The 67210-nt window shown below is 58.4% G+C and overlaps 3 protein-coding genes and 1 long non-coding RNA gene across 9 annotated transcripts; 3 read left to right on the forward strand and 1 right to left on the reverse strand.

Moving 5' to 3' along the window:
• Positions 1–4449: 4449 nt before the first annotated feature.
• On the forward strand, positions 4450–15212 carry LOC122125342. Its single transcript, XR_006150752.1, has 3 exons — positions 4450–4615; positions 5863–6122; positions 13934–15212. It is a non-coding gene; the product is annotated as an uncharacterized LOC122125342 (long non-coding RNA).
• A 1562-nt stretch (positions 15213–16774) lies between these two features.
• Positions 16775–22443, forward strand: LOC122125375 (lymphocyte antigen 6E-like). 3 transcript variants are annotated; one of them, XM_042700015.1, is made up of 5 exons: positions 16775–16885; positions 17198–17312; positions 21030–21143; positions 21443–21562; positions 21665–22443. In XM_042700015.1, exons 3-5 carry the CDS (start codon positions 21065–21067, stop codon positions 21886–21888), a joined length of 423 nt encoding a protein of 140 aa, XP_042555949.1. In that variant the 5' UTR covers positions 16775–16885; positions 17198–17312; positions 21030–21064; the 3' UTR covers positions 21889–22443. The 3 variants fall into 3 exon arrangements, with proteins under 3 accessions (XP_042555949.1, XP_042555947.1, XP_042555948.1); XM_042700013.1 differs by lacking the exons at positions 16775–16885; positions 17198–17312 and adding an exon at positions 19455–19556; XM_042700014.1 differs by lacking the exons at positions 16775–16885; positions 17198–17312 and adding an exon at positions 19459–19556 and having other exon boundaries at positions 21035–21143.
• A 9085-nt stretch (positions 22444–31528) lies between these two features.
• LOC122125349 (lymphocyte antigen 6A-2/6E-1-like) lies at positions 31529–33391 on the reverse strand. Of its 2 annotated transcripts, XM_042699967.1 has the most exons (4): positions 33312–33391; positions 33077–33151; positions 32632–32748; positions 31529–32244 (listed from the first exon to the last, which is right to left on the reverse strand). In XM_042699967.1, the coding sequence occupies exons 2-4, from the start codon at positions 33126–33128 to the stop codon at positions 32021–32023; spliced, it is 393 nt and encodes a 130-aa protein (XP_042555901.1). In that variant the 5' UTR covers positions 33129–33151; positions 33312–33391; the 3' UTR covers positions 31529–32020. The 2 variants fall into 2 exon arrangements, with proteins under 2 accessions (XP_042555901.1, XP_042555902.1); XM_042699968.1 differs by lacking the exon at positions 33312–33391 and having other exon boundaries at positions 33077–33216.
• Positions 33392–40081: 6690 nt separating this feature from the next.
• Positions 40082–41900, forward strand: Ly6l (lymphocyte antigen 6 family member L). 3 transcript variants are annotated; one of them, XM_042699966.1, is made up of 4 exons: positions 40082–40196; positions 40443–40593; positions 41007–41432; positions 41811–41900. In XM_042699966.1, the coding sequence occupies exons 1-3, from the start codon at positions 40185–40187 to the stop codon at positions 41219–41221; spliced, it is 378 nt and encodes a 125-aa protein (XP_042555900.1). In that variant the 5' UTR covers positions 40082–40184; the 3' UTR covers positions 41222–41432; positions 41811–41900. The 3 variants fall into 3 exon arrangements, with proteins under 3 accessions (XP_042555900.1, XP_042555898.1, XP_042555899.1); XM_042699964.1 differs by lacking the exon at positions 40082–40196 and having other exon boundaries at positions 40329–40593; XM_042699965.1 differs by lacking the exons at positions 40082–40196; positions 41811–41900 and having other exon boundaries at positions 40329–40593; positions 41007–41564.
• Positions 41901–67210: the final 25310 nt, after the last annotated feature.

Here is a 67210-nt window from a genome sequence, read left to right on the forward strand (position 1 = left end):
AAACACTCAGCTTTTAGTGAAAATCCCTCCCCTCCACCTGTGTGCAAAAATAGTAAGCTATGGCGTTGACATCCTTAAAGCAATGACGACAAAAGATGTCCATCCTAAAGCGTGGTGGGAACGGCTTCCATTCTTAGCCAGGGATAGAACGGTGCGCACCACAACTCTAAACTCTGACCGAAAGCGAAGCCCATCAAACAAGAAGTGTTCAGCAGATCGCGTGTTTTCCATTGCGAGCGACCTCGGCTCACTTAAGTCACCTCACATCACCCTCCCTGGAGCGCGGCTGCTGCCTTCCACGCACGGCGCGTCTGCCTCCGACAGGCCTGGCGCGGGGAAGGCAGCACAAGGAGCCTGCGCAGACGACCACTCTGAGCCAGCTTCCCTTCCCCAACAGAACTTGGCAATAACCAGCAGTGATGCTGTGCGTGGGGGTGAATTGGCTGAGGGGTCACAGTTCCACCCGTGTGGACATAGCACTTACCAAAGGAGACGCTGTGAGCCAGACAGAAACACGGAAGCAGACCCGCAGCGGGCCCGCGGGCTCGTCCCCAGACCCGCAGCGGGCCCGCGGGCTCGTCCCCAGACCCGCAGCGGGCCCGCGGGCTCGTCCCCAGACCCGCAGCGAGCCCGCGGGCTCGTCCCCAGACCCGCCTGCTCCACCAGACGCTGGATTTCAACATCGCAGCTGTGTCTTGCTTTATGACAAAAACTGATTGTTATTACCTCTCCTCTCCGGAATCATGAACCCCCAGCTCCACTCTGTACGGTGAGCCCAGAGTGGCGCTGCCTGCCTTCCTCTCCCTGCCTCCTGCCCAGAGACCCCAGGCCTTGGGGGCTGGCCACACAGTACCCGGCACAGGTGCCAAGAGCCTTCCTGAGCACGTGGCCCCGGGTGTGGGCAAGGGCACAGCTCGCAGGCTTGGCGAGGAGAGCATGCGCACTGGGGTCGCCCTCAGCGCCAGTCCGGAGGTGTTCCCTGCAGCATTTGGTCACAACGGCATTGTGAGTGTCTCTGCAGAGACAGGCTGGATTCCTACCATGCTGTGCAGCTATGCGCTGTCGGCCACGCTCCAGAGCCACTCTGCACGGTCAGCCACGCTCCAGAGCCACTCTGCACGGTCAGCCACTCTCCAGAGCCACTGTGCACGGTCAGCCACTCTCCAGAGCCACTGTGCACGGTCAGCCACTCTCCAGAGCCACTGTGCACGGTCAGCCACTCTCCAGAGCCACTCTGCACGGTCAGCCACTCTCCAGAGCCACTCTGCACGGTCAGCCACTCTCCAGAGCCACTGTGCACGGTCAGCCACTCTCCAGAGCCACTCTGCACGGTCAGCCACGCAGACCCCGCGTAGGGAAACCCACAACACGTTCATTGTCTTTCAGATTGCAGATCATGCCGGGCTCGGGGCTCATGCCTGTCATCCTAGCTACTCAGGAGGCTGAGATCTGAGGATTGCGGTTCAAAGCCAGCGCAGGAAGGAAAGTCTGTGAGACTCTTATGTCCAATGAACCACCAGAAAACCAGAAGTGGTGCTGTGGCTCAAGTGGCAGAGTGCTAGCCTTGAGCTGAGGAGCTAAGGAAAAGTGCCTAGGCCCAAAGTTCAAGCCCATGACCAACCAAAAAAAAAAAAGATTGCAAATCCCTTTTGCACAAGCCTTGTTGTTATCTCTTGACGGGAGAGTCCAGTCCAATGGCCCAAAGAAACCATGGTGAACTTCAATATTTTCTTCCCCAAATTTCCCCTGGCGTTCTCTTCAGAAGGCCGCCGAGAGCGTGCTCTGGAGGAGCACAAACGGTGCTTGCAGCATTCCCTCTCAGACCTCACAGTGGGGCCGGCAGAAGCCCGTGCGTGAGCCAGTGGCCCGCGGGCCTGGCGGCCGGGCAGGGGAATGAGCTCTCCCCAGCCCGCCACCCCGGGCACAGACATGGGCGCACGGGTCTGCGCGTGTCTGCGCCCGGCATTTTTCCAGTCTCTTCACCTACCTCACGCCCTCCGTTTCTAACCCAGTATTTCTTGCCCCGGAGTTTCCTTGCTGCCAACAAGGCCGTGGCGCGCTGTCCTGCGGTGGCTCCTCGCTGGGGGCGGCTTGCCCGAGACCCAGAGCCGTCCCGCGTTCCCGCTTCAGTTTGTTCTGTTTGGGTTGGCACAAACTCATAAACCTGATGCCAGGCTCTTCCGTGTGTTCACCAGTCTTGTTGGCCATATCTTGGTCAAATCCTCTCAGAAGAATGGATGGTACCATCACAGCCACGTCTAAACCAGGATTCCCCCCGGTGGAGGGGGGGTCAGGGGGAGGTGGCCACACCAGGCCCCAAGAAACTCCGGGGTGGGGAAGGGCCGGGGTCTCCACACTCAGCTCCCAAGCCCCGCCCAGGAGACGTGCCCTTCTTTTACTACTGACCTCGAAGAATCTCCCTTCTCTCCGTAGCTGGTGTTGATCACAGCTCAAAACAACCGTACAGTTGTCCAAAACAATTCCCTCCCGTTGCCCACCTCAAAGGATGTGAAATGCATACTCACTAGTGCTCAAGGTAAAACTCACATCTGCCTCCATTTCTCTGCCCTCAGCTGAGAGTGGCTTGAAGAGATTCTCTTCCCTCCGGCCCTTCCCGGCAGGAAACACATCGCTCAGATGGGAAAGAATGTTCTATTATTGTTGTTATTATTACCTGAGAGACAGAAATGTATTAGGAACCAACCTCTGCAGCTCTTCCCGGGAGCCAGGAAGGAAGTGGTCCTCAGCTGGTGTTCAGAGGGCAGGAAGGTGAGGGGCAGCACAGGCCCTGGCGAAGCTCTGCTGGGGACGGCCAGGCCCCGCCCTGGGATCCAAGCTGGACATGCAGCCAAGCCCCCGGTGTCTCTGGTGCCGGGCGGGAGACACTGGGTCAGGGATGCACGGCATTCTCTCAAGCTTCCCTGAACTTTATGACTCAGTGGCTTATCGCTGTGTGGGACACAGCGCCCAGGATGCTGGGGTGCGGGCAGTGGCGCAGGGCCTCACTAGACTTCATGAGCAGCCTCCCTTCCGGGAGACTCGGTGACCGGTGGTGGCCGGGTGCAGGCCTCTGCTGGGGTCAGCCGTTCGTAACTGGACATCACACATTGTGCCTGTCTTACATTCTAGCCTCTTTTAAAGCAATAAAAGCAAACACTTTTAAATAAACAAATGAGACTCCAGTAGCTAGTCCATCTGGTGAAGGGGTCTGTTTCTGCCATGTCTGATTCTGGCTCCTTTGTTAGGTGGCTCTAGCTGTGGGGCTTTGTTCCTGGTCTCCAGGCTGCTCCACAGGTCTGGAGGGTTCCTACCGGTACCCAGCTCTTTTGTTACTATGGCTCTGTAGTATAATGTGAAATCCAATATTGTGATAACCCCCGGCGCTGTTTATTTTACTCGGGATCTAGGTGACTACTGGGGTCTCTTATGCTTCCTTCTAAGCTTCGTGATTGTTTCTTTCTGCGACGCGTGGCCTTGCAGACCTTGACAGGTACGACATGGACTCCGCAGATGGCGCTGGCAGGGTGGCACGCGCCTGGCCTTGATTCTGCTGGTCCATGAGCACGGGAACTTGTTCTGTCTTCTGTGTGCTCTTCAGTGTCTTTGAAATTTCACGCTTGTTATCGCAGAGGTCTTTCGCTCCCTCCGTTAACTAGTTATGTGAGTGTCCTCAAGGGCTACCGTGACTTCCTTCCCATTGCTCATGACTGGTATATAGAAAAGCTGTTTGTTGAGCAGTGGTTTTATATCCTGAGGTGTTTCCAAAGGTGTTTATCCAATCTAGAGGCAGAGCACAGGACGGCTGAGGAGACCGGGCTGCCAGCACCTCCCGGGGGCTCTACCCCGGGACACCATGAAGACGCCTCAGCCCCGTCACCCGAGAGAGGAAGGGAACGGGAGACACTGCTGGGCCAGGGCCAGGCTCGGGGATAAGCAGCCTCGGGGAAGGGAAGGGCCAGCTCACGTCCTGGGCTGCCTGCGGTCCACAGCCCTACCCACTGGGCCAGAGTCCACAGGAGTGAGCTCGCCGTGGCCAAGCTGGCTGTCCGTGGGGGCCATGGCCACCAGAGGGCGCACAGAGGCCAGGGCTGGGCCTGGCGAGTGTGCACGGGAATGGAGCAGGGTGGAGGGTGGGGGCAGGGAGAGGAGGCCTGGGCCCCAGAGAAGGGAGGCCCATAGTAGCCCTGAACCCCGGTGCATGCTGGCAAAAGAAACCAGAAATGGAAAACATTCAAGCCCCCACCCTTAGAGGGAAAATGTGAGACAGCGGAGCGATAGCGGGAGATCACAAGGTCTCTGAAAGGAAACAGTGACAGTGGTTAACACTTCCCACCACAGGGGTGACGCCCCCAGCCACACCTGCCGAGAGGAGCCGCGGGCCGCCCCAGCAGCGCCCACGCCCCTCACCCCAAAGGCCCCTCAACCTACAGAGCAAAAACTAAACCCGGCTGCTCTTCACGGTTCACGGCTTGCCTGCCTGTCTGCCCTTGCAGTGCTCAGGAATGAGCCGCATTGGGGGCTCGTGCCTGTAACCCTAGCTGCTCTGCAACCTGAGACAGGATCACCGTTCACAGCCAGTGTGGAGCCGGTTCGAAGCCAGCTTGAGCAGGAATTGGTGAGACTCTCATTTCTAATGAACTAACAAAAAGCCCGATGTAGAGCTGTGGCTCACATGGTAGAGTGCCAGCCTTTGGCCAAAAAAGCTAAGGGACAGAGCTCAGGCCCTGAGTTCAAGCTCCAGGATCAGCACACACAGATACACATAAAGGAGAGTTATAAGAAGGAGGAAGAGGAAGGAGAAGAGGGAAGGAGGAGGAGGAAGAAGGAGGAAGAGGAGGAGATAGCAGCTCCGGCCTTCAGGCAACAAGGAGGCAGAAGAAGACGGGGCAGAGGAGGAAGTCCGGAGACCCCAGGGGGTTCCCAGGGAGAGGGCGGGCGCAGAGGCCATTATTGGCATGGCCCCGTCCCCACCACAGCGGGTGGATTCCGAGGCCCCATTCTGATGTCCGGAGGCCTTTACAGAGATGGTGAGGCTGTTTGGAGGAGGGGTGAACCCCCCCCCCCCCGCCCAGGCAGGGGACCCTTCACAAGGTCCAGTCCTCACCCCCCCTTCCAGCAGCAGCCCCTCCCCTGGGACAGGCGGGGCCTGCCCGTGGGAAGGCGTGGGAACGCCGCCTGCTGCCCTGAGCCCGCGTCCGCAGCTCTGGCAGCGGCTCGGTGTGGGGGGGGTGGGGAGGCGCTTCTGCCCGTGGACAGCCCAGAGCGGGCGGCGGGACAGACCGGGGCTGGTGTTCACGTGCTTCCTCCCCGCGGGGCCTGGCGGCTGCAAAACCGTCCCGTGGCCCTGGCTGAAGTGGCACGGGAGCCAGGCAGAGCCCCTTCCCCATGCCGCAAGCCCCGGCGCCTAGTCAGTGGAAACTTCCGGAATTCATTCACAAGTTTTAAACTGCACGTGGCTGGCTTTCGGCCACCATGACAAACTACCTGAGGCCATCCACGTAAAGGACGAACGCTTCCTCTGGTCCGGCTTCCATCCGGGCTCACCTGGGTGGGCTCCCCGGGGCCCGGGGCAGACATCACAGCAGGGATGTTTGGCAAGGGGGGCAGGGGGAGGAATCGCCTCTTGACCAAGAAAACGGAGAGGGGCTGGGGTCCCAAAACCCCCTGCAAGGGCAGCCCAGCGCCCTCCTTCCTCCTGGGAGGCCCCCTCCTACCGGCCCCGCCCGCCCACCGTGCCCAGCATTTAGTCTGTGGGCACGCGGCCCACTCAGCTAATTATAGCTCATGGTGCCCAGCGCCCGGCGATGAAACCCCGGGCACCCACACTGTCCTGCTCAGGATGAGAATCCTGTCCTTCTCCAGGTGACGGAAATGACCGGCCCATTAGTCACCTCCCGCGCTGCCAGACATCTCCTTCCCAGACGGCCGAGCGGTGACGCGCCACCACTGCCCAACCTGCAGTGCGAGCTCTCCAAGTTGTCACAGGAAAGAGCTAGAGGACAGGTCAAGGCCAAGACCAAGACCGTACACGGGAAAGCCTGGGACGCCAGGCAGGCCTCACCTGGCACGCCTGCTGGCAGGTGCGAGACGCGTTTCACATCGCAGGCGTCTACTGTGAAAAGGTAGGTCGGGGTTGGTTTGTGCTAAGTGTCTGCCTTTGATCTAAAGCCTGGTATGTTTTGTCATGCTACACTGCTTCTGGTTGTCCATTTTGTTTGTTTTCTGCTTTTGCTTTGGTTTGGTTTGGTTGTTTGTTTTGGGGCTGTTTATTATTTTTTTTTTACCTGATTCTGAGGCTTGACCTCAGGGCCTGGGTGCTGTCCCTGAGCCAGTGGTTGGGTAGCACTCTACTACTTGAGCCACAGCTCCACTTCCAGCTCTTCGGTGGCTCATCTGTGATAAGGAACTGTCCTGTTCAGGCTGGCTTCAAGCTGTGATCCTCAGATCTCAGCCTCCTGAGTATCTAGGATTGCAGACATGAGCCACCAGCACCCTGTCTATTCTACTGTTTAATCAGCTGGGCTCAGAGACTTTGAGAGTGACCTACTCATCCAACTCTGGTCACTGATGTCTGGACATCCCTTCAAAGAAAGGATGGCTCACCAGGCACTGGCGGCTCACGCTGCCACCCTAGCTACTCAAGAGGCCAAAATCAGAGGGTCACAGTTTGAAGTCAGCTTGGGCAGGCAAGTCGGTGAGACTCTTATCTCCAATGAACCAGTAAAAAGCTGGAAGTGGAGCTGCGGCTCACATGGTAGAGCAACAGACTTGGGAGAAAAAAACTCAGGGGCAGTGCCCAGACTATGAGTTCAAGCCCCAGGACTGGCACCAAAAAGGGGGGGGGGCATTGCATCAGTTAGAGAAGATAAATGATCAGGTGACGGAAGCAACTACTGAACCAGACTCAAGAGCAGCACCGTGCTTTTCTTGTGGCAGTGCAGGGCCTGAGCCTCACTCCCCAGCCCCCATGGTGCTTCTTAATCAGACTAACATGTTCTGGGTCTAGGATCATCTGTGCTCAATGGAATAATTGATTACCTTTCCATTCTAATTTTTCTCCTGACTGACTTAATTCTGTGGCTGTGACCCACATGGAAAGCTAATTCTAAGAAAAAGACATATTGTAACTCTATTCGTTAGGCCCGGCCCAGCCCCTGTGACAGGGCCCGGTGCAGCCGGGGGCAGTGGTAGGTCCCTGGGCTCTGCGGTCACGGTCACGTCCTCAGCCTCGGTGGCGCCAACTCACGGCTGCAGCCACACCTCCCCCACCCCACCATGGCCCTCCTTCTACATGCCACCATCTGGCAAGGCATGCACTCTACCGCTGAGCTACCTTCCCAGCCCAAACATGCCACCATCTTGCAAGGCCGGAAGTTTGGCTCTCCCAAATAAACTCCTTCCTGCCTGAAGCGCATGGCGGTCTCTCTTCAGCAACCCATTCACCATTCATTGCTAATAACTTGATGTGTCTCATTGTTTGGGGTAAGAAGTCTAGATTTTGTGAGCATAACCAAATCTTATTGCTTAGTTCAAAATCAAAGGGAAGAAAAGACTCCAGTAATAAAGGGTCATTTTGCAGTTGCTCTCATTGGTTTCCTGTTGGCAGAGGAACAGATCTGGCTTCGTGCTTTTCCAAAGCTTGCATACTGTGCTGTGAGGTAGCGAGGTATCGGAACACTCACTGAGGCAGAAAGTAGGCTCCTAACGCCCTGTCTCTGTCCTTTCCCATTATTGGGGTTTTCCATTTGCGTTCATAGTTAGTGAGCGCTAACGAGCTAAGACGGGCAAGCCGCTGTACCAAAGCAAAAGCCTCAACTGTAAATCGCGCATCAAAAGAGAAATCCGAGGATGCTGGCTGCAGGGCTCATGGCTGCAGAGCCCATTGGTGGTGTTTGTGGCATTGTGTCTTCAGGAAGAGTCCACCAGGCCATTCCTCCAACACAGGGATGGTGTAGTGACCAGAGTCAGATGGTGACTGGAACTGGCCTGGTGGCCTGGTGTGATCGCTGGAGCTGGTGTGATCGCTGAGGTTGGTGTGATCACTGAGGTGGGTGTGATCACTGAGGTTGGTGTGGTCACTGAAGCTGATGTGATCACTGACTGAGGTTGGTGTGATCACTGGATCTAGTGTGATCACTTGAGCTGGTGCGATCAATGGAGCTGGTGTGGTGACCGGAGCTGGTGAGGGTCACCGAGGCCGCTGGTCATGTGGGAAGGTCACAGGCACTCCCGGGTCCCGGGGCAGTAGGAAGCCCACGACCACAGGGTGCAGGCCTGTGTCTGTCTCGCCGTCCCCCGTGTCCACAGCCCACAGGAGCAGAGCCCAGCCGAGGACCCAGTGAACATTCCTCCTGCTTCCCCGTGGGAAGAGGCTTCATTGTTCTGGTTATAGGGAGTTGGGATGTCAAATGGGTCCCCCAAAAAGGAGTTCTAGGGGTGGTTTTAAATAGGTCTCCACCTGTCTAAATCCCCTGAGTGCTACCAGATTATAAGAGAATCAGCTTTAGGACAAGTGTGCTGTTTGACTTTTCCTCAGAATGAAAGCTCACTTTGGGCCTGTTGAAATTGTCTGGGAAGGGAGGACGTGAGGAGGGGGGCGTAGAGAGTGAGGGAGGCAGAGGATTGATCAGATCAGTGTATGGAAGTGTCACAGTAAAATTCTCCTCTGCATAGCAAGTGTAAGCTAAGAAAGAAGAAGAGAGGGAGGGAGGGACGGAGGGAGGGACGGAGGGAGGGAGGGAGGGAGGGAGGGAGGGAGGGAGGGAGAAAGAAAGAAAGGGAAAGAAGGAGGGAAGTAAGGGAGGGAAGGAGGAAGAAAGGCCTGTTTGGCTTGAAGATATTTCTTAGTAACAGAGTGTTCTGTGACATGCACAAAGTCCTAGGTTCCCGTCCTAGCACAACGAAAAAATTACACATACATGTATAGATGTAAATGTGTGCATACCCACATACAGCAAAATCCAAATCGTTCAATTTCTAAAAGTTCTACCTAAAAGTATTCAAGACTATTAGAAGCCTGCCTAAATAGACGGAGTCAGGAGCCGGAGGCCATGACTCACGCCTGCAATGCCGGCTACTACTGAGGATCTCAGTCACAGGTCAGCCTGGGCAAAATGTCAGCAGACCCCACCTCGAGCAGCAAGGGAGGAAGAGCTCACTTGGCCACTCCAGCCAGGCTGAGGCTGTGGGAGGCGGAAGAGGAAGCCATGAGCTCTGCACTCTGGAAGGACGACTCTTTCCACACTTGAGTGTATGAGCAAATGTGTGGAGCGGATGAAGGCGTTTGGGCAGACGCGAGGATGTGGAGATGAAACTTGGGATTGGACATCTTTGCTGCAGCAGTCGGTGAGACCGGTTCAGTACGGGGCAGCTCACGGCAGTGCAGCTCAGCTCCACACACACACACACGTTACACACGCAGCAGCCAGGGTGCCGCTCCGAGGAGCCGTGTATCAGAGCAACAGAGCTATGGTGAGTCTTTTCACAACTCACCGTGGTTCCAGGTGACTGACAGAAACATGGAGGAGCAGATCTACGTAACACCTTGGTGAATACCAGCTCACACCTCCCATGAGACCAGCCCTCCTAGCCCTGTCAGTCAGCGGAGCATTGATTAGATGCTTGACCACACGTGTCAAGTTGCTCTTTTCTTGACGCAGGTCCAGGGCGTGAACCGGGTCTCTGCGCCCACTTGGCTCTTTGGCTCAAGGCTGGCACTCTTCCACTCCCAGCTCTTTGCTAGCTACCCAGAGATCAGAGCCTCTGTAGCTAGGATTACAGGCATGAGCCACCGACGGCTGCCAGCTAAGTGTTCCCTGATCTCTGTGCGCCTCCGGGATGATGTTATCAATAGCCAGTAGCCTCTGGCCATTTCTCACCTGGGCATAACTACGGCCTATAGAGCCCTGAGAAACTCAGAGTTAGTTCTAAGCCAAGGAACAAGGAAACACCTCCAATGTTAGAACTTGTCGAGGGTGGCAAAGGCTTAAGACAGCCACACAGGATGCTTGTGAAAACAAACGTGAAGAAAAGACTTGCAACTTCCTAGCAAGAGCGGATTATTGTTCCAAGAGAACTCTGTCGCTGAGAGGCCGGGTGACCTTCCCTGGGCGCCAGCCCACCCCAGACCTCTGCTGCAGAAAAGCCGCTGCGGGACTCCCACGCGCTCCCCACCCTCTGCAAGACCACTCAACCTCCTGACGCATTTCACCACCCCTGCAAACCTCCCGTCCGTGTTCCACTCCTCCATCCTGACACCAGACGGCATTCTAGAGGAGGAGACGGGGAAAGGAAAATTAGTCAATATTAAACGGGCCAAACTCAAACATTAGAACAAGGAAGTAAAAGCAGAAATAAATGGAATAAGACAAAATACCAGTGAGTAGCTTGCTCCCGTCCTTCACCTTTTAGACACCAAGTTACAGTGAGTCGGGGTGGAGGGAGCCGAGATGCCCCGAGCCTGCCTCCTCCTGCCCTGCCCTGAGCCTGCCTCCTCCTGCCTCCTCCTCCTCCTGCCTCCTCCTCCTCCTGCCTCCTCCTCCTCCTGCCTCCTCCTCCTCCTGCCTCCTCCTACCTCCTCCTCCTCCTCCTGCCTCCTCCTCCTCCTGCCTCCTCCTCCTCCTGCCTCCTCCTGCCTCCTCCTCCTCCTCCTGCCTCCTCCTCCTCCTGCCTCCTCCTACCTCCTCCTACCTCCTCCTGCCTCCTCCTCCTGCCTCCTCCTGCCTCCTCCTGCCTCCTCCTCCTCCTCCTCCTGCCTCCTCCTCCTCCTGCCTCCTCCTGCCTCCTCCTCCTCCTCCTGCCTGCCGCCTGCCTGCCTCCTCCTGCCTCCTGCCTCCTCCTGCCTGCCTCCTCCTGCCTCCTCCTCCTCCTGCCGGCCTCCTCCTGCTGCCGGGCACTGGCCTGGAGTGGAGTTGTCAGGGATGGGGGAGGGGACTGAGGAGGGCGGGCCTGTCAACTCCCCTAAGCCCCTGTGTTTGGGGGATGACGGATCCCACCTCCATGTCTTGGACAATAGACGCCATCTTGGTCCCCAGAATCATTGCCTGGTGGTTTGGGATTGCTCCAGGGCACGGCAACCATTTGGGGAAGCCAGCAGAAAATGCCCCCTCCCACCCCACGGCCCATGTCTCTCTCATGTATCCTATTATCCCAAAAGGCGTCCTTGCTAAAACCTCACCTGATGAGACTCTTCACGTGAGACCCCTGAGGACTGTCACACATAGATGCCAAGTCCTTCCCTGAGGATGGACACTCGCCTCCTTCCCTGAAGATGGACACTCGCCTCCTTCCCTCTCTGAGGATGGACACTCGCCTCCTTCCCTCTCTGAGGATGGACACTCGCCTCCTTCCTTCTCTGAGGATGGACACTCGCCTCCTTTCCTGAGGATGGACACTCGCCTCCTTCCCTGAAGATGGACACTCGCCTCCTTCCCTCTGTGAGGATGGACACTCGCCTCCTTCCCTCTCTGAGGATGGACACTCGCCTCCTTCCCTCTGTGAGGATGGACACTCACCTCCTTCCCTCTGTGAGGATGGACACTCGCCTCCTTCCCTGAAGATGGACACTCGCCTCCTTCCCTCCTCTGAGGATGGACGCTCGCCTCCTTCCCTCTCTGAGGATGGACACTCGCCTCCTTCCCTCTGTGAGGATGGACACTCGCCTCCTTCCCTCTGTGAGGATGGACACTCGCCTCCTTCCCTCTGTGAGGATGGACACTCGCCTCCTTTCCTCTCTGAAGACCAAAGATCACAGGCCAAAGATCACAGCTCATTTGTCCAGTTCATGCCCTGCTGATGCCCGAGGGCAGCGCCAGCCTTGCGGGCTCCTCCCCGTGCCCACCCAAACTGCTCAGCACGACTGGCAGCCCAGGCCCTGACCCAAACACAGGACCCCCAGCGTGCCCCCCCCCCCCGGCTGCCACTCCACCCCAGGACAGCCCCGTGCTTCAGAGGGTGTGGCCATCCGACAGCGCCCACGTAGGGATGGAGCCCAAATCAGCATCTTGGCCTCACAGCCCAAATCCCACACTAAAACGACACTCTTGCAGAACCTCTTCCCTTGTCCCACCCTCTGGTCCCTTCTAGCTCTCGTGACCTTCCTGTGCCCCTGGAAGGACCGAAGGAACCTGATTAGGAGTCAACAACCAGTCAGAAGGTGGTAGGGCCCAGCCACTAGGGTGTCACTGTCCAAACATGTAATTAAATTAAGGACAACCAGTCACAGCACCCAGGGCATGAACACCTACCTGGGAAGAGCTGGGGACAGGGCCAGCAGCCGTGCCACCAGCGGGCTTCCACCAGGGCTGCGTGGGCTCTGCCACTGATTGCAACACGAAAAGTCCCTTCTGTGTCACTAGGGCAAAGGGCAAAGGTCCCCAGGTTGCACCAGGCCCACTGTCTGGTCCCGCCCCACTCAGGCCTGGACACTGCGAGGCCCGAGCCCTGCGTCAGGCCACCCACAGCCACTCACAGCTCACGCTGGGCAGTCAGGGCTCAAGAAGGCCCAAGCCACAAAGGACACGGCCTGAGCAGCTCCAGACAGGACCTGGACCCCAGACCCTAGTACCAGGAGCCTCCCACGACCTCAGGAGAGGAGAAAGACTTAGGGGCAGAGAGACAGGAGGTCAGAGGCTAGGGGAGAAGGGACGGTACCTCTGCCTTCACAGTAGGCCTGAGGTAGGTTTAGACAAGATGCAGAACCACAGCAAAACTGAGCTATTAAGATGAGAATACTACTCAGGAGGTTGAGATCCGAGGATCATAGTTCAAAGCCAGATAGGGCAGGAAAGTCTGTGAGAGACTTAGCTCCAATAAACTACTCACAAAAAGCTGGAAGTGGAGCTGTGATTCAAATGATAAGAGTGCTAGCCTTTAGCACCAAGAGGCTTAGGGACAGCACCCAGGCCTTAAGTTCAAGCCCCAGGACTGGCAAGAAGAGAAAAGAATACACTTTTATGTCATTGCCCACAAAAGAAATGTACTCATTACCTGTCTTATGAGGTTGTACAATACCTTAATAACAATAAAATTATATTTTAAAAATTGCAATGGCCTGAGAGCAGTGTCTAAGGTGAGAACAATTCTTCTCGCCTTAGCTCAGGTTTGTATGCAAGGGTAAGGAGGCTGAAGAGGCCAGGACCCCGCGGGGGGGCCCTGTGAGGACTCCCCTGGCTGTCTTGATTACAGTGTTCAGAGACTGGTGGCAGTCGGGGAATATTATCCAATCAACTTTATCTCAGAGTGCAGTGTCAGGGCCTGGGTCTTTGTTTTGTCAAGTTAAAGATCTATTACTGCCAGGCCCTGGTGGCTCCCACCTGTAACCCTAGCTCCTCCAGAAGCTGATATCTGAGGATCATGGTTTGAAACCAGCATGGGCATGAGACTCTTATCTTCAATTAACCACTTGAAAACTGGAAGTGTAGCTGTGGCTCAAAGGGGAGAGCACTAGCCTTGAGTAAAACAGCTCAGGGACAGCACCCAGATCCTGAGTTCAAGTCCCACAACCAAAAAAAAAAAAAAAAAGATTCACGGTTCCCACCCCCACCCCTGTCATCTTAGGCTTGAGTAAGAGCCTTCGTTCCTAGCTGCTCTGGAGACTGAGATCCAAGGATCCACCTTGGAAGCCAGCATAGGCAGACAAATCAGAGAGACTCTTACTTCCAATTCACCAGCAAAAAGCCGGAAGTGGAAGTGTGGCTCAAGTGGTAGAGTGCCAGCCTTGAGCAAAAAAATCTCAGCCAGATCACACAGACACACACACCTTAGTTGATCTTTGGGTCGACTCAGGGGCATCTGGCCATGTCGCATTTACCTTGCAACCCACGGGTGCAAGGATAAGTGGTAATGCTTTTCTGTGGTTGGCCACCAGCTACTCAGCCTTCTTCCTCTCTCAAGGACAGGAGGCCTTAGAGAACCCCTCATTCTCCATTTCCAGGGCATGCCTGTCCCTTGGCTGGCTGAGGGGCTGCTGGACCAGCCGTGGCCTCACCGCTACCATAGTCCTCGGGAGGAAGGAACCTGCGCCGGAGCCCTAGAAGAGAGCGCGGAGCAGCAGGCGAGAGGCTGGAGGCTGCTGGGTCAAAGTTCTGCCGGCCTCAGCTTCCCTCTGCTCCCCCAGGACAGCTCCGCTGCAGAGGGCATCATGGCTCAGTGGAAGGGGAAGGCCAACCCACTCAGGACCGCTGACTTTTCCAGCCTGAAGGTGGAGCTCTGAAGGCCGCAGAGGAGAGTCCCACGGGTCATCCAACCCCTCTCCCAGGGTAGGAAGGAGAAGAGATAAGGTGGGAAGTGGTGAGGGCGGTCTCTAGCTTCCCAGTTCCAGCGCGGTTACAGAGCCTTGAGGGGTAGGCTGCAGACGCATTCAAGGGGCTCGCGGAGAGGAGGCCTCGCATGGTGAGAGTTTAGCACAGGTTTATAAAGAGCAAAGGAGGAAGCCATGAGCGAACAGTACAGATGTGGGAGCAGAGACACTCAGACCTGGAGGGTTGGACATGGCTCTACCCTTTCCGAGCAGAGTGTTAGGAAAATGGAGGAGAAAGGAAGGAAATGGGCTGGACTGGATCCTCCTCAGGTGAGGCCTGTTTACCGAGATAGCCCAGCAAGGAGGCAGGCTTCCCGCTTCCCACCACGGGCTTGGAGACTATGCAAAGACTGGGCTAGGAGTTGGGTGTTTATCCCGGTCTGAGCAAGGAGACAGGGGTCACAGGAGTTTAGAATAAAGAGGGGAGGTGGCTGCAGGTGCAGGCAGAGAATAGGCTAAGTATTCCCTTATCCAGGGCCTCAAGCTTTTTTAATGTTCAAACAGCTCTACGTCTGTCTGGCCTGGACGGTTGGACCTTGGCAGGCTACAGTTCTGTCTTCCAAGCTCTTAACCGTTTCCTGGCCTCCCAGCCAGGGTCTTTCAGGCCAGGCCCACCCCAGGCTCAGGTGATCGGATTGCCCGCCTGTGTCGGGCAGCCTGTGCCTGTCTTTGGTGGCTTTCCTGACGTCTGTGTGCACCTGGGAACACAGCGTGGGGGTCAACCTGTCATAGTCCATCTTTGGATGCCCAGAACAGGCCGAGGGCGGGGAGGCAGGCCCTTCGAGGAGGAATGCCACCCCAATTATTCCGCAGTGTGTCAGCCCAAATCTGCCCAAGATATGTCTCATTACTATCCCAAAGCAAGGAGATGTGACCTAGGTTTATCCAAAACACAGCATCAATAGATGTGAGTTCCAGGATGTGCCCTTGGCAGATCCTTTGTAGGGGGGGCGGTTGGGAGGGAGGGGAGAAGGGGGGCGGTTGGGAGGGAGGGGAGGGAAGAGGCGGAGCAGCGAGCTCTGTGTCTTCTAATCCAGAACCTTAACATCTGAAAGGGGAGGGAGGGGAGGGAAGCCCAGGCTCGATCTTTCAGCTTTCACATCCTGGTTGTGTTTTTACATTTCTTATTGGTCTCGATTTCCTGTCAGCTCTTCCTCCCCCGCCCCCTGAATGCAGGAGGGCCAGCATTGTTCCTGACCCCACCCAGTCCCGTGGGAGGGTGGGGGAGATGCCGAGGCCGAGGCCCGCAGCGCCAACCAACCTGAAAATCGGTTGCCCAGCTGAGGGCAGCACAATGTGTGTGAGTCACAAAACTCCCGCAAGGACCCAGGAATGCTAGACCTGGAAACCCAAACAGATGGAGGCCTGGCCACAGTCCAGAAGTTCTGGGGAGAAGACCTTCTGGTGCTCCAGCCCTGTGACCTCTACAGGACAAAGGTCACACCCACAGACAGCTGCCCAGACCGGCGAAGGCCATCCTCCCGATGGCCGAGGGCCAGCGCCCCGAGCCATGAGGCAGGAGACCCCTCCCGTGCCGGGGGAAGCGACTCTGGACGGTCCCTCTGTCCAGCGTGTCTGTGTCCTCCAGGCCCTGGAGTAGCAGCACATCCATGTGGATCCACCTGGAGAAGCTTTGAGACGGCATCCGGCCCCCACCCCTGCGGAGCACGTGTGGGGAACCCCTGGGACAGGCTGGCCGTGGGCCAGGAGCTACCCCTCAGCATCCACACAACTGCAGATGCAGATAACGCCACAGGCCCATCCCAGCAAGCCAGCAAAGATGAGCGCAGACTGCCTGACCCAGCAGGGCCATTGGCCTCAGCCTGGCTGTAAACATGCCACCATGGCCCCAGTGGAAAAGCGCCGCCTCCCTTGACCTGGTGGCTTTTTCATTCACCGATGCTGCCTTGCTCAGACCCCAGAAAACCCTCTCAACTCACAGACCTCGGGAAGGCTGTGTCCCTTGCTGCTACCTTAGTGCAGTCCTCTCCTGTGGAAGATCGAGTCCAGCCTGTCTCCATCCTTTCTCCTCCATTTTCCTAACAGGCCTGGGCCCAAGTCACACCATTGACCGCTAGCTTTCCTGTGTCACCTGCTCTGCCAGGATGGCTGGGTGCGGATGCCCGTGGTCATGGGCAAAACCCTGGCATGGCGTGGCTCCGTTGGGATCTTCTAGGTGGAGGATTCCAAAGAAGTCTCAAAACTGTCGTTTCCAGCTCCAGGCCAAAAACTCCATGAATTCCACATATCAAGGCATCTATCTATCAACATGCCAAATTCTAGCCGGGGCTGGTGGCTCATACCTGTAATCCTTGCTACTCAGGAGGCTGAGATCTGAGGATTGCAGTTAAACAACAGCCAGGGCAGGAAAGTCTGTGAGACTCTTTCCAGTTGACCACAATTAAACCAGAAGTGGAGCTGTGGCTTAAGTGGCAGAGCGCTAGCCTTGAGCAGAAAAGGGTCAGGGATAGCACCCAGGCCCTGAGTTCAACCTCCAACCAAAACAAAACTAAAAACTTGAGAATGGAGAAAGGCAGAGAAAGGAGGTCTGATGATTGCATCACAGGAAGCCATGAAAGAGGCAAGGTAAGCACTTCGGCCACTTCAGGTACAGACCTGCACATTGGGTTAGAGGAAGACTCAGGGCACGGGTGAGACGCATGCATAATTACTAGGCCACCCTGATCCGAGTGTGGCCGGCTGACCATCACGGGGGAGTTCCTGAGACGCTATCCATGTTATCATTTCTTGGGGAGCAGTCTGTCAGGAGAAGCCTGCCATGGCTGCCCGGGGTACAGTCTATCTTGAGTAGGCCCTGCTGTGCCTCTCCTGGGGAAGTTTCTTCTGACCCTCATTGGAAAGATCTTATCACCTGTCCTGTCCTTCCTGGATTCCCAGGCAGCGGCTGAGGGGATGACCCAGAGCACAGATGGACGCACAAGTGGAAACCCCAATGTCAGTCCTCCCCCAGCTCCCAGCTGATGGGTGAGGAGCCCGGGCTTCCCCAAACAAGGTCAGTAAGTTCTTCCTACAGTCTGGCGCAGGCAGTGATCTTGGGCTGGACGTGCATAATCCCAAAGACCTCCCTGAAGGGGCTCAGGATCCAGCCATGGTCCCCTCCGCGGGCACCGCAGGGCACTGCCACGGGCCAGCCGTGGTTTTAGGTTACTAACAGGAAGACAGCAGGCCAGAAACTGGAGGGGAATGCCCCAACGGAATGTGTGTGCCCCTTTGGGGAAACTCACCCGTCTTCCCCAGTAGGGGCCAGCAGAGCGCTGGCGCGGTCCCAGTGCGGGACGAGGAGTGGGAATGGTCTCCAGGCTGGAGGACAGAGTGAAGCCATGAAGCCGGGACCCCATGCAGCAGGGGCCCGGCCACTGCCCGTTCCCCGGGTCAGCTACAGAACACCATTCCACAAATATCACCACGCTGCGGCCCAGACACCTTACAACACACACAGAGCCCCCACGTTCATAGGCCCCAAGGGATGAACCCCTGGAACCCTGCCAAGTTGATCTATCCCATGATTCTGCAAGAGGGAGTCTCCGGAGACCAGGCAAGGAGATGGCTCACCCCAAGCTCTGAAGACACATCACATACCATCCCCCCAACCCCACACCACCCCCAACTACACACACCCACACACCACACCACGCACAACCACACACCACACACATCTCACAACCACACACACCTTGCATGTGCAGAGTGCGCCCCAATGACCCCCAGCCTTGGAGAAACTTCAGAGTATCTCAGCCTCAGCCCCAGCCCTACCCTAGACCCCCTCGCTCTCCATCCTGCCTCCCTGCCCTCCCTCCTCCCCTACCCCTACCCCCCTCTTTGCTGTCACCCAGAAAGACTCCACAGAAATGTGCTAGAGAGGCGTGACTGTCAGAAAAAGGTGGCAGAAACTCAGCAGCCCACTGTTCCCCGGGAGGGCCCTGGCAGAAGGAGGGGAGGGGTGAGGTAGGTCCCTCCAAAGTGGAAGGGCCAGTCCACCAAGGCAGGGCTGGGGGGGAGGGGCAGGGCCCCAGCACCAGGTGCTCTGTGAATGCCTGCTGGATGAATGGCGCCGGATGGCTCACACCTGTAACCCTAGCTACAGAAGGCTGAGGCCTGAGGATCCCAGCCAACCTGGGTGGACAAGTCCAGAGACTTATTTTTACTCAACCTGTGGCTCTGGTGTCAGAGTGCTAGCCTTGAGCAGAAAAGGTTAAAGAACATACACAGTCACTGGGGTCCAGACCCAGCACTTACAGACAGACAGACAGACAGACAGACACACACACACACACACACACACACACACACACACACACGGTGGGAGGAAGGAAGGGGAGGGGAGAGCTCTGCAGGCATTTGGAGGCAGATAGGGCGAGAAGGACGCTCCTGAGAGGTCAGGAGAAGGGCTTCATTTTCTCAGGTCCTGAGCACCTGTGTGGCCGGAGGTGCAGGGCCGGTTGCCTGGCCCCCTGTGGCTGCCAGCAGGCACAAGCTCCCTGGGCTGTCCTTGTCCTCTCTAGGGGTCCTGGCCCATGTGGGGGGGGTGTACAGGAGGCATCCCTGCGACCCAGGGAGGAGGAGGATGGACTAGCTCGGCCAGACCAGTCCCACAGAACCAGGATACCACCTCCATGCCCCGGCCCTGTGCGCCTCGCACCCAGCCGTGAGGCCCAGAAACAGCTCAGCCCCGAGGCAGGCCCTGGGGCAGGCGCAGAGGAGGGCCTGGGGGCTCCCTGGGCGCCCTGCCCGGTGCCGGCACACGGGAGGACACGGGGGCACGGTCCAGCGCCACCCGGTCAGCACCACCAGGCGTGCCCAGCGAGAGGACGGGAAGGGCCGCGGGAGCGCGGGGCAGCGCGGAGTCCCAGATCCTGGTGCAAGTCCAGGGACCCCAACAGACCGGCAGGGCGGTCCACCCCGGCCCGGGCCCCGCCCCCGAGCGGGCCCCGCCCCCGAGCAGGCCCCGCCCCGCCCGGCTCCGTCCCCATCCTGGCCACGCCCAGACTCCGCCCGAGCTCCGCCCCCGCCCGCCCCGCTCAGCCTCAGCCCGGGCCCCGCCCAGACCCAGCCCGACCCCGCCCAGATCCAGCCCGGCCCCGCCCAGATCCAGCCCAGGCCCCGCCCAGATCCAGCCCAGGCCCCGCCCCGCCCGCGCCGCGCTCAGACTGGTCCCGCGCCTGCCCGGAGTCTCGGGGCCGCGGTCTCGGCGCCGGCTTTGGGAGCTCGTCCAGGCCCCGCGCCTGCGTCCGCCGCGGTGAGTCTGCCGGGCCTGCCGGGCCCCGCCGCGGCGAGCGTCCCCCCGGGGGCTTCGGGCCCGGGGCGGGCGCGTGGCGGCGGCGCCGGGGGGGTCGCGGGCCTGGGGCCGGGAGCCGTTCGCACGGGGCAGCCGCGCCGGAGCCCGCGCCTCCCGGGCCCAGCCCCGACCCCCACCGGGGCGTGGGGACCACGGCTTCCAGGACGGGCGGGAGCGGGGCCCGGCGGCCGGCGCTGCGCGGAGGAGGCAGCCCGGGCCCGCGCGGCCTCGGGGCCTGGCTTTCCGGGGGGCCGGGAGGAGGGCTCCCGTCCCCGCCCGTTCCCGGTGCCCCCCCCCCCGCCCCGTCCCCCGCCCCGTCCCCCGCTCCGTCCCCCGCCCGTTCCCGGTGCTCCCCCCCCCCGCTCCGTCCCCCGCTCCGTCCCCCCCCCCGCTCCGTCCCCCGCCCGTTCCCGGTGCCCCCCCCGCTCCGTCCCCCGCTCCGTCCCCCGCCCGTTCCCGGTGCCCCCCCCCCGCCCTCCCCGCCGGCGGCGCCCTCTGGCTCCGGTGCTCATCTCTGGACACAGACCCCCCCCACCCTGCCCCCCACGAAGGAGGTGTCCGGGCGCCCCGGCCCCGAGGCCGGCGGGCCGCGTGTCGCGCCGGCCGGGACTCCCCGCGGCCAAGCCCGCCTTCCTCCCCGGCCTGGAGGCAGGCACAGGTAGGTCCGGCCGGGCTGGGCGCCGGTCGTGACCATCTGGAGTTTCTGCGTTCCCACCCCAAGATGCTACAGAGGTCCGAGGCTGGACAGGAGAGGCCTGGGGTCCGTCCTCGGCCGGGCCTGCTGCTCTGCCCCTCGCGCTCCACCGACCTCCCCCAAATCCCAGCCCCTCCCCCACCTGGGGCCTTCCTGGCAGAAGGCCCCCGACTCCCACAGTGTGCGTCCAGCCGGAAAAACCGGGTACCAAAACCCAGGGTTTCCTACTCAGTGCCACAGACTCTGGTCCAAGGGCCACGTGTTTCCCGGCCCCCGCGTGGGGGAGCCTCACGTGTCTGTGGCTGCAGGTGGCCTGCCCTCAGCATGGCGCGGGATGGGAGATCTTCACACAGGTCTCCCTGGTGAAGCGAAGGCCACCTGGGTCCTCCAGCCTGTGTCCCTGCCCGGCTGAGGGAGGCTGCTGCCTAGCCCAGCAGGAGCCTCATGGAAGTGGGGGTGGGGTCCTCCACTTTTGAGGTGTGGCCTAGGCTCTGGAGAGAACCACCCTCCAACGGAGGGAGATTCAAGGTGTAGCTGCATTGCTGATAGCGTGCCAGCCGGGGCTGGGCCCTGAGCCTTCAGTTCTACGCGTGTTCACCATGTCCCTTAGCTGGCCAGGTGTCCTGCAGGAATGGAGCAGGAACCCCTCCTGCTGGCTCTGCACCTGGATGCCAGCAGCTGCCCCTGGGCAGGGCCTGAGAGGCCGCCTGGCCCCTGAGGAGCTGCGTCTCTTATGGCAGGACAGGCTTCTTTGGCTTCGGGAGACCAAACAGCGATGTCCGGGATGTCCGCTGCCTCCAGCATGAGGGTCTTCCTTCCGGTGCTGCTGGCTGTCATCCTGGGAGTGGAGCAAGGTGCGACGCACAGCCCTGCCCTCCCCCCACCCTGCCCTGTCCCAGGGCACCTGTGGGCCCCCACCCCCTGCCTTCCTGTCCACACAGTGGCCGTGGTGTGATTGGAGTCCTCTCCAGCGCTTCCTGGCCAGCATCTGGCGTCACTCCTCACTGTTTTTGTCTCCAGACCAGGGCCTGGCATACAGTAGTTGATCACTAAATGCCTGCAGAGCCAGGGCTGAAGGAGGGAAGCACTGGAAGGTTTCCCAGGCCCAGGCGTGGGACCCGTGCCACCTGCCGTGTGTCCCTTTTCTCTGCAGGCCACTCCCTGGTCTGCTTTTCCTGCACCAATAAGCAGAGCAATTTCTACTGCCTGAAGCCGACCATCTGCTCCGATTCAGACAACTACTGCGTGACCCTGTCCGCCTCCGCTGGTATCGGTGAGTGCTCGGACGGCAGCCAGACCCAGCTGGACCAGCCCCACCTGCCGCTGCCTCCGCCCATCTGCCCTCTTTCCCCTCACAGCCTCATTTTCTGTGCAGGGAACGTTGTGGACTTTGGCTACACCCTGAACAAGGGCTGCTCGCCCATCTGCCCCGGCCCTAGCATCAACGTCGGCGTGGCCTCCGTGGGCACCCACTGCTGCCAGAGTTTCCTGTGCAATATCAGCGCGGCCGGTGGCGGGCCCCGGGTCAGCGGCCCACTGCTGGGCCTTGGGCTTCTCCTCAGCCTGCTGTCGGTCCTGCTGCTGCAGCTGAGCCCCTGAGCCCGCAGACCCCTCGCCCATATGCCCTGAGCTCAGGAAGAATACCCGGCCCCTTCCCGATCGCAGGAGGCAAGTTTCCAGCTCCTCCTCGTGCCTGATAATCTCCCCTGAGACCTGTCTCCAAGGCCAGACCAGCACCTGCCCAGCCCCGGGCGGAGGGGGGCAGCTGCCCTCCCTCTTAAGTCAATCATGTGACCTTCCTTGGGGGATCAGGGAAGAGATGAGGGGTCCCTGTGAAGTCTGAGGTTCCCAGGGTCAGTCTAGGAACCCTCAGATGCACGGAAAGGGCCCCTTATGCCCCATTCCTGTTGGTCCCAGGAGGCTGTGCCGAGTGTGCGGCTGTGAGCACACGGCAGCGGGGAGTGAGTGTGGGGCAGTGTCGAGGAAGGGCACGGGAAGGTCCAGGGGCCCCAGGCCTTGCCAAAGCCCCTCGCCCAGCATTGCGTACCCACCCGGCACTCCTGTGCTCCAGCTCAGCCCCGCTGCCCCTCTGCCCACCCTGCACCACCGTCCGCAGCTTTGGTGCCAAAGTGTGGAATAAAATTTAGAAACATTCTCACTCCCACACGGCCTTGGTCCCTGCGCCGCTCGCCGAGGTCCTACCCTGAGACGGCCAGGCGAGGCTGGACTTTGCGAGGCCCCCCCCCCCCCCGCCTGCCTGCTGGCCCTGGCCTGTGCCGTGCATGGCGAGGGTGGGGGCAGCAGGGAGGAGCGTGGGCGAAGCGTCTTCCAGCTCAGTTCCCCACGGGTTCCCTAGTTCACACTTCCCAAGACTAAAAGACACCGGGAGGCCTGGGGTGTGGTCCCTGTCCTCAGAACAGCTCCCTGGGAGCTGTAGGGTTTTTTGGGGTCCTGGGAACCTTGCCCAGCAGCGTGGTAGCCATGATAGCTCAGGGTGAAGCTTGCAGACTCAGTGTCTTCCTTACTACCCCCCTAGTCTGGGGGCTAGGCATGGACCCCCCACTTGGTGTGCCCTGAAGGCAGAGGAAGGAGCCAGACATAGGAGGAAGAAAGGATCACTCGGAAAAACAGGGTGTACCCTACAAGCCCCAGAGAAGGTTCCAGAAACTCAGCAGAGCAGCCCTGGAGGCTCCCAGCAGCTGAAGCATGCTTTACTCCTGGAGTACTAGAAAGCAAGAGAAGGAAAGCAGAACGGGGCTCCTGCAGGGAGCGCTGCCCGGGGCTTGGGGCTTGCAGCCTGACCTGCGGAAGGCTCAGGAGCAAACCCCAGGTGACTACCAGAGGGGCCCCCACCCATGGGCCCTGCAGGCCCTGGAGCTGCTGCATGAGCTGCTGGGACTTTGGTGACTGAGGCATGGCCACAGGGTAGGGTCTGGGACCCCTTGAGGCCCAGCCTTTGCTCTGCTGCGCACCGCCCTTGTGATCGGGACAGTCCCGTTGAAGGAAGCTGGTCAGGCCTCCAGGTTAGCACGGGCTAACCTGGGAGACTGGCAAAAAGGAAAGGAAAATGCACTTGGTTGTAACAAAAGATGGGAAGAGATCCCAAGAAGGTGGGCACTGCCCCTTGGCTTTGTTTTCTGGTCTGGGGCTGCGCAGCTGATCTTCGAGCACCCCAGGTTAAGTTAGTACAGGAAGGAAGCGTGGGCAGAGCCACTTTAAGTCACCCTATTTTTGTTAGGTTTTTAAAAAGAGGTAGCCGAGTAGGAACAGCACCACGCACGTGGTATTCAGGTGAGGGGTAGGTTTACTCATTCTGGCTGGCATCAGGTCACGTTGGCCCTCCACACGGCTGGGAAGGAGAGAGCTGGGAAAGAGCTCTCAGCGTGTCTGGGCCTGGGCAAGGCCTTATCTAGGGTATGGATGGAGAAAGGTGTGGCCACATCAAATTCAGATGTGACCTCAGGGGATGCAGATGTGACCTCTTCCAGGTGTGCCAGTTGCCTAGGTAACGCAGGTACTGGGTGGAGACTGCTTGCCATCCAGGAGTGGACCTTACAATTTTTTTTTAATTTTTATTTTTTATTGTGAACATATTGTACAGAGGGGTTACAATTACATGGGCAAGATAATGAGTACATTTCTTATCAAGCATTGCAGCCTCCTTCTTTGTTTACCCTTCACCTCCCTTCCCAGCCTCCCCCCCGCCCCCCCACCTTACAATTTTTATACCTCTGAAAGGGAGGAAGGGTGTGCTAGTACGCAGCTTTTTTTTTGGGGGGGGGGTCTGGTTGTGGGGCCTGAACTCTGGGCCTGGGCGCTGTCCCCCAGCTCTTCAGCTCAAGGCTAGCGCTCTACCACTTGAGCCACAGTGCCACTTACGGCTTTTTTCTTTTTGCTTATGTGGTGCTGAGGAATCGAACCCAGGGCCTCATGCATGCAAGGCAAGCGCTCTACCACTGAGCCACCTTCCCAGCCCCTCCAGCTTTATTTTGAATTACTGGTTCTGCTTGAATTACTGAGTTTGGCCCTTTTAAGGATTTTATGTTTTTGTTTTTAATTTCCCTGTCACCGGAATCTGTCCTGCTCATTCTGGGTCTGAGATTCTGGCAGCTCAGCCTCGGCCACAGGCCGTCCAGCCAAGAGCCCCGGGGTGCTTGGAGGCAGGGGCAGCTGAGAGAGGGAGAAGATCCCGGAAGAGGAGGAGGAGCTTGGGGGCTGAGTTTCAATTTCCTGGAGCTGGGGAAGGGAGGGCCCCGGGGAGGATGCTGGGGGAGGGGAGGGCCCCGGGAGCTAAGTTTCCATTTCTCTGAAACCTTGGTTGGGAGGGTAAGAGAGGTGGGTGAGGCAGGCAGGGAAAGGGAGGAGAAGGGAGGGAAGTCCTAGAGGGAGGGGGTGGGGAAGGGGAGGGAGGGGAAGGCTCAAACCTTCTCCATTCAGGGCTCTGCTCAGACTTGGTGCCGCCTGCCCACACTGGATCTGAAGCCCTAACGACCCAAAGTCCAGGCACTGCCCCCTCCCCAAATGCCTCTCTGGAGAGGGTCTTGGCCTGCTCTGACCTTAGGGCCCCTGTGGCCTCTGAGCAGCTGGGGGCACCATGGGGGCCTGCGGTCTTGGGCTGGACCGCTCCCTGTCCCTCCAACTTGAAGGTCACAGGCCGCAGCGCCCCTCACCCACACCCTGCCCTCACCCCTGCAAGCGTCATGGCTGCAGGTGAGGGTCTGTGAAGTTTCTCTCTAAAGGTAGGGAGTCCTTGACTTCGTTGCAGAGTCAGAATTTCTGAACAAGTCATGAAAACTTGGTGGAGCCTTATTACGAGAGCCTGCTGGCCAGGGCACTGGCAGACACTGCACCCAGGGTGGGGCCGGCAGAGACGCCAGCTCTTTAGCCTCGGGTTGTATATGGTAAAGGCAGGGGTCTGACTAACGTTTTGCAAAGATGAATGTGTCACCTTTGCTCTAATCTCTCCTGGTGTTACACTTGGAATGTCTGGATGTTTGGGCATTTCTTCCAGGCAGGAATGCATCCTGCCAGAAAGCAGGTGCGGGTCCTGGAGGTGAGAAGGGCTTCCTGGTGACTGCCTTGGGGGGCGGAGGAGGTTAGGTTGGGGGAGCACTGCTCTCAGAAGGGCACACATCCTGCTAAATAAATGCTAGTGTTGGAGGTGGGAAAGGCACCTCCCAGGAAGGAATGCGTCTCGCTTTTCTTTGGACCGTGGATGGCCCTTCTCTAAGGTCTGGGAGTCAGCTTGCAGACCAGGTCCCTGGCCCAGGTCCCTGGCCCGTGTCCCCTCCCAGCTTACAAAAATCGGTTGTTTCTGCTCCCCGTGTGATGTGCACATTCCAGCCCCAGTTGCCGGTCCCGTTACACCCCTCCGAATGAGACCCCCAGTCCCACGGTCCACATAATGATGCCCATGAGATGCCTCCCAAAGTTCTGTTTAAATGTCGCCCACACCTGTCCCGGCTGCCTCTCATGGCTGCTTGGAGCAGCCCTGCAGGTCTCCCCAACAAAGCCTTGAGCCTGTATCGCGCTCACCTCGCCTTTTTTTTTTGGGGGGGGGTCTGGTCCTGGGGCCTGAACTCTGGGCCTGGGCGCTGTCCCTCAGCTCTTCAGCTCAAGGCAAGCGCTCTACCACTTGAGCCACAGTGCCACTTCCAGCTTTTTTCTTTTTGCTTATGTGGTGCTGAGGGATCGAACCCAGGGTCTCCCGCATGCAAGGCAAGCACTCCACCACTGAGCCACCTTCCCAGCCCCTTGCCTCTCCTTTCTTACACTGTGTTTCTACAGTCCACGCTTCTGAGCTGCCTTCACCTGGCCCCTTTTCCTGGGTCTCTCCTGCCTCATGAGGACCCCGAGACCGCGGTGTTTGGGACAAAGGCTGACAAAGCGGGGGGGGGGGGGTGCTGGAGTGGAGGGGTGTAAGTGGGGTCCTAGGTAGGGCTGGGGGAAGGCAGCTGGGGAGTGGCCAGGAGTTTCAGGACTGGCCTTGAGAGTTGGTGCTTGTAGCCTGAAACTGCCTGATTCTTGGAGCCTATTGTGTGGGTTAAGGGCTTGGCCAGGTGTGGCCAGCATGGAGGATTCCGGTGCAGTCACCTGAGGGGTGGGGGTGGGGAAGTGGGGGAGGGGAGGGGGGCCGGCATCAGAGAACACAGCAGATCCCCATCAATGGGCAGCCAGGGTCTGCGAGAGACACCGGCTCCTGGGCCTCCTCTTGGGCTCCTCACCAGGCCCTGGGGCCCGCGGAGGCGGGGGGCTGCACGCTGCCCCCTGGAAGGACAGCGTGAGGGACGGAGGGGCTGAGGGACGGGGTCCTCGGGTGGAGGCCGTTGGGTGAGGGTGGAGGAGCCCATGCTCCAGGGCTGTGGGGGCCCAGGTGGTAGGGAGTGCACGCTATCCTGGGGTGCTCTCAGGAGCCCCCAACCTCTCCTTCCACTGACGGGGTGGGCAGCTCTGCAGGGCGGGGCGGGGTCTGAGTGCTGGGCAGCTCCCTGGCCCCGCCCTCTACTGAGTAGGAGTGGGGGCTCTGCAGAGCAGGGCAGGGCGGGGTCTGGGTGCAGGGTGGGGCGGGGTCTGGGTGCAGGGTGGGGCGGGGTCTGGGTGCTGGGCGGGGTCTGGGTGCAGGGCGGGGTCTGGGTGCAGGGCAGGGCGGGGTCTGGGTGCAGGGTGGGGCGGGGTCTGGGTGCAGGGCGGGGTCTGGGTGTAGGGCGGGGTCTGGGTGCAGGGCGGGGTCTGGGTGCAGGGCAGGGCGGGGTCTGGGTGCAGGGTGGGGCGGGGTCTGGGTGCAGGGCGGGGTCTGGGTGCAGGGTGGGGCGGGGTCTGGGTGCAGGGCGGGGTCTGGGTGCAGGGTGGGGTCTGGGTGCAGGGCAGGGCAGGGTCTGGATGCAGGGCAGGGCGGGGTCTGGGTGGGTACAGGGCTGGGCGGGGTCTGGGTGCAGGGTGGGGCCTGGGTGCAGGGCAGGGCGGGGTCTGGGTGCAAGAGGGCAGGGTGGGGTCTGGTGCAGGGCAGGGCGGGGTCTGGGTGGGTGCAGGGCTGGGCAGGGTCTGGGTGCAGGGTGGGGTCTGGGTGCAGGGCAGGGCGGGGTCTGGTGCAGGGCAGGGCGGGGTCTGGGTGGGTGCAGGGCTGGGCAGGGTCTGGGTGCAGGGCGGGGTCTGGTGCAGGGCAGGGCGGGGTCTGGTGCAGGGCAGGGCCGGGTCTGGGTGCAGGACCTGACCTAGTCTGGGTGCAAGGCGACCCTTTGCGCCCCCTTGTGGCAGAAGCTCTCCTAGCAGGGCGGCGCCCTCGCCTCCGCACCTGAGTCTAACCACGCAGGATGCAGGACGCAGGCACGGCACGGCACCTGGCCCTCTTGGAGGGATGCGCCTCAGAGCGCAGACACGGAGGCTCCTGCCCGCCTGGCTGGCCTTCCTCAGGCAAGACAGCACCCTGGCTCTGCTGACCCTCGGCAAGGGCCCTTCTCCTGGGGCTCTGGAGGTGGTGGGACACCGAGCGACCCAGCCAGAGCAGACCCTGCCCGGTGCCCACGCTGGGCCAGTGCCACACCCACAGCAGTGGCCACACGTTCTCTCTGCGGGGCTGGGGGCCTGCGCCTCTTCCCTGTGCCCCTGTTCAGGTCTTGGGTCTGATTTAGGGCTCACCAAGGGCAGGACCGTGGCCACATCAGGTCAGCTCCAGTCTCCGCGTGACAGGAGGGCAGGAAGAGAAGCACAGTGCCCAGGCCGGCTAGGGGGACTCGGCAGGCCAGTCCCAGGCCTGACGGTGGGTTTGACCGCTCTGTCAGGGCCCAGCTCGGGCCACACAGAGGCCTCCCACCCCCTCACCACATTCCGGTTGAGGCCGGCAGTGCTGAGCCTGCGACAAGGGTTCCGGGCTAAAGGCCCAACCCTAAGGGCTCCACACGTCCTGGCCACCTGCTCCAGGATGCACATAAAGAGGTGAGGGGTGGTGAGGGAGGCCTAGCGTTCTGGCAGACACAGCCTCGTGGGGGGAGGCCAAGTGCGGCAGGTCAGGGGGACACCTCTGGACAGGAAGGGAGACAGGGCAGGGTGGACCCAGGCCAGTCTGTGGGGCCAGGGAGTGGCAAGCCCTGTCCTCCCCTCCTGATCCAGGGGGAGTGGGCTCTTTCCCTGGTGTTGGAGGGACGTGACTTCCAGCCTGAGAGGACTTCCTGCAGACTCCCCTCCGGCGCGGTTCTGTCTTATGACTCCTGGTGCTCCCCCCCCACCTTTGTATCCGCTCAGGGGTGACGGTGATGTGACAAATAGAAAGCTGTACTTCCTGCTGCCTTCCAGCCAGCCCCCCCCCTCAGCCCCCCTCCCCCGCCTGTGATGTCCTGCTCAGGACACGGTGAGCAGGGGACGGAGCTGCGGCTGCGGCCAGGGCTGCCAGAGGAAGGACTGCTCCAGCAGCTTCTCATCATGGCTCCCAAGGGCGTTTAGGAGCATCTGAGTTTCCTGTCCTGGTCCTCGGGGTTGTGACCTAGATCCGCCGCAGCCTGCCCTCAGGCAGGGTGACCTCTTGGGCCTGTATCCTGAAGCCACAGCCTGGATGGAGCTGGGAGAGCAGGAGTCACCAAACTCAGCCTAGAGCTTGGGTCTTTGAGACCAGGCCAGGCCTCTCTGTGGGGGAAGGGCAGAGGGCGGCGTCTGCCAACAGGGGGCGCCTGTGCCAGCAGCTGAGGCCGCTCCTAGTTTAGGCTTCCTGGTTTTAGCCAGTGGCTTGCCCCATGTCTGCTTCTTTCCTCCTGAGACGGAATCGCCAGAGTCTTTGGCAAGGCTGCCTGACCGCTGAGGCTCCCCAGTCGGAGCCTCCCACATCGAGTAGCATGCCGCCCCCCACCCCGCCGTGAATCGAGGGTCTCCTGAACTTTTCTTCCCCGTCTGGTTTCAAATGCCAATCCTTCGGAGCTCAGTCTCCAGAGTAGCTAGGATTGCAAGTATGAGCCACAGGTGCCTGGCAGGCTTTTCAAAAAGTAACAGAAGTTTGACCCATGCAAAGGAGCTATTCAATGTCATTTACAGGTTTTTCCTACTGAAACTGCAAACCCGAGTTGTTGGACTTGGGAAATGAACAAGGAGTTATTGACTCTCAATCACACACACACACACACACACACCACCACCACCACCACCACCAGTGAGCTGGTTGCCAGTGGCTCACACCTGTAATCCTATCTACTCAGGCTGAGATCTGAGGATCAGAGTTGGAAGCTAGCGTGGCAGGAAGGGCCGTGAGACTCTTATTTCCACTTAACCACCAAAATGCTGAAAGCGGAGCCCTGGCTTGATTGGCAGAGCACCTGACTTCAGTGAAAAGCTAAGGGACAGAACTCACTCTCTCCCCAGTGGTGAGGACTCCTGACCAGCTCCATCCTGACCAGATGCCACAGTAACAAACTTACTCATTATAACTCATTCTAACAACAAAGCCACCCCGCCAGCACATGAAGAAGCTGCGGTATCCTCCCCGCAGGCTCTGACAATAGCTCTCACCACACTCTCGCACTGCGATCCTAATGAACCTCAGGCCTGGGCCTGGGGGCTTGGGGTGGGATGGGGGCTTCCCAGGGCTGACCCCACTGGGTGTCCAGCTCTGCCTTTGGGAATCAGAACCTCGGACAAGAGTGCAGCTCTCTGGCGCCCCTAGAGGGTGGACAGTGGTGTTCCCGAGCCCAGGACGCAGGCCCGGGAGTGAAGCACAGTGCCTCCTGGTCTCCAGGGCAGAGCCTGCCCCTCCACCCCATTTGTGGGGACTGCCTGTGGAAGAGGGTAGGCAGTTAGCCCCTCATTCACTTATGGGGTTTCACACCTCACAACACTATACGCCGTTAAACGAGAATCTCAGATAAAGTTATTTTTAACTAACATTTGGGACATACACTAAAGGCTTCAGGATGGTGGCCTCTGGGCACACTGGCCAGCATGGGAAGCCAGCACAGGACCAGGACCCAGGACACAGGATGCACGTGCATCTGAGCCTGGCCCTGGCCCTGCTGGTGACCAGTGCTTAGGTTTCCGCAAGGGCAGCCCCGCTCCCATGGGACCCCCAGGTTGACCCCTCCCATTTTGGCTCCCCCGGCTCATCTCCCCTGCACTGCAGGTGCTCAAGGAAGATTTGGGGGGACCCACTATTTGCCCCAAGCATCAGTCCTGAGGGAGGCCCTGGCTCCTACATCGAGGGGACGCGCTCCCTCCCGGCTGTGGGGACACCCCTGAGCAGAGGGAGGGGTGGGATGGCCGGTGGGGGTGGACCGCAGCCTTATTCTGGGATGGGGCCTCTGCAGCAGCGAAACAAGGCCCCGCGCGGACGCCAGGGCCCGGGCAGGTCACCCCAGGCATACTTGGGAGAGGATGGCCAGAGTACTGGCAAAATGTTGCTGAGTCCTTGGGACTGGGTGACTGGACAGGGTCCAGCCCAGCAAAAGAAAAGCCAGGTCCCAGTGCTGCGTGAGCAGAGGCTTTATCGGCCTCGGAGGGAGGGTGGCCTGGCCCGTGCAGGAGGCCCGCAGGGCCTCGGAATGCTGGGCCCTCTGCGTGGGACAGTGGTGGCATTGGATGGAGCTTTGGACTCCAGCGAAGCCAAGAATGGCCCCCACCTCTGCAGAGGCCGGGCCTCCCAGGAAACTGGCCTAGTGGGGAGCATGCCACCCCTTCTCCACTGAGTACCAGAGCGGCGGCTGGCACGGGAGGGGAAAGAACTCTGCAAGACACAGAGTGTAGTGGAAAGTTGGTTAGACCTCCGGGGGAGGGTATGGCAGAGGTGGCACCCGGGCTCCCCTACTGAGGGCTAGGGGTGCTGAGCCCCCCCCCCCAGCCCTCAGGACAGCACTCACTCCAGGATATGGGAGGCTTAGGGAATTACACTAGAGTCCTACTGCTTGTTTTACCTGCCTAGGTAGGTAGGTTAAAGATCTGTTATTCCAGGAGCTATTTTTGAAATATAATTTTATTGTTATTAGGAAGGTGCTGTAAGCCAGCAGTGAGTGCATTTCTTCCAATTTGGACAACATCAGTTCTTCCTCTTTCCCCCCAGCTCCCCCCCACACCCTCCCACACAGGTCACACAGGCTGTTTTCCACACAGTGTCTGCAGAGCACTATAACCGGATTTATTTATCCTCCCCTTCTGTCCTCCCCCCAAAACCAAACACCACCGCCAACCACAACAATAACAACAACAAAATTCATGCTTCAATAAACAAGATTTCATTTTATATATTTTTATTTTTATTCTTCTTATAAAGGTGCTGTACAGAGGGGTTGCATAAGTTACATAAATTAGGTACATTGAGTGCCGAGCACTCCCGTAATCCCAGCTACTCAGGACACTGAGTCCTGCTGATCTGACAATCACAGTTCAAAGCCAGCCCAGGCAGGAAAGTCCACCAAAAAGCAGGAAATGGAGCTGTGGTTCAAGTAGTAGAGAGCCAACCTTGAGTGACAGCTAGCTCCCAGACCCTGGATTCAAGCCCTAGTACTGGCACAAATAGAAAAATAAACATAACTCATCTTGTGCCATTCCCCGCCTGACGGGCTCTGAAGACATCTCCCTGCAGTGTTCTCTCTCAGAGACCTTGTGACGGCTCCATCTTTGGTCTCCTTTGCTTCACCCCATCCCTCAAGGCTAATTGATACTTAACACTCAGCCTTGGGGCCGCCCATCACTGCAGAATTCCTTGTAAGGCGGGCAACCCACTGGGAAAGAAGAGGGCTGTGAGGGAGAGGAGGAAGGGTCATCACAGCCGGAAGCCGAGGAGCACCACCCCCAGGCCCAGCAGGAGCCCCCCTGCCAGCATCCAGGTGCTGACCTGCACTGGAACCCCCAAGTTGCACAGATCCTCGCTGCAACAAGATGTCTTTGAGTGGATCATTTTGCCTATGAGTGGTATATTCTTGATGGACATGTTCCTCCCCTTCGGACAAGTAGGGAGGCAGAACTTGTTCTTCACTTTCCTAGACCCTGTAAAAGAAAGGGAGGAGGTGTGGCCCCAGGACCCAAGGCAGGCACAGCCTGGCATCCCAGGGCTGAGAGTCTCGGCACCCATGCCCACGGGGAGAGACAGAGCCTGGCCAAGCCGCAGACAGGGCCGCGAGGGCCAAGGAGGCCAGCCAGGGCACAGGACCGCGGGCAGCCTGCTCCAGCTCTTCCCAAGCCCGCCCGCCCCAGCCTGGCGAGGGGGGGGGGCTGTGGGGGACTGGACCCCGATGGCAGGGTGAGGGGCAGGGACCCCAGAAGCCCCTAGACTCCAGAGAACTGGGAAGGAGGGACTTGCCCCGCAGAGTAGCCATTCCTCCAGGTGACCCCAGACGCACCCTGCCCTACCTCCCAGCACAACCCGGGACTCACCCATAGCCGTCCCCACTTCCTGGGTGACACAGACCCCCTTGGGGAAGGGGCAGGTGGACTGCTTGCACGTGCTGTCCTGGGTGGCACCCACACACTGGTAACACTGCAGACTCTGAGCTGGGAGAGGCCGAGGCCGTGAGGCAGGGCCCCCCCAGGCCCTCCCTGCACACGACCCCATTCCCACCAGCCTGGGAGGCCAGAAGGACAGGCCAGAGGCCCTCCTGCCGGTCACCTCCACCCGGGGCCTGGGCAGGGGCCAGGCCATCCAGACACTCTGGCTGGGTCCTGCCCTGTCCACCACCCAGCCCAGGAGAGGGGGTCAGCGCTTGCCTGGGTGACCGAGGGAGGGGCGGTGGGGCTGCTGGCCAGAGGCTTCTGCCTCCTCCCCTGCCCGGCCCTCAGCTGACCCCAGGGGCTCTCTGGCCGGGTTTCCTCCCCAGCTCACCTCTCTCTGCACACAGTAGGGCAGCCAGCAGGATGATCACAAAGGGTGCCATGGCGGGGGAACTGCTCACAGAGGCTGAGGGGTGCACAGACAAAGCTGGGCCTGGGCGTGAGCCGACGTCCCCTCCAGGGCCAGCCCAGGCCCTGCCAGCTCCCCAGAGGAGGAGCGCCTTCCCGAGCCCCCATCCCGTCCCCACCCCACGCAGCAGAGCCCCCGGCCGGCCCGGCTGCCCCACCTGTCCTCAGGTCCTCCGGCTGGCCAGCAGCGGCAAGTGAGGATGGAGCAGAGGAGCAGGAGCTGGGCCTAGAGCGAGCCCTGGCCCCGCCCAGGCCCCACCCACAGCCCCACGGCCCCGCCCAGCCGCTCCCAACACCTCCTCCAGGCAGCTGGCCCCTGGGGCGAGAGGCTAGGGTCCCTTTCTCCTGGGCCCACAGTGTCTGCCGTGGAGACTTCCGCCCCTTTGGGAGAGGCAGGCTGAGCAGCTGGGCACCGCTGGCCCTCAGGGGCAGGTCAGAGGACAGAGAGGGCTGGAGGGCCTGCCCCGGTGCTGGCACCCAGGAACGCTCTGGTGGGTGGCAGGAGGGGACAGGGCACAGGAAGGTACTAGAAATCCACAGCTCCCCATCTGAGATTCCTGGCACCCAGTTTCTTCAAGCAGTTTATTTCAGGACCCTTCTAGGTGCCTGGCTCTGATTGTCCACATCCTACGTCACCAAACATGAGGGTCCTGGGTCAGATCGCCATGGTCACACCTGGGGATCACACCACACGGTGGGACATGCCCACACATGTTCACAAACACCACTGCCTCCGGTGGGACGCCGCCACTCGGCTGCGTCTCGCGCCCCGAGATCCTTCTTTTTCTATTTGTTGGTTTGTTTGGTGTGTGTGCACACTCCGGCATGTGTCACACACATTCCAGTCCTGGGACTTGAACCAAGGGCCTCCTGCTCTTGCTTAGGCGTTTTTGCTCTACCACTGGAGCCACACCACTTTCGGCTTTTTGCTGGCTAATTGGAGATAAGAATGCCAGAGAATTTCCTGTCCTGGCTTTGAACCTTAATCCTCAGATCTCAGCCTCCTGAGTAGCTGGGATTACAGCTACTGAGCATCAGCACCTGCCTCCACATATATTCCTTCTGTATACACTAAAATTCATGCTGAAGAAGGAGCTCTTTTTTGCCTCTGTCTGAGTCTTTGTCCGCAAACTTGTCCGACTGGCTGCATCTCCACGCCCCTCAGCACTGCGGTCAGTTACTACACTTCCAGCAGACTTTGTTTCTTGTTTGGGGGTGTTGTTTTTTTTTGCCGTTCGTGGGGCTTGAACTCTGGGCGTGGGCGCTGTCCCTGTGCTCTTCAGCTCAAGGTGAGCATCAAGCAGACTTTGATGGCGGCAGCTGTCTCCTCGGGGTAACGGTGTTTTCTGATGATTGGTGATCCTGAGCATCTTTCCATGTGCTCATTGCCTCCTGAAATTTTTTAATTTTTTAATTTTTATTGTTATTATAAAGGTGGTGTACAGAGGGTTGCCATTACATCTCAGGTAAAGAACACATTTGTTTTTGAACAGTGTCACCCCTTTGCTGACGCTCCTGAATTTCCTCTTGGTGGCGTCTACTTCACGTTTTGCTGCCCAGGCTGCGTATTTGTCTCACCTGGGAGAAAACCATGGCGAGGCAGGTTGTGCTGAAGTCTGTAGGGACCCTCAAGTCTCCGACACAAGAGGCTCAGCCAAGTCCAGAGTGGAGTGAGAGGAGAGCCCGTCAGCCCCCTGGTTAGCCTGCTAGAGACGAAAGACAAGAATGGGGAAGGCACTCAGGAAGAATCGCCAGCACCTGGCCCACCCCTGGCCTGTCAACAGAAACCACCTGTGATGTTACAGGGGTCACTGCCCGCACCAGAGCCATGGCGGAGGGCCGAGGGCTGAGGGCGGACCCCTAGCTGCTCCCTCGAGGCCTAGGAGCTGGGACATCCTGACAGACACCCACTGAGTCATTGTGCTCCTAAGGTCACAGCACCACGCATCCATCACCGTGATGCTGGGATGCACAAGTCAGCCACGCTGCCCACCGCTTAAGAAAGCGGCTCCCGGTCCAGCGACAGCACTCGACAGTGCTGCTGGTTTATGTCCGCACCAGATGCACTTTTATCTTACTCCAGAGTTGCACTCCTGATATTTATTAAGCAGTAACTGAGCCAGATGCCAGTGGCTCACACCTGTCATCCTAGCTACTCGGGAGGCTGAGATGTGAGGATCGCAGTTCAAAGCCAACATAGACAGGAAAGTCTTGAGACTCTTATCTCCAAGGAACCATTAAAAACTTGGAAGTAGAGCTGTGGTTCACATGGTAGAGTACTAGCCTTAAGCAAAAAAAAATCTCAGGGACAGCACCCTGCCTGAGTTCAAGCCTCAGGACCAGGGAAAAAGGAAAAGAGAAGAGTACAGCAGCCTCAGGCAGGTGCTGAGCTGGCCGCGAGTCACCCAGGCTGAGGCACAGGGCGTCGCTGGGGAGCGAGGTGGGCCTGCGGACGCGGCCCGCGGCGGCTCAGGCTCTGTGTGCTGTGTTTTAAGTTTTAACTGAAGTGGTGTCATTGCTCCAGTGGTAGAGCACTCGCCATGAGCGGAAGAGCTGAACAGTGTCCAGGCCCAGAGTTCAAGCCCCACAAAAGCCCGGACCAAAAAACAGTTAAAAAGTCTTGCGGGGCGCGGGTGGCTCACGCCTGTCATCCTAGCGACTCAGGAGGCTGAGATCTGAGGGTCGAGGTTCAAAGCCAGCCTGGGCAGGAAAGTCTGTGAGACTCCTATCTCCAACAAACCACCAGAAAACCAGAAGTTGTGCTGTGGCTCAAAGAGCGCTCACCTGGAGCTGAAGAGCTGAGGACAGCACCCAGGCCCAGAGTTCAAGCCCTACCACCACCACCAACAACAACAAAAAAAAAAATAGGAAGAGCCTTCTAGAATAAGGATATGAAGGGTTTTTGATGTTTTGTCTTGTCTTTTTTTCCTATTTCTGTCCTTTTTAAACCATGCTGGAGAGCAAACTCAGGAACACTACCACTGAACTACATTCCAAGCTCAGCAAAAATAAAACATACGTATGTGTGTATGTATATATATGGTTGATATTTACACATGATATATATACACATATGTTGGACGGGGCATGGTAGTGCATATCTATAATCCCAGTTACTGCAGGGTCCGTGATAGGAGGATTGTAGAGATAGGAAGACTGGGCCAGATAGGCCAATGTATGAAACCACATCTGAAAACAAACTAAACCAAAAAGGGCTTGGGTGTGACTCAAGAGGTAGAGCATTTGTCTAGCAATCCTGAGGCCCTAAGTTCAAACCCCAGAGCCATCTTAAAAGAGTGTGTGTGTGTGTGTGTGTGTGGTGCCTTACATATATTTTGTTTGTGCTGTGAGCTAAGTGTTATTTAAAAAGACTCACAGTCAGCTACTGAGAGGGCAGGGGTTGGGAGGATATTGCTGGAGATGAGCAGGGCAGAAGTCAGTGAGAGCCCAGCCCAGCCCAAGCTGAGTGGGGTCTGGCCGGGACCCAGCTGGGGAGTGGCCACAGGCAGGAGGGCTGTCAGAGGACAGCCCTGGCAAAACCTGAAGAAAACTAAAGCGGCAGGCCGACAGGGCAGACGCTCACCTCGCAGGAGGGCCCTGAGTTCACAGTCCAGCACCAAAACCGCAAAGAGGTAAAAAGTTAAAATTGAAGCGTCAAATTACAACAAATGAAACTTAATGCATTAACAAAGCAAGAGCTTGCACACCGCCTAGCAAATGCTGGTTGATGCAGGGTAATATCTCAGGCCTCCTCTCTGAGCCCTCCCCCCCTGCCTCCCCCTCTGCCTCCCTCCCTGTCTCCCTCCCTCCCAGCCCCGCTCAGCAGTCTGTGGGCTCAGCGGTCAGTGGCGTTAGGTGGCTGCACGGGAGGCTGCTCTCCTCTAACCGCGAGTTTGCACAGCGCACTTAGGGACCTGGTCTGTCCACTTGGACACACAAACCCACTGAGGCACTGTGATGCACTGCTCAGGGCAGCGCTGGCTGGGCAGAGAGGTCCAGAATGGAGAAGGCTGGGCTGGCTGGGCGCGGCTTCCCGGGGGCTAAGAAGCCCCTCACCTCCTGGCTCCTGCGCCCCAGGCTAAACCTCTCCACATGCAGCTGCAGCCTGAATGCCTCATCCTGGTTGCAAAATACTCCTCGTGACCCCCAGCTCCCAGAGCAGCCTGGCTCTGGAGTGCAACCCTGTCTAAACTCCAGTCCGATTCGGTTAAGGTTGTGTTGTTTCCATCATTACCTTAATCTCACTGGATTTTAAATTCCCACCCGTGGGGCAGGTCGAGGGGCCCCACAGGCTCCTCCACACCCGCTGACTGTCCGTGTCACTCACTGCCCGTGGACCGGCCTGGGGAGGGGCTTGCCTGCTCCCCACCCCTGTAATGTCCAGCACAGCCCAGGCCTGGGGAGGGCCTCAGCTGCCACCCCCAGCCCCCCCGCCACTTTCACCTGGGAGTGCGCCTTTCTATGTGAACTTTACTATGGATGATAACCTTTGCTATTACTGCACGTTCTGAGACTCATCCGAGGAAGAAGGTGGTGGGAAAGCAGGCTGGGAGCCGCGGGCAGGCGGAAGCCATTGCTGGGCGGTGGAGGCATGGGGGGGGGGGGCTCCAGGAGCCTGGACTCCCAGCAGGACCGTCTCAGCAGGAGGCTGAGGGTAAAGCAGGTGACACCAGAGGCTGAGGGCTGAGGGAACTCCTGGCTGAGAACAGCCAGTCTTCCTTCCTCAGTACCAAATGCTGCCTTCTAGGGAAACCACAACAAAATCCTGAAGCCGGAAACCACAGGAACCAAACCAGAACAAGTCTAGGCCCAGGCTTCTGCTCATCACCAAAGTAGCTTAGATATATCTCAGACCTGGATGTAAAATTCACCCGATACCACAGGAGACAGCAGCACAAAGCCTAGAGAAGCCAGGCAGGGTCTCACACACCCGTTACTATCAGGAGGACCAAGGTTCCAGGCCAGCCTGGGCCAGAAGTTCGCAATGCCTCCTCTCAGCCAGCATCGGGGTCTGGTGGAAGATGCTGGTCATCTCAGGATGTTTGGACAGGAGGATCGCAGTCCGGACTGGCTAGGACACGCCGTCCAGACCCCATCTGAACAATGTGGCTGCCTGGTGGAACCTGAGTTCCGACCCCAGGACCTCCCAAAACAAAGCCCTGGTGAGAGGCAGCTCCTGGGTGCATCTGAGGGGAAACTGAGGCACGGCAGATGATGAGGCATGGAAATGTGGAAGGGGAACTCGGAAATGGAGAGCGCGAACGCCAGCCTGAGAAGGAAGAGCCGGGCCGCCCTCTTCTTTATTTGGGCGAGTCGCATCGCGAGGGGCAGCCGGCCCCTCTCCCCGCCTCTCCCCCCTCTCCCCGCCTCTCCCCCCCTCGCCTCTCCCCCCTCCCCGCCTCTCCCCCCTCCCCTCCCCGCTTTTCCCCCCCCTCCCCGCCTCTCCCCCTCCCCTCCCCTCCTCTCCCCCCCTCCCCTCCTCTCCCCCTCTCCCCCCTCCCCGCCTCTCCCCCTCTCCCCCCTCCCCGCCTCTCCCCTCTCCCCGATCTCCCCCCTCTCCCCGCCTCTCCCCCCTCCCCGCCTCTCTCCCCCCCTCTGCCCCCCTTTCCCCCCCTCCCCGCCTCTCCCCTCTCCCCGATCTCCCCCCCCCCTCTCCCCTCTCCCGCCGTCCCTTAGACTCCAGCCCTTCACTGCGCAGTAGCAGGAGCGACGCCCCTAGTCCTGGGGGCGCACCCCACCCCGCATCTGCGAGGAGCCTGGGAAGGCCCCGCCTGCGGCAGGCGAGGCGGGAGGGCTCCGGGAACTCAGCGCTCAGCCCAAGGCACACACGGGACTGTTCCGCCTCAGTCTCTTCGGACTGCGTCCCTCGGCACCGGCGGCTCCCGCCGTCATCCTCGGGCTCGGGAGGCTGAGATCCGGAGGATCGCGGCTCCACGCCGGCCTTGCGGGAGGGCGGGGCGCGCCGGGCCCACGCGGCCACCCCGGCTGCCGGGAGGCTGAGATCCGGAGGATCGCGGCTCCACGCCGGCCTTGCGGGAGGGCGGGGCGCGCCGGGCCCACGCGGCCACCCCGGCTGCCGGGAGGCTGAGATCCGGAGGATCGCGGCTCCACGCCGGCCCGGGCCGGAAGCCCTGGCTCCCACCGGTCATTCATCGGTTAAAGCTGGAAGCGCAGCTGCGGCGGAAGCGGAAGCGGAAGCGCTCGTCGTGAGCAGAGAAACCCGGGCAGTGCCCGGCCCCGGGCCGGCGCCAAAAACGACCGAGAGCGAGCGACCCCCGCCGGCGGGGCGGGGCGGGGCGGCCGCCGGGGAGGCCGGCTAGGGGAGGAGGGGAGGTCCTCCGGGGTCGGCCGGGCGGTACTGGCGCGGGGAGTCCCCGCGTCTCCGCGCCTCCCCTCCCGGGTCGCCCTCGGGAGAGAAGCGGCCTCCAGACCACCGCGTCCCTAGCCCGGTGCCCCGGCGCGCCCCGGTCCTCCGGGCCCCGCCCACCCGCAGACCCCGCCTCCGGCACCGCCCGCCTCGTAGGCCCCGCCCCGAAGACCCCACGTGCCCACCCGCCCCTGTAGGCCCCGCCCACCCAGAGGCCCCGCCCCGGTGCCCGCCCACCCCGCAGGCTCCGCCCCCACCCAGCGTTTCCCCAGTCCGGCCCAATTGGTCTGGTCACATCCTGCAGGCCCCGCCCTGTCCAGGACCGTCCTGAGCGTGTTCTGGGTCCAGGGCAGCCTCTGCTGTCCCGGCGGTGTTCTGGGCTGTCCTGGGGGCATCCTGGAGTCGTGCTGAGTTGTCCTGGGCTGTCTTGGGGCTGTCCTGGGCTGTCCTGTCCTGGGCTGTCTTGGGGCTGTCCTGGCTGTCCTGGGGGCATCCTGGAGTCGTGCTGAGTTATCCTGGGCTGTCTTGGCCTGGCCTGGGCTGTCCTGGGGTATCCTGGGCTGTCCTGGGGTGTTCAGGGCTGTCCTAGGGGCATCCTGCATGTCCTGGGCCCTGAGTCAGGATCTGAAGTTGGACTGGGAGCCATGCCCTGCTGCTTGGACCTATGGCACAGCAGGTACCAGGAGGAGGCCTGCCCAGGCAGCCCTGGGGACCAGCCCTTCCCCGAGCCTCTCCCCGAGGGTGTGGTGAGGGCCGTGGGCGGGGCAAGAGCGGGCAGCCTGGTGGCCGGCCTGGGCCAGCCCACACCATGGAGGGGCTGGTGCTGGTGATCTGGGTGTCCCTGGTGTCCGCAGAGCTGGTGGGCTCTGCAGAGGCACCAGGCAAGGGGTGCACAGGGGCCCCCGGCCCTCTGGTCCCGCAGGTTGTCCACCCGGTGCCCCGCAGCACCTCCCACGCCAGTAACCTGAGCTGCTTCCAGTGCTTCAAAGCCCAAAGCAAGAACCAGTGCCACCCCACCAAGTGCCAGGAGGGCCAGCAGGTCTGCGTCTCCAACGAGGTGACCATCTTCTCCCGTGAGTCCACCGCCTGACCGCCCAGGCTCAGGTCCCTGCTTGGTTCAGAACCCCGAGGGGGGGCAGAGGGGAGGACATGGAGCACTAGGAAGGCAGCTACCCCCACGGGAACAGCACAAGCTGTCCCTGTGCCCAGGTGACCTGTGGGAACACGTGGCGGCTGGTGATTGCTGGACCGGCTGGCTCCCTGGGCCACGCCCGCCCCTGGGCCAGGCCAGCCCAGCACACAGCCTCCTCCCCGAGGCCCCATGTCCCAGGGCCTGGTTGTGGCATGATTGACTTAAGAGATCCATTCGTGAAATTCGGGCTGTCCTCGACTTCCCGTTTCCCTGGGAATGATCCAAGAAAGGCCCTGGTGCCCGTGCCCTCTTGCTGGGGACTGGGGGCCAGCCGCTGTCTCCTGACTTCCGCAGGATCAAGGATCCGAGTTCTCCTAAGCAAGCGCTGCGCTCTGCAGTGCCCCAACTCCAACAGTGTGTTCCAGTGGAACGTGGCCTCCCGCCTGCAGGGCAGGATCAGCAGGCGGTGCTGCTCCTGGCCACTCTGCAACGCGGCGCTGGGACTCGGAGCCCTGCCCGGGGGGCTCCCGCTGCCAGTGGCCCTGAGTGTCGCCGGAACCCTGTGGTAAAGACCCTCAGCCTGTGCCTCTGCCCACTGGCATCTCCTGCCCTCTCCAGCTGCTGTCCACCTCTATTCCTGCCAGGATGCCCTGGGTTCTCTCCAGGGGGCGCTGAGCGGGAGGCCGCCGGGGCCTGGCGAAGCCGGAAGAACGGGAGACACCACAGCTGCGGTCCGACCCTCACCCACTCTTCCCTCCACACTGGCCCCCTCCGCCCAAGGTGCCCGGGCAAGGGAGTGCCCACGGAGGGGGTCCTCGCTGTCCCCCCCACACTGCTCAGAGACTGGGTGGCCCCACAGGCCCGCCCCCTCCTGCTGGGGGAATCACCTCACCGGGCTCCTCTCTCCGAACCGGAGACCCACTGTCCCTGGCGTTTGCCAGGCTCTGGTCTGGGTCCTAGGAGGCCACTGGCCATGGAGGGGGCAGTGCCACAGAGGGGGCTGGATGGGTCCTGAGGACTTCCTCAGGAAGGGGGGCTGGGTGGTCGGGGCGGGGCTCTGGGATGGGAGGAACACAGGAGGGCCCCAAGGGACCGAGCAGCAGCAGCATCTGAGATCCGCTCCTGAGGACCAGCCGCCACTCTGACGTCTCCCACCAGCTTCACATTCTGACCACCTCAGCGCTGCCAATGTTCCTAAGCTGACTGTGAACACTGCGATAAAATATATGACATCATGACACAGAGTTCACCAAAAAGGTAATTTCAAATGTCCCAAACGTTGTGTGCATGTGGCAGTCCTGGGCTTGAACTCTGGGCCTGGGCGCTGTCCCTCAGCTCTTCAGCTCAAGGCTAGCGCTCTACCACTTGAGCCACAGCACCACTTCCAGCTTTCTAGTGGTTTATTGGGGATAAGAATCTCACAGACTTTTCCTGCCTGGGCTGTCTTTGAACCATGATCCTCAGATCTCAGCCTGCTGAGTAGCTAGGATTATAGGTGTGAGCACCGGCACCCAGCTGTCTGAGCTTTTTTGTTCAAGGCTAGTACTCTACCACTTAAGCTACACTTCACTTACGGCTTTTTTTGGGGGGGGGGGCAGTAATTGGAGATAGGACTCTCATGGACTTTCCTGTGCAGGCTGGCTTTGAGCCAGGATCCTCAGATCTCAGCTTCCTGAGTAGCCAGGATTACAGGCCTGAGCACTTTTAATTTACCTGCAGTACAGTTAGGATTAAGGTCACCAGATTCAAAACTGCCCACCTTCTTGAGTCATAAAACAAGTCATAGTCAGGTATATTAAATCTCCTAAAACTTTCGTCCAAAAACTTTGTAGATTTTCTTTAATTAGAATTTCATGAATATAATTTGTTAGGTTTATACCTAAGTTCTTTTTTTAGGAGGTGCTGTTGTAAGTGTTAAGATTTTTAAATTTCAGGTTCTACTTGCATGCTTCTGGTCTATGTGTGAATGCTGATGGTACTGACATTAGTCTTACAACTTTGTTCCTCTGCTTTTTAGCTCTAAGATGTGTGAACTAGTTCACTTTCACATTTACTACTAGGAAGCTCAACCTCACACCTGCATCAAGAATGCTCAGTGTCACTTTTTCCTAACCCAATATGCACGCGGGGCCGCTCCCCCTCCCCTTTCTTCCCCACTTCCTTGGTAGGTATTTGAATGTATAATTCATTTTTCTTGCCACCTAACGTTTTTGTGGGGGAGTTTGAGGTATTAGGGTTTGCACTGAGGCAGGGCCTCACAATTTGTGGGACGCCAGTCCCGCTTTTTTGTTGCTGTTTGTTTTTCTGGTTATTTTCAAGGTAGAGTCTTGTGAACTTTTCTGCCGGGGGTGGCCTCAAGCCGTGATCCTTCGCTCTCAGGCCTCCGCCTGGTGGGGTCGTTCTGTGTCTACGGCAGGCATTGGCGAGGCTCCATTCTCTCTCCGTTCCCGTAGCCTCTGCACCGGCTCTGCTCCGCTTCCTGATTCCAAGATTTAACCTGAGTGTCTTTTTGCAGACTCCTTATAAAAACACAATTACCAAACTCGGGAGAAATCCCACAGCTGTCAGCCGGTTCCCATGTTGGGGACACAGGAAGACCTCTGCGGCCTCTGGGGGGAGGTGATGGCCGGGCACCCTCATCCAGTTCAAACGCCTGAAGACAGACGCCGACACCTGAGTGAGATGGGTCAGGGTGCCCACCCCGTCTGCAGAAAATCAGGGCCACAAGCCAGGCAACGATGGCTCACACCTGTAGTCCCAGCTACTCAGGAGGCTGAGATCCAAGGATCGCACCTGCAATCCTAGATCTCAGGAGGCTGAGATCTGAGGATCAGAAACCAGCCTGAGCAGGAAAGTTCCTGAGACTCTTTTTGTTTTTGTTTTTTGCTGTATATGTGGTACTGAGGAATCGAACCCAGGGCTTCATTCATGCATGCTAGACAAGCACTCTACCACTAAACCACATTCCCAGTCCTCCTGAGACTCTTATCTCCAACTAACCACCAGAAAACCGGAAGTAGAGCTGTGGCTCAAAGCACTAGAGTGCTAGCCTTGAGCAGCACAGTGGCCAGGCCCTGAGTTCAAACCCTGTGACCAACAAAAAGAAAAAGATTTAAAAAAAAAAAAAAAAAAAGGAAAGAAATCAAGACCCTGGCACCTCCACCCTAGACCTTTCCCCCAAAACAACCAGTTCATCCGCTGAAGAGGAGAAGGGGCTCTCTGAGCGCCCTTGGAGTGGGAGGGTAGTAAGAACCGGCACAAGCCTTCACTGTCAACTGAAGCGGTGGCTTGATGAGCAAACGCACAGATTTAAAACAAACACACGGGTCTGGAAACGAATAAGCCATTCGTTAGATATGTTACCAAGAGAAAAGTAAAAATATAATAAAACCCAAGGGAAATCAACCGTAAGGCAGAACAACGCCCTTCCCCTCCAGAAAGAGTGTGATTTGATGGAATCAGAAAGCAGAATACCCCCGGGGCCCTGCGTGGTGCAGACTGAGCAGGGACAGAGGCTGCTTGGGGCCGGGGCCATGGGCCGGGGGTGGGGTCAGCGCGGGGCCAGTGCTCCAGGACGGGGGTTCACAGTGTGGCCGTCCCACGCCCCCCAGACACACCTACGAGAGCAGCTCGGGAAGAGAGCCGGGCCGCGTGGGTTTGAACCACCGAGTGGGCTGCAGACTTAACACAGACCGAAGCTCAGGCTCCTTGTCATCCAGCTGAGCCCACAGGGGCGCTCTGCGCCGGCCGCCTCCCCCTTCTCCACGGCCACACTGCTGATCCACACGATATTCAAGGCGTATTTTGATCCGCTTTGATACTTGAGTTGATCTCCCTGTTCACTGTAGAGATATTTAAAAGAAGTTGACTTTTTGAGAAATGATAACCTCTGAGCCTTTGAGGGTCGTGGGCCAGGCTCCGGGTGCCCGGGGCCTGGGGCCTGGCCGAGGCGTCCACTCGCTGGAGCGTGACTGCTGGGACGCGCCGTCTGTCACCTGTGTCCTTCCCTTCAGGGCACAGAGACTGCTTCACATCCTGGGCCCCGAGTCACGAGCCCGACCAGCGCCTGGACGGCCTGTGCGCTCAGCCAGAGCCTTCTGCCCTGGGCTTGCTCTGAGGAGGGAGGGGAGCCCTCCACGGGCACTGGGGCCCAGCCCCGTCCAGTCCCATGTGGAGAGGGACCCTGGCCCTAGGAGGCCAGCCTCCCCAGCCCTGGCTCCACCACTCCCCGCCTCCCCGGGTCTCCCAGCCCTCCTCCGCCGGGCTCCTCTCCTGGCCCCGCCCCTGTCCAGGCTGGGTCGCCTTCCTCCCGAGCCTGGCAGGTCTGAGCAGCAGCCGAGTCTCGTCCACAGCCCAGGGCTGCGGGCGGAGCCTGCTGTGCCCGCTTCCTCTGGAGCTGAGGAGGCCAGTGCGAGGAGAGCTGCGGTCCGCCCTCTCTGGGCCAGCCTGGCGGGGCCCCCGGGAGCCTGACAGAGGTCCCAGTTGGCTGTCAGGACACCCGTTGCCTGCATGAGCCGTTGGGAAGCAGGGACCCAGGGCCGGGCTGGCGCAGGACAGCACCCGGGCCCTCATGGGAAGCCCTGCGACACTTGTGGCAACGTGCCCACGGGGCTCGCCCGGTCCGGGGGGGGGGACCCGGCCCGCCTGGCAGCACCGGTGTCTGTCACGTCGCCTCCAGTGGCCTCCCGTTCTCCCTCACTGACCCTTGACCCTTGCAGGCCCAGCTCTAGGCGTGTGTGCAGCCAGCAGCCAGCAGGAAAGACAACGTGTGGGGGTTGGGGCGGTGGGTCTGGAAGCGGCTGCAGACGCGGCGGGGGTGGAGGAGGGATGCCGAGGGTCCAGAGAGGAAAAGGGGTTCCCCTCGGTGGTGTCCTGCTAAGCGTGCCCAGCGGGCTCCTCAACCCAAACCGCCCAGCCGCTCCGGGCGGGACGCACGGCAGCGTGCGCAGCCGGGCGAGGCTCCGTCCCAGGTGGGAGCCCACGACACAAAGCCGGTCCCCCAGCTGGCGGCCAGGCCGGCCCGGGCGGGGCCCTGGGCGAGGAGCTCAGGCCTGTGCTGCGTCCCGCTGTCCACGCCACCTCCCCCAAGGGGCCCAGGTCTGCCTGAGACGCGTCCACCTGCCGGCCGAGGAGCACGGGCGAAGGGGGCCGGAGTCTCCCTCACTCCGCAGGGGCTTCTGTGCGTGTGTGTCGGGTTAGGCTTCGGGTGGCCACTGCTGAGAGGGCTGACACCGTTGCCCGGTGACGTCGCCCGCTCACAGCAGGATGAACGCAGCCGCTCCAGCCTCTGCCCTGTACCCGCATCCACCGCCCTCAACGGCCCCTGCGGTCACCAGGCACCCGGGCCTCCCACGGGACAAAGGCCCTGCCTGACCCGTCCCCAGGGACGGCCACCAGCCACCCTCTGACCGCAGGCAGGGGTCTCGCACTGGGAACCCTTACCCTCGCAGACCTTTGGCTCCTGCCCCTAAATCCCTGTCCAGTTAAGCCTAAGGCTCATGTCTGTGCCCCTAGCGGGCTGTAGATGAAGTGCCCCCCGCACCGCGCCCCCAGTCTTGGGCAGTGGGAGGCCTGTGCTGTAGGAACGGCGATCCTCCTGACCCCTGCCAGCCTCAGAGGCCAGCACACACGGGGCCTCCCCGCGGCGCTGCCGGGGCTGCTTGCTCGCGTGGAGAGCAGTTCCGCTGGGACGCTGGCCAGGCAGAGCCTGTGCTGCCCGGGGCCGCGGCGGCCACGGCCAGGGCTCTGCGGAGCGGCGTGGGGAAGGAGAGGACTCAGAGCCGCTGGGCCTGGCCGGCTCCGTCACCCGAGACGGAGGACAGCCCAGACCCCAGCAGAGCCGCGGGTGGGTTGCTTCCTGGCTGTGGGGAAAGGGGCAGCTTCTCTTCCCCAGGGGGGGGACAGACCCAGCTCTGAGCTGGGGGAGGGAGGAGGGGAGGAGGAGGGATTCCAAGGGAGAGGGCAGAGGCCTAAGGAAAGCCCAGAAGTTGGGGGTCTGGTCCACGTGCCTTCCCGCGGGGTGGTGTTGGACCCCAATTGGAGTGGGAGGTGGCGTGGCTGGGGACAGTGCCGGGCCCTGGTGGGGGAGGGGCTCCTTCTCCAGAAGCAGTTTCCGCCACTGCCCCCCATGGGGTTTTGTTTTGTATTTTCTTCCTTTTTAAAAGTTATTTTTTGGGGGTCCGGTCGTGGGGCCTGAACTCTAGGTCTGGGCACTGTCCCTCAGCTCTTCAGCTCAAGGCTAGCGCTCTACCACTTGAGTCACAGCGCCACTTCCGGCTTTTTTCTTTTTGCTTATGTGGTGCTGAGGAATCGAACCCAGGGCCTCAGGCATGCAAGGCAAGCGCTCTACCACTGAGCCACCTTCCCAGCCCTTAAGTTATTTTTTTATTACCTTTAAGTTGTTCACAAAGCCGTCTGGAGCCAACATCACCTCTCCAGTGCCGCGTACCTGGGTCCAGGCCACCCTCCCACCGTCTCCCCTCCCCAAGCTCCCCAGCTGCACCTCACAGTGGATACAATGGCTCCATCCTCCCTCCCTTCCTCTCTCGGTCCATCCGGCCCCTCCCCTCAGCTCAAAACCCACCCCACCTCCTGTTCACTTTATTAAACCGTCTGCTCACTGCCACACCCTGGACCCCCGTGCATAGCAGCCAAACTTCTGGGTTTGTGCACCTGGCCCCGCGTATGATTTTTCCTGTGCATGTTTTTACATATGTTTACAATTTACACCTAATGTCCACATAGGAGAGAAAACATGCATCTTTTATCTCTCTGAGCCTGACTTACTTCACTCAAAAGGATTTTTTTTTCTTTTTCTTTTTCTTTTTTTTTTGTTGGTCAAGGGCCTGAACTCTGGGCCTGGACGCTGTCCCTCAGCTCTTCAGCTCAAGGCCAGCGCTCTACCACTTGAGCCACAGCGCGATTTCTGACTTTTTCTGCTTTTGTGGTTCTGATGAATTGAACCCAGAGCCTCAGGCATGCAAGGCAGCCACTGTACCACTGAGCCACCTTCCCAGCCCTCAACAGGATTTTTTCCAGGTCTTCCATTTCCCTGCAAGTGACCTAATAGTGTTCTTCCTCTGCATCCTCATTGTAGGATGAAGCTGACAGGCCCGGCCCTGTCCGGAGCCCAGGGTGGCACTGCTGCTTGGCACAGGTTGGAGGTCAGGAAAGGTTGTTAGCCCAACGGGATGGGCGCCGGGGGCTGGCAAAACCAAATATTTGAATTTTCACATCATCATAATTTGGTGTGGGTGTGGGGGGCCCTGAGATAAACAGCAGCTCCTGCGCTGTGACTCTCAGGCCGCGGTGCCGCAGCGTGCTGGCTACATCCCTATGAACGTGGGCCCAGCCGAGGCCATCCGGCCCAGAGTTACCCCTAGCACTGAGGACGGCTTTCCACTGCGGCCGCCTGCCCCGCCCCCCCCGCCCCGCCCTTCCACCGCCTGCTGCCCATGCTCAGAATGGGGCACCAGCCCCAGCTGGCCACTGGGATAGCCACATCCTCATCCTGTGCCCACACCCACAGGAGTCTCCTGGCAGATGCTGGAGCCACCTCCTCCCAGGGTCTCAGCCCTCCCCCCATGCAGGGTCTCAGCCCTCCCCCACGCAGGGTCTCAGCCCTCCCCCCACGCAGGGTCTCAGCCCTCCCCCGGGGTCTCAGCCCTCCCCCCACGCAGGGTCTCAGCCCTCCCCCGGGGTCTCAGCCCTCCCCCCACACAGGGTCTCAGCCCTCCCCCAGGGTCTCAGCCCTCCCCCGGGGTCTCAGCCCTCCCCCCCCCCGCACATGGTCTCAGCCCCTCTGCCTCCAGTGGAGTTGCGTGGCTCAGCCTCATTCATGCTCCTCCCCTCCCAAGGGAACGGAGGTTGATTACCTTCTTTTTTCCTATTCTATAACTTAGGGAGACAATGAGCCATTTCCATGTGTGCAAAAGTGGTACAGTGACTGTCCCGCGTGAGCTCCATGCACAACACACAATGCAGTGATTGCCCCATGTGAGCTCCGTGCACACACGCAATGCAGTGACTGTCCCGTGTGAGCTCTGTGCACACACGCAATGCAGTGACTGTCCCGTGTGAGCTCCGTGCACACACGCAATGCAGTGACTGTCCCGCGTGAGCTCCATGCACACACACGCAATGCAGTGACTGTCCCTTGTAAGCTCTGTGCACACACGCAATGCAGTGACTGTCCCTTGTAAGCTCTGTGCACACACACACAATGCAGTGACTGTCCCTTGTGAGCTCTGTGCACACACACACAATGTAGTGACTGTCTCGTGTGAGCTCCGTGCACACACATGCAATGCAGTGACTGTCCTGCGTGAGCTCTGGGCGAGCATACCAGGTGCAGTGACCATCCCGCGTGAGTTAGGTGTCCGCTGCCCACACAGCTCTCCAGGGAGGACATGTAAAGTCTACTTCCTTAGCAACTGCCATCTGGACAGTGCATTGTCATCACCCACAGCCACAGTGTGTCCCCAGAACCTCAGCCTCCCTCCTCGGGCCACCACCGTCTCCCGAGGGCCCCAGCCACCAGGGAGCCACCCTGCCTTCAGAGGCGCGCTCCGCTCCACCACACCGGGAGCTGGAGGGAAGCGGGTGTGTGTGTGTGTGTGTGTGTTACACGCTCAGGCTGGTGTGGGAACAGCAAGTCCCTGTCCACTCAGCGCGAATGGCTGCAGCGCCCTCCCCTCTGTACCCCAGTGGGGGCTGCATCAGAACCCGTGGTGGTGGACAGTCAAAGATGGTCACAAACGTGGGGTCTTGGGGTGGGGACTTGTGCTGGCCGAGTCCCTGCCTTGGAGCGGGCTGAGCGAGCCGCGGGCGGCTCTGTGAGAGGACCGTCCAGGCCTCGGGGCACCGGGCCTGATGTTCACGTTGGTAGAGCAAACTCTTGAAGGATGTGTGGGCGAGGCCAGAACAGGACTCTGTGGCCACAGGGGCACGAGGACACAAGCACGAGGCCGCCACCAGGTCGGTGGCCGTCTGTGAGCCTACCGCAAGTCCTGTGACCACCGTGAGGGCGGCCGGCACCCCTCCAAGCTGGAGCTGGGGCATGGGCCGGGCAAGGTGGGTGCCCCCAGCGGCGGGACCTGGAGCCCAGGCTGGCAGTAGCCACCCACCACCCGCCGTGGACGAGGGGGACGGAGGCCAGCATGGGAGAGGCGGCCTCCCCTGCAAGGACCGCCTCCCTGGATCATTCCAGAGCACAGACGCACCCCCAGACCCGCCCGTGACTGTGCTCGAGGTCAGCAGCCCGGCTGGCCAGGGGCCCTGCCCGCCGCCCTTCCGTTGCCCTGGTTTCCAAAGCGCTTGCTGGTCCCGTGCAGAGCCTTGGTGGGCAGGGCCGCAGCGGGGCTCACAGAGGCCGCACCTCTGCCTGGCAGCTGCGGGGCAGGCTCCGGAAGGCACGGGAGGAGCTGCCGAGGCAGCCGGCAATCCGCCTCGGGTGAGTGACACAACGCAGGAGCCCGGTGGCCTGGACATGCAGGACAGCCGGGGACGGCGGGGCGGGGCTGTCACCCTCGTCAGCCGCTCGCCGTCCGCTCCTGGGACACCACATGGCCTTTTCAGACGGAGCAGCTCACCCACAGTCAGTGGCCTGCCTCAGCGTCCCACCAGCTGGACGCTCTTCTGGGATTTCAGGACGGGTTGGCAATCATGGTGGACACCCGTCCTGGATCTGTTCACACTTGCCATACCACTTGTGAACACCAGAGGGCACCCGCCGCCCCAGCTGCCCGGGCTGGCGGGGCTGCCCAGGCCAGTGCAGCCTCGCGGGACCGCCAGCACAGGTCACCTTCAACACCTCTGGCAGAGGAGCAGGACCCCTTTCCCAGGGGCCACCAGACGTTCCACTCTACGACCTCTGAGCCCCTGAAGGTCAGCGTCTGGGAGACATTTACAGCACCTCCTCCCCCGGGAGATGTGAGTGCAGAAGGGCGTGGCTCCTGCTGGAGCCAACAGGAGCACGGCAGGCAATGGCTTGGCCATCGTCCCTGGCCGGCCCGGCCCAGTGCAAGGGTGCAGTGTTAGGTGCTGACAACAGCACCTGCACCCCCCACTGCGGCCCTCTGATGTCCACAAACTAGAAGCGGTCCAGCCTGGGCGGCCAGCTCCCCGGGGCCCCAGCTCCCCGGGGCCCCAGCTCCCCAGAGCTCCATTCCTGGAACCAGGTGACAAATGGAGCGTTCGCTCCGCTCACGAGGGGCGTGGGAGACGGCACTACAGTCCCACTGGCATGAAGCGTGGCCGCGCAAGCCTCCCTGGCGGGGCTGCCTTGTGGAACAAAGGGCCTGAAGATGTACTGATATTATTTAAATGAAATAAAGCAGGGCTTGTGCCAATATGACCCGAGATGAGAAAATATTTGGAGAGGCGGATTTGAAGCTGAAGCCTCTGGTTAATGAAGCACCTTTAAGATCGGATGGAAAGCCGGGCACCAGTGGCTCACGCCTGTCATCCTAGCTTCTCAGGAGGCTGAGATCTGAGGATCACGATTCAAAGCCAGCTCGGGCAGGAAAGTCTGTGAGACTCTTAGCTCCAATAAACCACTCAGAAAAAGCTGCAAGTGGTGCTGTGGCTTAAGTGGTAGATTGCTAGCCTTGAACAAAAAGCTCAGGGAATGGCACCCAGGCCTAGCATTCAAGCCCCAGGATTAGCAAAAAGAAAAAGGAAAATGCTGGTCTTGAAAGTATTAAGCACAGCATTGGTGCTTCCCCTATGCTCGGGGCTCTCCACATGCCCATCAAGGCTGTGGGGCGGGGGAAGGAGGAGCAGCGAGCGTCCCACGGCCCAGGGCCCCGCCGGGGTGGGGGCACCCAGTGTGTGAAGGCGCAGCTGGGCCTCATCTGACTCCAATCGCAGGGCCGCACGGCGGAATCCCCGGGCCGGGCTGCAGTGGAGCCGGTGTGCTGAGCCCCGGTGACTCGGAAACACGCCGGCTCTCACCGAAGTTCTGACCACTTTTGGGCAAGTCATGAAAACAGAAGCCCAACCCTAGCACAATGGACCCTCTCGGCTTCTCCAGGGCGGGGGCGGGGCCAGAAGGGAAGGCCTCTATGGACCGTGGGCAAGGCCCGTGCGGAGGAACCCAGCCCCCACGGCCACCACCTCGCGCTCCTTCCCGTCCACCTGGAGCCTCAGAGTGCCAGCTCATTTGGAAGAGTATCTGCAGGGGTCAAGAAGGGAGAGTGGGAGGTGAGTCTGCTGGATTGGCCGGGAGGGCTGGGGACCCGTGCCAGGGCCCGCCCTGACAAGCAGAGTTGGAGCGATCCTGCGCGACAGAGGCAGGGGCTTCTGCTGGGGGAGGGGCTCCCCGGGGAGCCTCTGCGGGGGGAGGGGCTCCCCGGGGAGCCGCTGCCCCCACCGGGCAGGGATGCTGGCAGGGCCAACGCTGGCCAATCCTGTGTGGTGGCACGGGTGGTGACACTGTCGCCGCTCCATGCCCGCTCTGTGGCTCACCTGTGAGTGTCTTTTGTCACTTCTGCTAGATGGCTTGCCTCCTCTTCCTGGCTCTGGATACTACTCATCTGGTCTTGCTACAGATAGTCCCAAACACTGAGGTGCAGAGTGCTCACAGCAGGGCTCAGGCTGGTCTCCTCAGCGTGGCTTGGGGGTGGGGGTGGCTTTACTGTCTCAGGGGCATGAAATGCAATGTGGCTTATACTGGACCTGGGCTGCCACTCATTCGTGGGCCTCTGCGATCTTGCCCCTTTGTGTGGTGTACTATAGCAGCATCCGTGAGCTCACCAACGGTGTGAACACCGGCTCAGCGTCCGTGAGCTCACCAACGTGTGAACACCGGCTCAGACTCTGGGCTCTGACTGTCTGTGGCACTTCTCAGCCGGCATCTCTGCCTCCCTCCAGAAGCAGATCAGACTCTAGAAGCTTGAATTGACTGTCCTCCACAGGACAGAGCAGACAGACAGATAGACTCAGAGAGAGATTATGTAGGTCATAGACAGAGGGTGGAGATGAGTAGATGGATGAATTGATAGCATAGACTATAGAGGACAAATAGAGATAAGTAGATGATTGAAAAGTTTTCTTATGTCTAGCTGGGCTGAGGCTGCCAGCCAGCCAGTCAGGAGTCTGAGGCAGGAGAATTTCCCAGGCCAGCCTGAGAAACAGTAAGATTCCTCAAAAACAGTACTACTGACAAAATATTTAAGAAGTAGGGGCTGGGTACCAATGCCTCTCACCTGTAACCCTAGCTATTCCACTCAAGAGGCTGAGATCTGAGGATCCCTGTTCAAAGCCAACCTGAGCAGTAAAAGTCTGTGAGACTCTGATCTCCAATTACTCACCCAAATTCCAGAAGCGGAGCTGTGGCTCAAGCAGTAGAGTGCTAGCCTTGAGCAAGAAAAAAAAAAGCTCAAGGACAGAGTCTCGGCCCTGAGTTCAAGCCCCAGGACCAACACCCCACCCCCCTCCAAAAAAAAGTTGGGAGTAGGATCAGGGAGAGGGAGATCAGTTGGTGTACACACACACACACACACACACACACATACACACACACCCCACACATGCACACACGCACGCATGCACACATATACACACATACGAAGATATACAACTAATGTATGCTAGTAAAAATCTTTAAAAAATAATACTAATAATTAAAATAGGGGCTGGGAAGGTGGCTCAGTGGTAGAGCGCTTGCCTTGCATGCATGAGGCCCTGGGTTCGATTCCTCAGCACCACATAAGTAGAAAAAGCTGTAAGTGGCACTTTGGCTCAAGTGGTAGAGTGCTAGCCTTGAGCTGAAGAGCTGAGGGACAGCACTCAGGCCCAGAGTTCAGGCCCCATGACAGACAAAAAAAAAACAACTAATAACAAAAATAAAACGAATGTACTTAGGCTCAGCTTTACTTTCCCGCTGGACCCACGTGGAATAACCTAGGCGTGAGTTTCAGTTTCGCAGTGCGATCCTGAGGACAAAGTCCCCCAAAGAGGCAAAACTCTGACATGTCATTACACAACAATAGCACACCCGTTAACTCATTCTTCTGCTGGTGGTCATTTTGGCTGCCTCTCGGGAAGGGTGCAGCTACCAGCAGCCACACACACACCTCACTGCTGGGTGCTGGGAGATACAAACGCTCAACTGTCCAGACCAGACTGTCTGTTCCCCTGTAAATTCATCTGCAACCCAGAAAGGCTCCAACACAGGCCTTTGTCAGGCTTCGCTGTTTGCTCATTGTGTGGATGGCGCACGTCCACGGTGGCATCGCCCTGGTAACGGCGCCAGCGCGGGCTCGTTTGCCAGCCTGTTCTGTGAATCACCTGAGTGTGTCTTTTCCCACTGCTGCTAGATGGCTCCTTTTCCTTTTCCTGACTCTAGATATTATTAAGCTAGTCTTGCTATGAGTCCTTTGTAGTTATGTTTGTTGTAAGTCTCTTTTCCTAGGTTCTACTTCTTACTTTGGCTGTCTTTATATTTTTCAGATGCAGAGCAAGACCGTGGGTTAGAAGCATTGAACATTTTCACTCCATGAATAAAAAGGCTGGCCACATAGAAGAGACTAGATTCTGAAGAGAAGAGAGAGGGGGGCTGGGAAGGTGGGTCAGTGGTAGAGTGCTTACCTTGCATGCCTGAGGCCCTGGGTTTGATTCCTCAGCACCACATAAGCAAAAAGGAAAAAGCCAGAAGTGGTGCTGTGGCTCAAGTGGTAGAGTGCTAGCCTTGAGCTGAAGAGCTGAGGGACAGCGCCCAGACCCAGAGTTCAGGCCCCACGACCGGACCAAAAAAAGAGAAGAGAGAGGAAGAGAACCCGGTACTATGAAGGAGGTGGCGGGAAAACAAACTCTCAGAGAATCCAAGTCAGCAGAAGAAGCAGGCAGGAGCCCAAGCCTGCACCGGGCTCCAAGGAGGGGCAGGGAAGGCAGAAGACACCTTCACAGGACACATGGACAGACCAGTGATAGACTTCCGTCCCCTGCGGGAAGCACACACACCCAGCAAGCCTTCCTCCCGGACTCCTGGGGGGAGGCCGGCCTTGGGAGGAAAGACCTTCTGTCACTCATCCTCAGATCAACGGGAAGACACGCTGCATTCCCTGCTGGTGTGTGTAAACCATGACACACACGTGTATATCCCTCTGCGTGTATGTGTGCAGATGTGTGTAATTTCCTATTGTCTGCTGCCATGTGTCTCTCCTTCTGCCCACAGTTAAAACTGCTCTCCTGCTCGTGCTTTCTTCTACCTCTATTTTCCCCATCCTAAACTCCTCCCATATTACCTACCTTGCTGGCCAGTACATAGCTTGCCCAAATATCACTTGGTTTTGTTTCATGTGTGTGTGTGTGTGTGTGCGCGCGTACATGCGTGTCTCTGTGTATGTGGTTGTTCATTTTCTTCATTTCTCTTTCTCTCTCTACCAATACATTAGCTACATCTTTTTTACTTACTCTATATTCCAATCAACCACATACCTGAATATTATTCATTATTGATACCCTTGCTTCTTTCCTATTATCATCTTGGCTAACTAAGATCTTCTTAGGTCATACAGACAGATGTTTGCTTTGTGGTTTATCAAAAGATAATGGCTCTCCATTAGGGATTGCCACAAGGGCACAGTTTGTCCACAGCACCAGCTTTTGTAGCCACACCTCCTCGCCCTGAGTGCAGAGGAGGTCTGCTATGTGGGCGCAGAAGTGGAGTTCGACCGCCAAGCTGTACCACCAGAACCCAGTAGTACAACCACACCCATGACCCGCCACCAGTCACTGAGTCATCATGAACTAAAATGACAAAGAAGGCTGAAACCTGGAACAAAACAAGACCTGTAAGCCCCACTAATTCACGCACAAACAGGGCGACAGGTCTCCAGAGCCAATGACTCCACACTCACAAACGTACGCGGTAGTGAAAAGGAAGAAATTTCGACAATGATTTTTTAAATGGCAAGAATGATCAATAAGACTAAAGAGCTGAATGAATTTGAAGAGGACACAAACCAACATCTCACTGAGCTGAAAGAAAATTTAAACAGACTGCTTAATAAAATAAAGAAGACACATGCAGGATAGGAAAGGGGAAATCAGTAAAGATACTGAAATCTTAAGAAAAAAGGTCCAATTGAAACGACAAATATGAAGATCTCAATAGCTTGAGCAAAACTCAACTGAAAGCTTAGCTAACAGAACAGAACAAATAGAAGCTATGGTGGCAGGGATTGGAGATAAAGCTGAGGCAATAGCTCCATCGATCAAATACATTGACAAAATAAAACACATCAAAAGACCAAACTTACAAACAATGAGTACAGAAAGAAAGAGATGCAAGCCAAAACCATCGAGAGCCTATCCAGTAGAGGATAGCAGAAAACACCTCCACCTTTGAGGGAGAGGGCCATCTAGTCAAAACTTGTAGAGCACGAAATGGGTTAGATCAGAGAAGAAATGCTCCTAGATACAGATGAGTCAAAACACTAACTCTACAGAACAGCTGCGAAGGAAAAGCAACGAGGCGCCTGAGATGCGAGGCACGTTAGAATAAGAGCCGAATCTTCAACTCAAACTCCAAATGCAAGGAGGGCATGGATGGATGGGATGGAGTGCTCCGAGCGCCATTGTAAATGGAGCCTCACGTGCCCAGTGAGGCTAGCCTTCACGATTGAGGAAGACATGAAACCTCCGAGACAAACGAAGGCTAAAGGAATTCATAACCTGTAAACAAGCAGGAAAGAAGATGTTTAAAGAATTCCAACACAGAGGAGGAAGACGAGCGAAAACAGAAAGCACAGGAAGGCATAAACCCACGAGACCAGCGGAGCAGCAGAGGAGGAACTGGTAGGAGGCAAACACCATGTAAACAACCTTGCAGGAACGGCGTCACACATCTCGGCACCAACATCAAACGGTAACAGACTCGACTCTCCAGTCAAAGGATGTAGAGCAGCAAGTCTGATTTTTAAAAACGTACCCAGTGGTTTGTGGTCTACAAGAATACAGCTCTCTGACAAAGACAAACACGGTGTAGGCTTAAAGGATGGAAGGAGATTTCTTTTCAAGTTAATGGACGTCAAAGTACTGAGATGGTACTTACATCAGACCAAACTAACTTTAAACTAAAGTTAGTCAGAAGGGATTAAAAAAAAAAGTTACTTCTTTTTTTTCTTTTTTTCATCAGTCATAGGGCTTGAACTCTGGGCCTGGGCACTGTCCCTCAGCTCTTCAGCTCAAGGTGAGCACTCTACCACTTGAGCCACAGCACCACTTCTGGTTTTCTGGTAGTTTATTGGAGATAAGAGTCTCACAGACTTTCCTGTTTGGGCTGGCTTGGAACTGTGATCCTCAGATCTCAGCCTCCTGAGTAGCTAGGATTACAGGTGTGAGCCACAGGTGCCTGGCAAAAAGAAAAATCTGTCAAGAGGAAATAATAATCCTTAGCATATACACACTAAAGGTTAGCCTGCTCAGGTTCATTAAACAAATATTTCTGGACTTAGAAGCCATGACAGACCCAGCACAATAATAGTAGGAGTCTTCAGTACTTCCTCTCACATGCAGACCACTCAAACAAAAAATTAACCAAGAAACTCCAGGTTTCAATGGCCCGGCAGACTAGAATGACGTAACCAGTATTTACAGGGTGTTTCACCTAGAAACCCCACCATCCACATTCTTCTCTTCAGACCACGGAACTTCCTCTAAAACTGATCATATTTTAAGACATAGGTGTAGGAAAATTGAAATAATTCCCCATATTCTATCAGGCCACAATGGAGTAAAAATAGAAGTCCACAGGAAAACACAATACGGCAAATAGCCTTAACGCATGGAAATGGAGCTACCCAGCAGTGAATGGTGCCGCACCGCATACACTTGGTTGAAACTTCTGGAATGAAAGGTTCTGGACAGGAGGGGAGCCTGGCATAGACTCAAGCCCCAGGCGTCCCCCAGGAGTTGGTGGAGAACCGGATTCCCTAGAGAAGACAATCTGGTCAGACTTAACCCGTTGTTCTCTGAGAAAGAGAAGTTCCAGTGTGACTGCTGCTCACCACAGTGACCCAGGGCCCAGTGGCAGGATGCCTGCCCTGTGCCCTGACAAGTCCCACCTGGGAGAGCGTCTGTCCTGCCTCCAGGCCAGTTCAGGCCTGCCATTGTATACAACTCTTGTTTCCTCCTCTAACAAGCAGCTCAGTATCCAACCACCATGGGAACTCAGTCCGAGAGGCACAATGGAGAGGAAGCTGCCGAAGCAAGCGTTTGGAAAGGAGCAGAGATCACAGCAGGCAAAGCAGCCATGAAGATGTGTCTGCAAGGAGTCCTTAGCTGGGTTCAGCAAAGAGAGGCCGGCGCAGGTGGGCAAGCACTTCCATAAAGCTGCCTGTGGTGGATAGATGGCTTCTGATTTGACATCGACAACAGAATAAGGGACTGCAAGTTCAATGAATAGTCTCTGGCCAGAGAAACAAGGTCAAACGCTTAAGTTTCTGCACTTCCAGTGGTTCCTGGTATTTCCAGCTGAGTGGACATCTTTCTGTGACCAGTGGGTGCCACGCCCCCTTCTGCGGAGTCTGCGTGAGAAATTGCGTTGGACAAAGCTTCAAGGAAGCATGCCCCCAGGAAGGGGGTGTTGGTTCAAGGCTTCCCATACACTTGGCTGCACCTTTATAGCCTCTACCTTTATTCTTACTATATTCTTCTTGGCTGTACATTCGTTGCCTTTATTCTCGTTTTGGCTATTTTTCTATTGATCCGCGAACAGAGCATGTTGTATTTTTCCAGTCCAATAGAGACGACTTCTCTAAGTAATAAAGACTAAGGCCAAAGATTAAATGTGGGCAATGCCCCAATCAATCTATCATCTGATGTGACGTTGCCTCCAGAAACTCCTATAACTTCACAAGCGGTTTTGCAGCTCACGCATAGTAAATATAGAGACTTAAAATTTTCAGATATGTCCAACAGACAAAATCAATGAATTAAACTAAGTTAGAAAGAGTTATCCCAGTAGTTCAAAGAGTTCTAAAAAAGAAGGGACCTCTGATTATAAAAGAAAAAGAAAGATTCTCCCAACAGTTATGATTAAGTTTAGTCCAACTTACGTTATAGGGAATAGATGGTGTTTTCACACAAAATATAAAGTTAGTAACATATTTCCTGAACCAACCAAGAACCATTTCCTTAAACAGGAGCTTATAAAGATGAAATTAGTTGGATAAAAATAAAATTAAAAAGAGTATAATGTAAGTACAGCCCTGTCTTAGGTTTGTTAATTATTAAACATAAAAAAGGCTGAATAGGCTGGGCGCTGGTGGCTCACGCCTGTAATCCTAGCTACTCAGGAGGCTGAGATCTGAGGATCGCGGTTCAAAGCCAGCCCAGGCAGGAGAGACTGTGAGACTCCTATCTCCAATAAACCACCAGAAAACCAGAAGTGGCGCTGTAGCTCAAGTGGTAGAGCGCTCGCCTTGAGCTGAAGAGCTGAAGGACAGCGCCCAGGCCCAGAGTTCAAGCCCCACGACCGAAAAAAAAAAAAAAAAAAAGGCTGAATAGATGACGTATTCTATTAAACAATATGCTAGACTTGTTTCGCACCACTTAGCTTAAACAGTTGGTGGGATAGTCATCAATTTTCATGTAATTCATCAATGCTTTGCCTTTAAAAAAAATTGATTACGTGCTTAAATAAACAAAGAATCTATGTCGCAATCACACACTGTATAAAAATGTTAATTCTCCTCAATAACGATACACTCAGATGCAACTCTTTTGAGTCTGTGTCTGTCACTTCGCCGACTCCTTTGCCCACCTATCCCGAGATCCCTGTCCCATCGGTCCCAGTGCTCCGGCCAAGCTGGGCCGTCGCAGAATGGGTCACTGGAAGAAATGCAGCTGTTTTTCTAGAATCTAATGAAGATAAAAACACAAGCAACCAGAACTTTTCAAACACAGCAAAGGCCATACTGTTTACAGACAGAGAGGTCAGCGGAAGAACAAATAACCCAGTTAACACATGGGTAAACAAATGAACAGACAGTTGCTTGGAGAAGAAATACAAATGTCTAATAAACACATGAAGAAATGTTCGACCTCCTAAAAGTCACAGCAACAATCATCAAGAAAACAACGGACAACAAACACAGGCAATACCGGGTCCCTCACATCGTGTTGGCTGAGCTGCAAGCCAGTGCATCCACTGTGGGAATCCGTGAACTGGTTCCTCAGGAAGCTAAAATGGATTGACCTTATGACTCTGACCTCAGTCTTGGGCGATACGCAGCAGAGTTGCCTGCACATTTGTTTATTGCAACTTTGTTCACAGCAGCCAAACTGTGGAATCAGCTAAGCTGACAAACAACCAGTGAATGGATAAAGAAAATAGGGTGCCTATTATTTTTACGGAGTATTACTAACCCATAAAGAAAAATGAAGTTCTATCCCTTTCAGTGAAGTAGATGGAGCTGGATTTCACGTGTTCTGATCATGTTTGAGCCAAGCTCAGAAAGCCAGATACCACATTTTCACTCATTTGTGGAATCCAGGCTTTAAACACACACATACATTCATACATATATACATACACACATGTATACATATAACGCACACATACACAGAGTCTTCACCCTGTCTTTCCCAAGATTGGAGATGTTTTCTGCTATGATCTATTGAATAGGTTCTCCATGTCTTTAGTTTGTGTCTCTTCTCCTTCTTCTAGACCCATGCTTTGTAGTTCTGGTCTTTTGTTACACACACACACACACACACACACACACACACACACACACACACACACACACATTATTTGTACACGCATAGCAACTTATTGCAACTACAGGTCTGTGTAAGGGGACCAGGAAGTGGGGGAGAGAGGAAGAGAATGACTAATAATGTTGAAACTCATTGTGTCTATCTCTGAAGATGATAAATGAATCTCACTGAAAACTACTAAGCAACAAGGGGTTGTAGGTGTGGTGGAAGAGCAGCAGAGAGGTTTATTCTAACTAAATTATAATGTATGTGCATGCAAAACACATGAGAAACCCCTTGGGATAATTATTAATCATTATATTTTAACAAGTGAATGACAAGAGACAAAAATAGTCTCTGTCGGGGGTGGGCAGTGGGGAGGGTGAATGGAAGGGTGCGGTTGACACACCGTGACAAGTTAACGTGACAAGTTAACTGGGAAACCGACAAGTTGCTCTTAGAAGGGGGGCGGGATGAGGGAGAAGGCGGGAGGATGAAGCTGGTGGGGTGCGTCATATGCATGGATGCAAACTTCATATACACCTAATGAAGCCAATGAAAAGAATCTTAACGAACAGTAACAAAAGAAAAACGCCTCACAAAACATATCACCCACCAGGAAACAAGCCAGCCCGCAGGCTCTGCTCTCCTGGCGGGAGTGCCAGAATCCCAGGCCACCACGGAGCCTCCACCCACCACAGTCCCCGAGGTCTCTCTGAGTCCTGGCAGTCTGGCCAGGAGCCGCCGGACGCTGGCTGAGTGACGGTAAGCAAGGGAGCCCCTGACACCCACCGCAGAGGCCATGGACTCTGATGGACGGGTGGTGGTCTTCGGAGGCCATGTGGAAGCTACCTGTCCCAGTGTCACTCAGAGCCGGCGGCTGGCAGAGCCGGGCCCTGGCCCGCCGCATCCCCCCCCCGTTTGGGTGGGAGCCCCCCGTGGCTCTTTGAAGCAGGGACCCTTGCCCTTCCTAGACGGGGATGAGGGGTGGGGTCTGCCGTCTGCGTCTGGAGTGCATGGATAACAGGAGTGAACGGCTGAAGGGTGGCGCTGAGTCCAGGTTCCGAGCCGAGGCGGCCACAGGGGCGGGGGACACCCGTCAGCGAGGGCTCGCTGTGTGTCCTCTCCTGTTGACCCTGCTGGCTCTAGATCCGCTTCCCCGCGGCTCCTGGGCAGAGAGGCTTCAGGTCCGCCCCAGTCCCTCCTGAGCACTGGGCGCTTCCTGGCTTGAGGGGGGGCGGCTTGTGGCCACAGCTGGGCTGTGTGGACCCAGGATTGAGCTCTCAGGGGTGGTAGAAGTCATGAGCTGGGGGGTCGGGGGCCCTGACCGGGTGGGGAGTGCTCCCAGGACCATGGGCTGCCTGGGGTGCAGCACTGGGAAGGAGAGTTGAAGACCAAGAAAATAACTCAGTCTTTGTTGACTGTCTCCCAGACTTCCATCCCCAGTCACCATGGTGACCAGCTCCAGCCAGCCGTTTCCCCACGGGCCCCCCAAGAACGGCTGCTCAAACTGCCTCTCACTTCTGCCTCCAGAGGCCTGAAGGAGCAGGGTCTTGGCCTCTGACCCCCCTGTGGCCCAGGGCCTAACGCCCACCTCTGCCTGAACTGGCCAACTCCTTCCCTGGGAAGCTCAGAGCTCTGTGGTCTGGGGCCAGACCCCAGCTGCCTCCCCCTGGCCCGAGAGCCCAGCTCCCCTCCCCAGGCGCCCCGGCCCAGGCCTCGGCAATGGATCCCACCCAGTCTCCAAGCCTTGCAGCTTCTGTTCCAGGCAGACCGTGGACTCTTCATTCCCAAGCTGCTGGGCAGAGCCCAGAAACCTGCACGCACCGCCCTCCACCCACCTGCCAAGGTGCCGGTGTGCCGTGTGCCGTCTGCCATCCCCCACCGCTGACCCTCTGTGTGCACGCAGCCACGCAACGCTCCTGTGCACACACACGCACACACACACGCACGTGCACACACGCACACACACGCACACACATGCAGACACACACGCACACACACACGCACACGCACACGCGCATGCACACACGCTCACACACAGGAAATCACCAGAGCAGCCAAGCCTGTCCTGCCCACTGCTCTTCTCTGGGAGCCTAGCACTGAACTCCCCAAAAGGGGTCAAAGCCAGCGAGGGTAGGGCGATGGCCGGCCCTCGCGGTTCCCCTGACACCCCTGTGATCAGTGTGGTGTGGAAGGCCCAGGCCTGCAGGGAATGCGGTTAATTCTCACCATCACTTCCCAACCCTCCTGCCAACACCAGCATTCTCCCAATCTGGAACAGAGAGGGTCCTGAGGCTGGGCCTGACACAGGGCTGAGGCTGGGCCGAGGATGGTCTAAGGCTGAGGCGGAGGCTGAGCTGAGCTGAGGCAGAGGCTGAGGCTGAGCTGAGCTGAGCTGAGCTGAGGCTGAGCTGAGGCTGAGCTGAGCTGAGCTGAGGCTGAGCTGAGCTGAGGCTGAGGCTGAGCTGAGCTGAGGCTGAGGCTGAGCTGAGCTGAGGCTGAGCTGAGCTGAGGCTGAGGCTGAGGCTGAGCTGAGCTGAGGCTGAGCTGAGCTGAGGCTGAGGCTGAGCTGAGCTGAGCTGAGCTGAGCTGAGGTTGAGGCTGAGGCTGAGGCTGAGCTGAGGCTGAGGCTGAGGCTGAGCTGAGCTGAGGTTGAGGCTGAGGCTGAGGCTGAGGCTGAGCTGAGCTGAGCTGAGCTGAGGCTGAGCTGAGGCTGAGGCTGAGGCTGAGCTGAGCTGAGCTGAGCTGAGCTGAGCTGAGGCTGAGCTGAGCTGAGCTGAGCTGAGCTGAGCTGAGCTGAGGCTGAGCTGAGCTGAGCTGAGCTGAGCTGAGGTTGAGGCTGAGGCTGAGCTGAGCTGAGCTGAGCTGAGGTTGAGGCTGAGGCTGAGGCTGAGCTGAGCTGAGCTGAGCTGAGGCTGAGGCTGAGGCTGAGGCTGAGCTGAGCTGAGGTTGAGGCTGAGGCTGAGGCTGAGCTGAGGCTGAGGCTGAGCTGAGCTGAGGTTGAGCCTGAGGCTGAGGCTGAGGCTGAGCTGAGCTGAGCTGAGCTGAGCTGAGCTGAGGCTGAGCTGAGCTGAGCTGAGGCTGAGGCTGAGCTGAGCTGAGGCTGAGCTGAGCTGAGGCTGAGCTGAGGCTGAGGCTGAGGCTGAGGCTGAGCTGAGCTGAGCTGAGCTGAGGCTGAGGCTGAGCTGAGCTGAGCTGAGCTGAGCTGAGCTGAGCTGAGGCTGAGGCTGAGCTGAGCTGAGGCTGAGCTGAGGCTGAGGCTGAGCTGAGCTGAGGCTGAGCTGAGGCTGAGGCTGAGCTGAGCTGAGGCTGAGCTGAGGCTGAGGCTGAGCTGAGGCTGAGCTGAGCTGAGCTGAGCTGAGGCTGAGGCTAAGCTGAGCTGAGCTGAGCTGAGCTGAGCTGAGGCTGAGGCTAAGCTGAGCTGAGGCTGAGGCTGAGCTGAGGCTGAGGCTAAGCTGAGCTGAGCTGAGCTGAGCTGAGCTGAGCTGAGGCTGAGCTGAGCTGAGCTGAGCTGAGGCTGAGGCTGAGCTGAGGCTGAGGCTGAGCTGAGCTGAGCTGAGCTGAGCTGAGGCTGAGGCTAAGCTGAGCTGAGGCTGAGGCTGAGCTGAGCTGAGGCTGAGGCTGAGCTGAGCTGAGCTGAGCTGAGGCTGAGCTGAGGCTGAGGCTGAGGCTGAGCTGAGCTGAGGCTGAGGCTAAGCTGAGCTGAGGCTGAGGCTGAGCTGAGGCTGAGGCTAAGCTGAGCTGAGCTGAGCTGAGCTGAGGCTGAGCTGAGCTGAGCTGAGCTGAGCTGAGCTGAGCTGAGCTGAGCTGAGCTGAGCTGAGGCTGAGCTGAGCTGAGCTGAGCTGAGGCTGAGGCTGAGCTGAGGCTGAGGCTGAGCTGAGCTGAGGCTGAGCTGAGCTGAGCTGAGCTGAGCTGAGGCTGAGCTGAGCTGAGGCTGAGCTGAGCTGAGCTGAGCTGAGGCTGAGGCTGAGCTGAGGCTGAGGCTGAGCTGAGCTGAGGCTGAGCTGAGGCTGAGGCTGAGCTGAGCTGAGGCTGAGCTGAGGCTGAGGCTGAGCTGAGCTGAGGCTGAGGCTGAGCTGAGCTGAGGCTGAGGCTGAGGCTGAGCTGAGCTGAGGCTGAGGCTGAGCTGAGCTGAGCTGAGGCTGAGGCTGAGCTGAGCTGAGCTGAGCTGAGGCTGAGCTGAGGCTGAGGCTGAGGCTGAGCTGAGCTGAGGCTGAGGCTAAGCTGAGCTGAGGCTGAGGCTGAGGCTAAGCTGAGCTGAGCTGAGCTGAGCTGAGCTGAGCTGAGGCTGAGCTGAGCTGAGCTGAGCTGAGGCTGAGCTGAGGCTGAGCTGAGCTGAGGCTGAGGCTGAGCTGAGCTGAGCTGAGGCTGAGGCTGAGCTGAGGCTGAGGCTGAGGCTGAGCTGAGCTGAGGCTGAGGCTGAGGCTGAGGCTGAGCTGAGCTGAGGCTGAGGCTGAGGCTGAGCTGAGCTGAGCTGAGGCTGAGGCTGAGCTGAGCTGAGCTGAGCTGAGCTGAGCTAAGCTGAGCTGAGGCTGAGCTGAGGCTGAGGCTAAGCTGAGCTGAGCTGAGCTGAGCTGAGCTGAGGCTGAGGCTAAGCTGAGCTGAGCTGAGCTGAGCTGAGGCTGAGCTGAGGCTGAGGCTGAGCTGAGGCTGAGGCTGAGCTGAGGCTGAGGCTAAGCTGAGCTGAGCTGAGCTGAGCTGAGCTGAGCTGAGCTGAGCTGAGCTGAGCTGAGGCTGAGGCTGAGCTGAGGCTGAGGCTGAGCTGAGGCTGAGCTGAGGCTGAGGCTAAGCTGAGCTGAGCTGAGCTGAGCTGAGCTGAGCTGAGCTGAGCTGAGCTGAGGCTGAGCTGAGGCTGAGGCTAAGCTGAGCTGAGCTGAGCTGAGCTGAGCTGAGCTGAGCTGAGCTGAGCTAAGCTGAGCTGAGGCTGAGCTGAGGCTGAGGCTAAGCTGAGCTGAGCTGAGCTGAGCTGAGCTGAGGCTGAGGCTAAGCTGAGCTGAGCTGAGCTGAGCTGAGCTGAGCTGAGCTGAGCTGAGCTGAGCTGAGCTGAGGCTGAGCTGAGGCTGAGGCTAAGCTGAGCTGAGCTGAGCTGAGCTGAGCTGAGCTGAGGCTGAGCTGAGGCTGAGGCTAAGCTGAGCTGAGCTGAGCTGAGCTGAGCTGAGCTGAGCTGAGGCTGAGGCTGAGCTGAGCTGAGCTGAGCTGAGCTGAGCTGAGCTGAGCTGAGGCTGAGGCTGAGCTGAGCTGAGCTGAGCTGAGCTGAGCTGAGGCTGAGCTGAGCTGAGGCTGAGCTGAGGCTGAGGCTAAGCTGAGCTGAGCTGAGCTGAGCTGAGGCTGAGCTGAAATGAGCTGATCTGAGGCTGAGGCTGAGGCTGAGGCTGAGCTGAGGCTGAGGCTGAGGCTGAGGCTGAGGCTAAGCTGAGCTGAGGCTGAGGCTGAGCTGAGGCTGAGGCTAAGCTGAGCTGAGCTGAGCTGAGCTGAGCTGAGCTGAGGCTGAGCTGAGCTGAGCTGAGGCTGAGGCTGAGGCTGAGCTGAGGCTGAGGCTGAGCTGAGCTGAGGCTGAGCTGAGGCTGAGGCTGAGCTGAGCTGAGGCTGAGGCTGAGGCTGAGGCTGAGCTGAGCTGAGGCTGAGGCTGAGCTGAGCTGAGCTGAGCTAAGCTGAGCTGAGGCTGAGCTGAGGCTGAGGCTAAGCTGAGCTGAGCTGAGCTGAGCTGAGCTGAGGCTGAGGCTAAGCTGAGCTGAGCTGAGCTGAGCTGAGCTGAGCTGAGCTGAGCTGAGCTGAGCTGAGGCTGAGCTGAGGCTGAGGCTAAGCTGAGCTGAGCTGAGCTGAGCTGAGCTGAGCTGAGGCTGAGGCTGAGCTGAGGCTGAGCTGAGGCTGAGGCTAAGCTGAGCTGAGCTGAGCTGAGCTGAGCTGAGCTGAGCTGAGCTGAGCTGAGCTGAGCTGAGGCTGAGCTGAGGCTGAGGCTAAGCTGAGCTGAGCTGAGCTGAGCTAAGATGAGCTGAGCTGAGCTGAGCTGAGCTGAGCTGAGCTGAGCTGAGCTAAGCTGAGCTGAGGCTGAGCTGAGGCTGAGGCTAAGCTGAGCTGAGCTGAGCTGAGCTGAGCTGAGGCTGAGGCTAAGCTGAGCTGAGCTGAGCTGAGCTGAGCTGAGCTGAGCTGAGCTGAGCTGAGCTGAGCTGAGGCTGAGCTGAGGCTGAGGCTAAGCTGAGCTGAGCTGAGCTGAGCTGAGCTGAGCTGAGGCTGAGCTGAGGCTGAGGCTAAGCTGAGCTGAGCTGAGCTGAGCTGAGCTGAGCTGAGCTGAGGCTGAGGCTGAGCTGAGCTGAGCTGAGCTGAGGCTGAGCTGAGGCTGAGGCTAAGCTGAGCTGAGCTGAGCTGAGCTGAGGCTGAGCTGAAATGAGCTGATCTGAGGCTGAGGCTGAGGCTGAGGCTGAGGCTGAGCTGAGGCTGAGGCTGAGGCTGAGGATGAGGCTGAGGGTCAGCTCAGGCTGAGGCTGGCCCGAGGCTGGGCCCGAGGACCAGCCCTCCGCCATAGGCGTCCCAACCCTGTGCTGAGTATTGCCCGCCAAGTGTCGAGGGGCAAGGCTCCCCAAAGATGCAGGACTGTGCCAGCACAGGAGAGGGAGACCCCAGCCCTGCAGTGCCAGGGCTCAGAGCTCATCAGTGGACACCGCCACTGACTGCAACCTCAGGTCCTGCTGGCCAACACTGCGCCATTCACCTGTGACCGTGGTGTCAGGGAAGCCAGGCCACGCACCATCAGAAGACAACGGAGCCACGTGTCAGCCATTAAATGAGGGAGTGTGGAGTTTACCAACATTAGCGGAGGTGGGGGCGTGGCACTGGTGTCAAAGCCATC

Source organism: Dipodomys spectabilis, unplaced genomic scaffold (genome assembly GCF_019054845.1).
Source record: "Dipodomys spectabilis isolate Male_0828 unplaced genomic scaffold, ASM1905484v1 ptg000264l, whole genome shotgun sequence".
Lineage (NCBI taxonomy): Eukaryota > Metazoa > Chordata > Mammalia > Rodentia > Heteromyidae > Dipodomys > Dipodomys spectabilis.

Coding starts and splice junctions, on each gene's coding strand:
- LOC122125375 (XM_042700015.1), top strand. CDS start 21,065: ATGTCCGGGATGTCCGCTGCCTCCAGCATGAGGGTCTTCCTTCCGGTG. Junction 21,144..21,442: donor CATCCTGGGAGTGGAGCAAG/GTGCGACGCACA, acceptor TTTTCTCTGCAG/GCCACTCCCTGGTCTGCTTT. Junction 21,563..21,664: donor GTCCGCCTCCGCTGGTATCG/GTGAGTGCTCGG, acceptor TTTTCTGTGCAG/GGAACGTTGTGGACTTTGGC.
- LOC122125349 (XM_042699967.1), bottom strand. CDS start 33,128: ATGGCACCCTTTGTGATCATCCTGCTGGCTGCCCTACTGTGTGCAGAG. Junction 32,749..33,076: donor CCTACTGTGTGCAGAGAGAG/GTGAGCTGGGGA, acceptor GGCCTCTCCCAG/CTCAGAGTCTGCAGTGTTAC. Junction 32,245..32,631: donor GGAAGTGGGGACGGCTATGG/GTGAGTCCCGGG, acceptor TTTCTTTTACAG/GGTCTAGGAAAGTGAAGAAC.
- Ly6l (XM_042699964.1), top strand. CDS start 40,329: ATGGAGGGGCTGGTGCTGGTGATCTGGGTGTCCCTGGTGTCCGCAGAG. Junction 40,594..41,006: donor CGAGGTGACCATCTTCTCCC/GTGAGTCCACCG, acceptor TGACTTCCGCAG/GATCAAGGATCCGAGTTCTC.